General features: G+C 43.8%; 2 protein-coding genes and 1 long non-coding RNA gene across 18 annotated transcripts in view; 2 read left to right on the top strand and 1 right to left on the bottom strand.

The window, feature by feature from the left end:
- Positions 1-11,748, bottom strand: part of LOC146184121 (uncharacterized) — a 54,095-nt gene extending 42,347 nt beyond the window's left edge. For 8 of the 16 annotated variants that reach the window (XR_014708835.1, XM_084609278.1, XM_084609273.1 and 5 more), the window contains exons 1-2: positions 11,603-11,738; positions 3,005-3,084 (exon numbers count right to left, since the gene is read on the bottom strand). Coding sequence is in view for 10 of the 16 variants with exons in the window: in XM_084609273.1 (XP_084465399.1) it covers positions 3,005-3,008 (4 nt within the window). In the remaining 6 variants the exon portion in view is untranslated. Of the gene's footprint in view, positions 1-1,091; positions 1,129-3,004; positions 3,085-11,304; positions 11,320-11,602 lie in introns of those variants that run through there. The other 8 variants (XM_084609277.1, XM_084609279.1, XM_084609286.1 and 5 more) reach the window with 4 other exon arrangements.
- Positions 11,749-27,833: 16,085 nt separating this feature from the next.
- On the top strand, positions 27,834-64,528 carry LOC146184119 (uncharacterized). Its single transcript, XM_084608492.1, has 4 exons — positions 27,834-28,377; positions 29,458-29,635; positions 64,194-64,394; positions 64,461-64,528. The coding sequence occupies exons 1-4, from the start codon at positions 28,261-28,263 to the stop codon at positions 64,526-64,528; spliced, it is 564 nt and encodes a 187-aa protein (XP_084464618.1). The 5' UTR covers positions 27,834-28,260.
- LOC146184120 (uncharacterized) lies at positions 55,764-61,057 on the top strand. Its single transcript, XR_014708548.1, has 3 exons — positions 55,764-55,981; positions 57,517-57,645; positions 59,639-61,057. It is a non-coding gene; the product is annotated as an uncharacterized LOC146184120 (long non-coding RNA).
- Positions 64,529-72,089: the final 7,561 nt, after the last annotated feature.

Genomic DNA, 72,089 nt, shown 5'->3' with positions numbered 1-72,089 from the left:
ATGGCGTCAACTGGCGGTTCCGAATGTTACGTTCAAGGACTTTATTGCTGCCGATGACAACTTTGCTGTGGCGCCCGAATTGACCGACCAAGAAATTGTCGATCAGCTGCTTCCTACAGATGATGCTAGGAGCAGCGATGAGAGTGAAGAAGGCGAAGAGCGAACTCTCAGCAGCACCGGGGCCGCCGATATGGCGAGGAAATTGAGAAGGTACCTTGAGAACCTACCTGTGGCCAAATCAGCTAATATTGGGAAAGCGCTGCAAAGTCTCGATTTCGTTGAGAAATTTATTCCATCGAATAGTGTGAAGTGCTGCCAAATGAAGATTACGTCGTTTTTTAAATAAATCAGTTCTGCGTGGCCTAAATCCCGATTTGCTTTAAAGAAAAAAAAAATGCTTTTTTTTTTTTCAGCTCTGTGCTTTCCATTTTAGGGTAGCCTTTACTTGGGTTAATGAACACAATTTTTTTTTGTAGGAATTTGTACTTTTATAACGAATATCGGATATAACGAACGAATTTCCGCGCAAAATGAGACTTCGTTATAACGAGGTTTGACTTTTTGTTCATTTGCAATACCTACAGCATCATTAAAGGCATCAGTAAAGAATTGACGCAAACAAAAACGTGTTTAACAATATGATTGCACAAATCACAAGAACTAATGGTATGGCGCAACCAGAAATAATATTTAAAAAAAGATTTTATATTAGCAATAAAATATTTATTCAGCAAAAGCAAGGGTCACTAACAATAAAAGCAAATCAGGCAATAGCTATGAAACAGGGCAGCATGTAAGCTCTAATTGGACTTTTTGGAATTTTGCTTTTGCTCACACTGGAGTTTTTTTCTTCCTTATCTCCTAAAGATTAGCAACCTTTTTTGGTAATATATGACCTATTCTTAAAAAACGTCAATTTGAGTTTATTGAGTTAAATTTACACTGTTCTGCAATGCAGCATGATGATGTCTTGTGGTCGCCCTTTTTCTTGCATAGTGGAAGCACGTATACTCTTTGAAATATGTTGAAAAATACATGCCAGGTACTAAATGCATGCACAATCACTTCCATGTAAGAGCAAGACAACTTACAATGTACTGTGGTGAGTCATTGTTATGTGCTTGCTGTCTGTGAGGAGGAGGAGGAGGAGGAAAAAGCATTATTTTATAAAATAATTTGAGGCACGCAGGCCTCCTAGGTCTCTGCACGAACCCATTCGCAATCGCACGATCTAAACATTTATGTTACGTAGATTCAATGTGCTTGCTGTCTGTGAGGAGGAGGAGGAGGAGGAAAAAGCATTATTTTATAAAATAATTTGAGGCACGCAGGCCTCCTAGGTCTCTGCACGAACCCATTCGCAATCGCACGATCTAAACATTTATGTTACGTAGATTCATTATGTGTGAGGCCCTGCTGACGACTATCTTCTGCCTGGCGTGGTCAACTGACTGCAGTGAGGTCTCGCAGTCCTCCCAGGTTCCAGAGGCACCGGCAGGGTGGGGGGAGGAGACGCAGAGCAGGATGAAAGAATGTGGGTAAGGGCGGCCTTTGAGTGGGAGCACAGAGTGCATATGGTATTGGCAGCATTTATGTTTGCAGATGATGCCAGAACAGTCTGAGGGACTGGTGGGGTGATGTGATTTTAGAAAGGAGGTGTGGAACCTATGCAGGGCTCCCTTTTGATGTGTACTACCTGTCTGCTGTGATCCTCCACTTTGATCGGAGTATGTTTACCATCTAGTTGCTGCGGAATTATATGCATTGCTACTTTGCTAGCCAACCTCAATGCTATGTTACCAGTCACGAAACAAATTTTAGTGTCATTATATAATGCGTTTTGAGAATTATGTGGGCAATGAAAGCAGGTTTTGCAGAACGAACAGCAGCCGTTCGGTCCCATAGCCAGCCCTGTGCAAGCTGCCGAAGGTTTTACCTGCTACTGTACTCCATGGCATGATTTAATATATTGGCAGTTCACTTTCAGCAAGCTGGACATTCTACAGTTAAGCGGTAAACTCTTATCGCCCCTACTGAATCAAGATGTTCACACCTCAAAAAAGAAAAAAGAGGCAACCTAACAGGTGAAACATACGTCGACGCATCAAGTAGAAGTTAGACTTGGCTTTCGTGCTGCAGTGGTTACCGCAGATTGCTTAAAAGCAGGAGGTTACAATTTTGACCCATGCAGAGTTTATCCGTTTTTTTTTTTTTTTTTTATTGCTACTAGCTCATATTTACTTCAGACCGCTTTCATTTTTCGATCACAGCTTATATGACCCAGCAACCACTACGGCAAGTATTTGGCAGTATTTAGACTGCCCATAACCATGACTGGCAAGGCGCATCTTCTGGAGTGAAACAGAATTAAAAATAAAGCGTCCCTGCCTATGCTATTATGAGGTTAAGCCAGCAAGTAAAAAAGGGAGGGGCTATGAAAAAGAGAATTTCGCATGACAGAAAAAGAGATAAAAAAATTAAGAAACGGAGCATTATAACGACACATGCTGTGTCGCTAGTGGAACACAGCAGTTAGACGTCCATTAGCCGACAGCCATCTTGAGAGTGATGCGGTGTCAACACAGACTGTCAGCCAACCATTTCCTTTGGCGCAGTGTAAGGCAGACTCTCACATCAGGAAGACACGGTGTTGGCAGACCGAGTCAATCATGTCATGCTGGTGTGACAGGTCCTTAAGATGCCTTGCATTTAAGTTGTACCAAAATCCAACTAAATGGCCCTCCTTGAACTGGTGCCCTTGGGCCCAGTACCCAAACACCCTTACCACCAAGCTATCAAATTAGCTAGAGCACTTCTAAACCTTGAGAAAAGATAAACAGGTGAAAAATGTAGAGGGTACTATTCAGACAGGTGTAGAAGAGAAAAAGAATGAAAGAAAAGAAAGCTGCAGCAGCTTCTCTCGCCATTACAGACATGAGTATCACAAATGGTTTCTGCCCTCAAGTCTTGCCAACTCTAAAAGGTTTCAGAAAATTTTCCTCACCCATGGGAGTTGCTGCAGGTGAAAGGAGACAATGGTCGGTGAGAGGGACAAAACGCCCTCTGCAGGTCAGCCGTCAGCCTCTGAAATAAAAGTGAAAAAAAAAAAAAAAAAAAAAAACATCTTGCAGAGATGGCATAGCTACTGGTCTTCCACAGCACTGCCGGCCATGCAGGGGCTTTGCATTGGGCACACGCACTTAACACATGACTTCATTCCTAAAACAGAAGACAAACCTTTATGTGAAGGATGTGGAGGTGAACTAACAACATATCACATTCTACTCTCATGCGCTAAACTGGAGAAATTAAAACAAATATTTTGCACCGTTTTACACTGAACAGATCCTTTTTCATCCTAGACTGCTTTTGGGAGAAGATACAATTGTTGAAATTTCTCACATTTTCGGGTTCCTAAATGAAGCAATGATCCTTAACAAGCTATAACAATTTAAAAATGGATTAATCACATTTAAAAAGAAAAGACAAACAACCTTGTTCTTGGTGCATGATAGCCTTAGTCGCTTATGTGCCAAAAACCCCAACACACCAATCTAGTTTTCATAGTGCTAGTTTTTTTTACAAACTGCTCTTGTGAATGCTGATGCAACTTATCACAAGATACAACGGAGTGATCATACAACTGGAAAGGTCAATAAAATTATCTGGAGACCTCAGTATCAGGATGGTTGAAATGTTCTCATTGGCATGACCTACTAGTTGAAGTGGCAATTAAGACTGAAAGCTATTACTGGTTTTTCTGATTTAATATCACAGAAGAGTCAGTATAATCTCCCATGTACAATGCAACTACACGACTACCCCAAAGAAAGAATTGTGAGCCCCTAGCAAGGAACACTCAGCGTCAGGACCATGTCTAAAATTTAGGAGGCAAGCAGCCTCATTTATTGACAGAATATCCTGGCTCTTATAGAAGCTACACAACTTGCTATAATGTCATTTTATGCACGTAATTTCATTAGGTCTCATGAAGAACTACGAAATAGAAGTGGCCTGAAAATATAGCTGTTGAAGTAAGTGAAAACGTGCAATGTTGCTGCCATTATTACTAATATAACTGCCTCCAAAGATTTATTGCTCTACCGCTTTGCTATCACTCACAGCTTCGAGTCATCTCTTCATGGTTTGGGGGAGCAGCTACACGACAGACAACAATGCTCGGAACCTACAGATGCTGCATGTAGTCAATAAAATCCAAAAATGTGGATGCACCGATTGTATAATACCTGCCATGCCACAGTGCTATAGGTAATGAATATGCTCACTGCATTCATGGCATAAATAATACCAGGTGCTACTTAATTGGAAGCCACAACTCTGCACGCTAAGTACATGTGATGGATGATTAGGTTCTTGCAATGGGCAATGAAGTAAGAATGGCACTGGCAACTACACATAGAATGCAGTATAAATTTTTTTAACAGTTTTCCAAGACAAGGTTCATTCTAGAAGGGCTGTGCTGGAGTGAGCCATAACAAGTGCCAGCACAAATCTGCCACCTGTTCGAGCCAACTGTTCGGGTGATAGATTAGCTAGTTAGCCAATTCTTGAATTCAAACTTTCTAGGAAATCAAACTGGGGCATCATCACCAGTCTGCCTGCACAGTTTCCTCCACATACACATTTGACCAGACCTCAGCAATATGGACTCCATAACAAGAACAACAGTAAGGGGTAATAACTCTCCTTTTAATATTTCTCTGGGAAAGGAGGCAACATCTCATTTCCTGGCATGTCAAACAATCTGCACTAATACTGAACATATAATTGAAGTGCTCAGACTACAGGGTGAGAATAATACAAATATGATGGCTTGATATCGTTTCCTTCATAGCCAAATTTTAATATTTCCTTTTAGCAAGCAGTCAACACAGCCACATATCAAAATACATGGATTGATAACTAGTTTTTAACCAGTGGTGCGGATAGCAACTAAACAAAATTGAGAAGGAAAAGAAGCACCTGACTAGGAAGGTGAAAGAATTGGTGAAAACTGCTGCACCATAAGCTATGAGAAGTTCAATGATTGCCAGTGAAAGAATTTGTTGGTTTGCTTTTTTAAAGAACAGCAGTGATATACCCCAGGGAAAACTGGAAACTTACTGCCAACATACCAATGGGCAATTCATAATGCAGAGGAGATGGTCAGATAGGTTAAATGGATAATAAAAGCAGTTCTACCCCTTTCCTTTTTTAAGTAGTCAAAATTTCATTTATCTTTCTGGTTATATTGACATATGTCTGGCAGTAGAAGATGCACCTATTATTACCGAGAAAGCTACACTGAGAAGCTATCTACTGAATGTATTGAAACTCTTGATAGCTAAATAAATCTTATGTGATCACCATATTGTACAATAATTAGAAGTGCAAGGTGAATTGTGGAATGAATTGTGCCAAGGCATCACAGACTGGTTGCAAATCTAGCCAGTGAAGGCAGTACCTTCGATTCATTTTCGGCCTCTTCCAGCTTATGAAAAAACCATTTTCAGTGAAAGCATAATCTGTATCATTGGAATCAATCCGTAGAGGCAGACACTGATTGGCCCAAAGTTGACCTAAAGGGATCCATAAACAAAGCCATTGTGAAACATTCCTAATCTTTTTGGAGGGAGCTCAGGCACTTATATTCAGTTCACAAGCCAAATGGTTGCCTGCTGGCAGTGTTTGGATGCAGAATGCAGAAGAATGAACAGCACTATGAGTATCCATTAGGCATTGCTTGAGCAAGTCACCACTCCTTGGCAAAGGACAATGTAACTTCCAATACCTTGAAATAAAGAACACCAAACTTCTGACGAAGACCGAAGTGGCCATGGTGCTCCTCATTATTTTGGAAGCAAGAATGCAACCCATCATATCTGCAAGCCTGAAATTCAACCAAGCAGTGCCACAGTGCCAACCCAAAAGGAACCTTCAATTCGGCTGCCATCCCAATGTGTGCAAGTTTGGATTTGAGACCATGTAGCAACCCCTTATATTGGCAATCAAGTAGGATGAAGCTTGCAGGCATCTCTTAAATTGGAAGCTGAAGGTTAATTAAAGAATATATATTTCAAGCCGAGTACTGGTAAAGTACACTCAAAGTACTTAATCTAAAAAAATATAATCTAGAGGGCACCATGAGATAAGTTGCCTACTGCAAGACACTTTCCATTGGACCTCAACTGCCTATCTAACACTTAACATATTCCAAGACCCTAATGTTGAACCCAGAGTGCCAATGTGCAAGGGCAATTTACCACATCCAAAGAAGTGCCAGAGGCAGAGCAAAAAAAATGGAATTGTCAGCCCTAACATGATGCATCACTTGTTGAAAATATACCTGCATTTTTTTTTTACTTCTAAAACATTTCTACATTTTCCTGATATAAAACCACTTCTTGATAGATACATCTACACACTGCATGTTACATACTGAAGCCTGTTGCTAAATTTTTACTTCCTCATGATTTGTTCTTTATCGCCAGATTTTGACTGATAACTATTGAGAGGTTAGGGACTTCTCTTCAGAGCTAGGGCCATTTTTCCACTTTTCAGCCATCATTGCAAACAAGAACTGTTCTAAGCCCACTCGTCATTACCAAGACTTCAAATTGTCTATATTGGCGATTGGCAACTGGTTGCCAATCACTGTACATGAAGCACTACTGTGTATGTATATTCTCCCATGGGAGTATATGCAGGACTGCTAACTAGTCTCACTCAACAAACTATAATCAACATGCCACGGAAATAAACACCCACACTCCTCTGCAGCTTCAAACATCATTCAAAAGCTCACTGTGTGAGGCAACTGGAAAGAGCAGCAGTCTTCAGTGTGCAGAAATGCTCAGCAAGCATAGTTGCAGACATATTGCCTCTAAAGCTTTTCGTGTTGCCTATCTGAAATTAGCAGCTGCAGCATGCACAGGCTGGTAGTATGTGCAAATGAGCTTCCTTATAAGCAAATACTGTTAATTCCAACAAGGAAGGCATGATTGCAATTAGAACAAAACAGAGTGCTTAGTATACTTAAGTCTATGTGCATACATAGTTTTGAAAATTGGCATTTGCAAATGACCCCTCCACTTTCAATTTAAGATTACAGATTAAATTTTCTCCAAACATATGTTAAAATTACAAAAGAATGCAAAAAGATGATGTCATTGGTTATTGCACTGTTCCCACATGACCAAAGAGCAATTATGAAAAATATACATTTCAAAATACAAACGACACGAAACCCATCCAATGTCTTTGCCAAGCTCTCGCCACAGAACAGCCATCAAAAAGCACCACATGCACAACAACTGCGCACAGCCCTTTGTTTTTTGTTTACACTGGCTCACTGGTAAGGACGCTCGGGCTTAATGGAGGCTAAGCTCAAGATGCTCATGTACTGTGCTACATTCAAGATGCTCATGTACTGTGCTACACAGCAAAAATTAAGCCAGGAAGATCTCGTGCCTGGCACACCCCACACTAAGAGCTATGTGTCTTGAGACCCCTCGCACTCGAATGTATAAGGACTGCAAGGATACAAAAGCAGGTTGCCATCTATTCTTGTTAGTACTTAGAGTACATCTTCCCTATTCTTTTGGCAATTTCGCAGTAGGGCCATTTTTTAACCTAGGCCAACTATACCGATTTGCCAAATTTCCAATACCTCCAATGGTGTTATGCTACACTAGTGTAGCTGGTATAGGTTAAAAAATGGCCCTAGGAAGTTTTAATAAGAACCATTACATATATTTTCTAAAACCCGATAAGAAAACTTTCTACCCTTTGTTTAAACGATGTGCGAATTTCCACGTCAGGCGGACAAGATCACGTGACAAGAGTGACATAGGACGTCACAAAGTAACCTCTCCTTTTGTAATGAATGCTTTCCACCACCACTAGCTACCATGGCTACGCATTGCCCTCTCAACAGGCTTTTCTGTACCTCCCCTAGCCCGACGCTCCGCGCTAGTGGCTCTTCTGCGCGCGCTTTTGGTTTTCGTTCGCCTTTTCCCCTCCTTTCCTAGCTGGCGGAGATAAAATGGTCTCGAGATAAAGTGGCCGGTGACACGAATGGGGGGGGGGGGGTCGCGCTCTTTTTCCCTCCCCCTAAATATATGCTGGACACAGCTTTGTTTCTAAACTGCTAATGACCTGTCATGGTAAATGAAAAGCGGAAAAACTCGCAAAAAGCAAGCACGTCGGCGTGGAACCTCGAGCTGCGCTCCCTGCTCGATTTGTGCCATCGCACTTGTCTTCGAGCGCTCGCGCAGAGCCGTACTTAATAAAGGAAAATTCTGGTGCACCAACTGGATCACACACCGCGAAGAGACCTGTGAGCAGCACGGGTACAAGCTCCTCGCCAAATGTAAAGCATCCTCAAAAATATTTCGCTTAATCTGCTCCGTGTATAGGAGCAAAAAGTGGAGAGCTGCGACTGTCATATTGTGTGGCTGTCACGGAAAAAGCATAAAAATGAAGGCTGTGGCTAAAGGTACGTCCGACGGATCCGGTGCGTTTTTCTTCGGGATACGACGGACGGATCCGGGAAATATTTTTCAGAGGTACGGCGGACGGACCCGATCGGTAGGGTTCTTCCGACGGACCCAACGCATTTTTCTCCGATATGGGCCTTGGGATCCGTCGGGAAAGCCGGACGGATCCGAGATCCCCAGATTGGCAACATGGTAGCCATATGTAGCCAAATCGAAGTTGGTATGAGGTGTACGTTATATGTACGTGCTAGGTGCTAGGTGCAAGAAGTGGCATTTTCCTAACAGGTGTACCTTATTTCTCCTCGCCACTCCAGTCGGGTCACGCTAACCTCGAGCATGCGGGGGTTTAAACTACATGTACGCAAAATTCAACGACAAGAAAAAGATGCAGGCTAAGCACTTTAGTCTAGTCTTCACCTAAATACCAAATAACATTGCTGTTCACAGAAAATTCGGATCATTCGCGCTTCCGGCTTTCCGGTTGTGCACTCTTGCGGTGCGGTGCAGTAGGTCTTCGCCTCGACGAGTCGATGTGCACCTCGCCGCAGTAGCAGCGCAGGCCTCTAGTAGATTCGGCATCTCTTGTGCCATATGGCTCTGAGGTAGAATTTAAACGAAGAATTTAGCTAGAAACATCCTGTTTCCTCGGTCTGCATGTGAGGAACGAGCATAATGCCATTTCACATACATACTTTGGACTGCCGAATGTTCTGCACGGCGAGGTGTGTGTGTGTTGTGCCGGCGCTAGATCTTCGGAGGTCGATGCAGGACCTAAGACAGTGTAAATGCTAGGAATAGCTCGCTCGCATTACGGGCAGATCGAGGTGATAGTTTAGTGCGAAGCGAAAGCTGCTCGTGAATGTGCGTATCTCGATGCCAGCTGGTGGAGCTGGTGCAGTACGTAGCATCGCCTGCAGCTATGTGCGTGACAGCGATGCTTGCCGTACACAACCCTAAGTGAAGACCGTGATCTATGTTAGAACGGATGCACTCTTCGTAGCACCTCATCGAGAATCGCGGCTAGCTGATATCACAGAGGATAAGATTCATTCACGCGTAGCAAGCGGAATGTGGCCGCGTTCGACGTGCATATAGCCATGAGCCTGTATATCGACGTCCGCCGTATCTTTACGAGAATCGAATGGATACGTCGGACGTACCTTTAGACACTTCGAAAAATGAAACTAAGAATGACTCTGCGAAGATCGATCAATCCTCAGCGGTTTTTCAGCAAATTATAGCAAATAAACGTTATTGAGATATGAAATGAAAGCCTACAAGAAAATTTTATTAATATGATTACTAATATTGAATGCCACAGCTAGCACCGAACTGCCGAGCACACCAAGGTGGTGTGAGCATCGTCTAGCCGGCTGCCGCCATCACGCGGGTTTTTCTCCCTTCACCTCAAACATATGCACATGATATACTATGTTTGGATTAAAATTGTATTGTACTGTAAAATATGGATAGAAGATAAGGAGCGTAATACTAAAGGCATTTTCCGCACCCATATTTTTTTTTTTCGCTTCGCCACATTCCTATCTCGAGCAAGCGAACTTTTGCCCAGTAAAGGCACCTGCCTCCTGCTCGTCAACGTCTTTGCGCAGTTTTACCTTGCGCAGTATTAACCAGTTTTAGTTAACATATATACGTGCTGAGCCGCAAGCGCAAAGAATGGCGTGAACAGAGCGCAGCTCGCGCATTCCCCGCATACAATGTGAAATAAAAAAACGCACAGTCAACAACAACAACGCGTAGTGAGCTTTTCAGAGCGCGCACACCTCCGAATCTTTTCGACGGTCATCACACACACAAACACACACACAAGAAAAGGATAGGAAATAGTGTGCAGCCGTCGCGTATGCTTTCTCCCGTACGCAGACGCCGCTCCCCCATCACCCCACGCTGTCGTCAGAGGCGGATGAAAAAGTAAAAAAAACTCATTGAGAGCAAGGAGGACCAGGACGGCAATGCGTGGCCGTGACGTAGGTTCTACCAGTCGCTTTCTATCCCCTCCGATCGAGTCACACTGATCAGACTCAGCACCATGGCTGTCAATGAACGTTTAAGAACTATAGTTGGTTGAAAATATACGGAGCCATTCACTACACTGTCCCTCATAGCCCGAATCCTCATAACAGAAGATGCTGCTGACACGATGCAGTTGCAAACACCACACGTACGCGGGTGCGTCGATATCGTGACGTCCTGTGGCAGCATGAAACTGCAAACCATTTCGGTCTGGCCTAGGCAAGGAAAGGCAAGGCGGGAATGCTGAAATAATAATACCGCGGCAGTGCGAACACCCGTTTCGAAATAATGATTCTGTCGAAAGCACACGAGGAAAATTATTAAGCTCCGCTGAAGTATAAAATTGACGGCACAATGATGAGGTTCGGTTAGGCTTAGTGGTCATGCCTTCTCCAGACGGGTGGCAGCCATATTGACCAAAGCAACCGAGTAAATATTGCAGTTTACTTGAAAAATACGAGCATTCTCCAACTTCTCATTCCAACTACTGCCGTCTTAAAATGCGGGTACTTATAAATATACGTGTCTGCAATGAAGGAACTTTAACTGTCGAACATTTCTGGCGATGCAGTTGGATAACTACAAGTTGAAAGCAAACGATCAGTCGCCGCCATACTGGCACCCAATAGTCAGCCGCAGAAAAAGACGAAGGAGCCATTTTTTTATCCTACACCAGCTACACTAGTGTAGCTAAAACCATTGGAGGTATAGGAGGTTTTCTAAACTGTTGTAGCTGGTGCAGGTTAAAAAAATGGCCATAAAGTCAATTTGCATTGCGCTGAATTCACAGGCAGGCCTATGACGTCTTGGCAGCCATGTTGACTAAAGTGACCAGGCAAATATTGCAGTTTACTTGAAAATACGAAAATTCTCAAACTTCTCATTCCAAATACTGCCGTCTTGAAATGCAGGTGCTTATAGATATTCATGTCTGCAACGAAGCAATTTTAACTGTCGAATAATTCTGGTGATGCAGTTAGATTACTCAAAGATGAAAGCAAACGATCACAGCCACCGCCATACTGGCACCCGCAGGCCCGCAGTCGCAGAAAAATACAAAGTCAACTTACATTGCGCTGAATTCAAGCATCACCGCTACCACGCAAGGCTGCGCTGAAATGAACCTTGCGCGATGCGCGTACTGCTATTTATACGTTTAGGTCATGTGATCCTAATCGTCCAATTACAAAACAATACATGCAAATGATAAGACAGAAGTCAGTCTATAAAAACAAAACCAGAACTAAAAAATCATCGCAACTCTAATGAACGACATGCGAAGTTTGGCCATGGTCTGGCCGCACTGGGCAAGATGGCGGCAATATTAAAGTTCCCACGTTACTATGGTGTCTATAACGTTACTCGTCCCTTGAAAATGTATTGCTGCTCCTTGTTTGTTGAAATTTGTAGTGTTTTGTGAAAAATGGTCGCGTTTGCGACGGTTCACACTTCATTCTGACATGCTGCAAGTGCACTATGGACTGAGACCGAAGTTCAGGCGCCGGCGTCGCTGAAGAACCTCAAGAAATCGTGATCAGCTGACGAACGTGTTTAGAAAATTTACCGTTGAGAAAAGCGACGTCTGTGTTTCCGGTGCTTCTGAAGGAGGCACGTTAGCACTGCAGTGTGTTTACATAGTGCTACAGGTAAGTACTTCAACGATTTCGCCTTTATTCAGCGTGAATGAAAAGGCGCAGCGCTCATCGTGCGAGCCTTCAGTCGTCGCGCTTGTTGCCGCTGTTTGATAGCGAAGTGAAGCCTTCGAGAAGCCTGCGTGCTGCGTCGCCTCTTTCGCGTGTGTATCTACGTCTACGCTATCGGATACCATAAACTCGTTCTCTAGCGAAGTACTCGGGAATTTTTGCTCCCGCAGGCAGTCTGTGACCGAGAAGCTTGTTAGTATAAATGACGTATTGTGTTTTCGACGAAGTAATTCCAACCCAGTTATAGGGTCAAACAACACTCCCCCCCCCCCCCCCCAAAAAAAAAAAAAAAAAAGCTAAGAAAATGGCTAAAAGGCAGACAGGAAAGTGAACCATAAGACTGTGGTTTCCGTTGTGCTGCATGGTTCGTCAGCCTCAATTTCGTCTTGATCTTTTGATACTTGCACCAACAGTGATTTAACTGAAATGGAGTTGTTATGGTACCTTTGGCTCCCCTACCTTCCACTCCACACATTAGTTCCCAGTAGTGGCAAGGCACACGCCCTGGATGTGTGTGCCTTTATCATTTAGATGCATAAAGCATTGTGCCTAAATCATTTGGACCATAACATGTGTTACATGGTATCTCACCCATTACTTTGGACTGGCCTGGTTTCAAGTTAAGGAAGCATGGCACCACTGGTGTAGGAAGGGTGGCAAGAAAGTTCTTTTTTTCTTTGGTAGCAGCTTCTGAGTTTGGAACTTTTCTGGTTACATGATATATAACCTGTTCTATATAGTCTGCAAAGTACCACTAAGAAGATATTTCAGGAGAGAAAAAAATTGTTTGAGGAAGATATGCTTCTGCACATTTTCGGGGCTAATAACTCCAGCATGGTACAAGAAGAGCCACTTGCCCTTTCTTTATGTGTTAGACCTTTTTACTAGACTGCAGAGAAGCATGTCATTGTCATTTTTAATCTGTAATTTTAAACATGTTTCTTAATATGTTGCTTATCTTTGGTTACAGGAATTTAGACATTTTTTTCTCTATTTTCAGTTGCCAACTCCTGTGTGTAGTTATTTTATTTCTACGCTGTTTACAGAGGCTTTCTTCAGCATAACTTTATGTTTATACAATTTCTATGAGCCATAGTGCTCTTTCATTTACTGCTAGTATTTTTCATTGTTCTGATTGTGTTTTTTAACAATGCAGCTGAAAAAGCCTGCCGTCCACATCAACCTACTTCGCTGAAGCTTCCACGGCTAAAGAGCTTCTGCAGAAAGCTGCAAGAGGACCAGTGGATGCCTGTGTGCAGAATATGCGGCACAGAGGGTGACAGGAAAACAGTTGAGTCTATGGCACTGAACATTCTCTTGAGTGGCTCAGATATCAATAGGATTGCTTCAATGCAATTATTGCACATGCCATATTTACCGGGCAACAAGGCTTGCTTCTCAGCCACCTAGTGTATTCAAATAACACCCCTAAAGACTAGAACATCTTATAAATTGAGGAAAAGGGTGCTCTCTACCTTGTAGAAATTTAGAGCTGGAGGTAGCATGGGTGCTGTATTGCTTGACTAAGAAATAAACTTTGATGCTTTATCAATTTTTACAAACTGTGCATCTGAAGTCTGCAAACACATTTCATGCAAAATTCTGATCAGACATTTATCCATTGCTTACTCAAATCTTAAAAGTAAACCTATCTGTAATCTAGCCATGGTTTCTTGAATGCCAAAAGAAAATTTCGTAGTATTTTCATACAAAAATGGCTGCAGATAAAAACACCAAGTTGAGATATACAAGATAGGCATCACGTTACTCCAGTTTCCTATCTGGGTCTGTGCCCATGAACTGGTAATATAAATTCAATTATGGAGCACTTTAATGGTAGGCAGGGGACACAACTCGCCTGAGTGCCATTAAAAGAGTCTGCTTTGTATTTTGTAGTGAGATGAGTTGAAATTCCTTCATTGAATAGGAAGGCTCATGGCCATGGGTGGCGTAACGGGGAGTAAGCAGAATCTTAATATTCACACAGGTCACCACTCAAATCACATTCCTCTGACCATGCCACTAAAAGAGCCATACTTGATTATTGTATACTGTGGGAATATATGCTGTGACAGTGGCGCATTCTAGGCACCTAAAGATTTGTTTGTAAAAGCGTACTAAGCTCAAATCATCACAGTTCCTTTACAAAAACTGTCGGGCATTCTTTGTCGACACTGGTAGGAGGTAAAAATATTTATTCAGGCACCGGATCTTCAATAAAGTAGTTCACAAATGCTAGACTGCCAAACTAGCTTCCCTGAAGCTCAGTATTGTGCTCATCTATGATTGTAAATACTGCATAATTTTGTACATTAAAAGCCCCACTCCACATAAGGCTTAAATCTGAAGAACATAGAGTGACCCCACACATTGTTGCTGATGGTCTTAAAGGTATACTGAATAAAAAAACTGCTGCCGAGATTTCCAGCGCAGATGGTAGCTATGGCATTGGAAGTGACCAAAACAGTCCACTTTATGAACAGAAATGAGCGGAAAGTAAATATTTTAATGAATATTTCTCAAATCGCCGCACCTAGTAGGCTTCTATGAAAGCTCTGACAAAACCAGATATCACGTCACAACACCCCCATCGCAGCCGGTTGTGCCTGTTCATTTTTCCTTTCCCCCGTGGCACTCATAAAGCGCAGGGACGGACGTGCTTCTTTTTTTTTTTTTTTGCCGCTTGAATTCCTGCGCACAATTCATCGTTCCCTCCCTGCGCGCAAACAATTTTCCGCTATACGCGCCCTCCATACGCGTCTTCCTCGACCTCCCTCCTGTTAAGCATTCCACGCTTCGCATCATTGTTCAAGGCGCGACACGGGGGAACTGACACTGCATGTAGATGGTCAACCAACTTTAGGTCCATATGTATCAGCAGCGCAAACACAATCAGAGGAAAAGAAGACTAAGAAAGGACAGAGCGCTTTCTTAGTCTTCTTTTCCTCTGATTGTGTTTGCGCTGCTGATACATATGGATCGTTACCAACTAGCCCGACAGATCGTGTTATTCAACTTTAGGTGCGGGGGCTCATGGGACCATGACGTTGCTGAGAGAAGTAGTGACGTCACACCCGCCGGCTAACAGTTGGGAGCGCGCTGCCTCTGGTCCGGCGGCTGCTCAGAAAACGTCACAAATACAGCCATCCGCTCAAAACTAACCTGAATTATGTGTCTGTACTAGTGTAATCGTGTCTTAAGAATGCAATTCTGGTGCTTTCTCAATATTCTTGGATACTTGTTCAGTATACCTTTAAGCTTGGTTTCTTAACTAAAAATTATTTAAGCGGGCTTCATGAGTCTTTATACAAGCCTATCAGTTTATTACCAATCTCTTCCGCATTTTATATATCATTCCGATAATTGGCTCAATTCCTTCAGTTTTTTTTGCTGTTGGTTTTGTTAAGAGATGATGAGATGACTGCAGGAAAGAAACATTCCCATCGACTTGCCTTTGACACTAATCAAAAGGCTATGTTAATTTAAATGTTAGCTAATTAACTACATGAATATTTGCATAGTGGCTGATGTCTGCTGTAGCTGATATGATCCAGAAAAATATTTTTCTTTTTTTTTTCCAAATTACCATTTCTTTTTTTCCGAATCCCTGACACTCACAGCAGCAGAACTGACAAACTGTCTTCTACAGCAATGCCGGGAAGCATATATCCGATCCCAACAAACGGATGCAGCTAGCGAGGGTGGCGCCAGCGAGGGCCTTGGCGCCCGTGTTGCACCTCTACTGCGTGCAGACACGTTCCGCCGTGCATGCAGTGAGAATGATTTGTGCATTTTGCTAGGCGACAATGAAATGAAAGTGTGGAGATTAAAATCACTTGGCTGCTTTCGGGATGACGTGTTTTGTTCTACTGACAGTAATGTGCGGCTTCTGCAAGCTTTCAAGTGAGTTCTGTTGTTGGAACTCTAAATGAAACAGCTGTGATTGATGTTTGGTTACGTGCAAAGCACGAAGTTTGTACTCGTCCGCTTTCATGAGTGACATGCACGCCTTTTTTATTTGATCTTGGAAACCAACTCCAAAATTTGGAGATCGCCCGCACTATCATCAGAGGAAGTGACCTTCACAGTATGAAACATTGTTTTTGTATGCTACTTTTTCGATAAATGACAGCCATGTGGCACTTTTCAGAACAATCTTGTTTGCGTTATGCCCCGTCGCCATCTGCTGCCTCTGAATGCACTCGCGAGTTTTGTTTCGTTAGTTTGGCCACTAAACAGCGTTTTGTTGCTCTTTTGGTGTGGTATAAGGGGTTCAACTTCTAAAAGCAAGTTTTTTTTTTTTTTTTGCAAACAAAGTAAGTGACAAAAGTTTAATGACAATTTATTGCTACAATATATTGATTTATCTTCGCCACTAGCCCAAAGTGCCATGTCTGGTGAAGGTATATGTCTAATACTGATCAGTTAAGCGAGACAAAATGCATGAAACAAAGTCAATGACTGTTTTTGCATAGAGGAGAAGTAATTTATTTGTAGCCAATGTGCTTGAAGCAAAAAAGGTACTATCATTGACATGTTTTAACCTCTGCGGCATACTTGCGCTCTTGCTGCCCATGCAGCCATGAGGGAGCTGCACTAGTTGCTACTGTTATCTTTGTCATCATATGGACAAACTGTCTCGATGAACTAGAATTCTGGCAGAGGTTGTCCACAATCACTATAATATTTGGCTTCTGCTGTGCCTTGGTTGTATAGTACTTCCCCCTAGCAATAGCAACACACTTTCACCACTAGTACATCAAGTGAAAGTTGCTGGTTTGCATCATGCACCTTGCAGCTGCAACCTTGTGCCACTCTTAGAATAAATTAAATTTGAAGGGAATAAACACTGCATGTGATGAATAAGACACCAGTGGAATGCACATCAATAGAGTGCCCAGATGTACCATTCACAGTGGCATACTGCACCAGTGAAAACTGTCAAAAAGTGTGACAAGCTCATAGCCAACTTTATTATAAGCATAACATATTTCAGCTCCATCATGTAATGAGTTGCGAGACGAGAAGCGAACCCTTTCCATAGACATATTATCAATAGTGGTTTTTATTTCACGGTTAGAAATGTTGCAGTAAGTTGTTTACTTGGCACAAATGGTCTGAGGCTAAGGTTGATGGAAACTGCCTAGCCAATGTCATCGTCCAGAAGAGCCAGGCTTTTTCCATGGCCACAGTGGAAAATGTGATGTGCTTCAGAGCTTTTTCCTACTTTTTTTACCCTCCTTCTTTGTTTATACATAACTTATTTTTCATTTTCAACTCAGTTTCATTGCTTCATTAACATACACCTGTATTTTTCACATTGAGAAAAAGATCCATGAGCAATTTCATTGCTTTAAAATATGGACCTCTGTTAAGAACTTATTCCTGCTTCGTTTCTTGACATGCACCAAGCAAAAACCATTAGGCTCTGGTGTCGTAATTTCTGGATGCATAAACAATACTGCCCTACACTGTCACTATCTGCAAAAAAATCTGTTATTGTGTCCTGTAAAGCTGGAGAAAAGGTACAAAAATTCTTGTGATGCTCAAGTTGGCAGACAATCTTGCATATTGTCGATTTCAGTCGTACTCCATGTCTGTCATCTAAAAGTAGAAGGGTATGAAAAGTGAACCAGATATGATTAACGCAGCCTTTTTGATATATTTTGTTCTCAGTGACTATACGCAGCTTTCTAAATATATTTTCAGTCACTTATGGCCCCTATGGCCAACATGATTAAATGGTTTAGAAGAATCAATTTGGGCTATTAAATAGTGCATACTGTTCAAGACTGAAAATAATAGTGCTAAGAAGTGACACAAGAGAGAATGACGCAGGACGAGCGCTAACTTCATCTGACCTTTATTCACTGCCAAGGCAGCAAATATATAGAAATTTTAAGGCATGCACATGAACAACAACACGACGCATCAAACAAACCGTTCAAGATATGTCATCTCGGTCTTGAAAAGGTGAACTGATGTACCACTCACATGCTTTCCCTCTCTTTCTTATGTGAAATGCCTCCAAGACCTCGCGTGCCTTCAAATCTCTACTTCTGCCCAGAATCTTTATCTCATGAAGCCGTGGTTCACATATCTTTCAGTGCACGCATATTTTTTTCCCTGGCGCATGTTCTGCCGCTCGGTTGCACACAAAGCAATTTGCACAATGCTGTGAAAGCTGTGCACCTCCTGGTTCTTTTTGCGATCGTGCATGTTCAGCTGCACGGTCATTTATGCAGCGCCCCGTTTGGCCCACATAGGCTTTTCCGCACGTCAGTGGTATCTCATATACCACTTCTGTGCAGCACTTCACGTACTGCTTTCCATGTTTTTTGCTGCAAGCGCCCTTTTTTTCATTGCTCGCAATGCGCGCGCATAATTGTGCAAGCTTTCGTGGAGCGGAAAATGCGACAGGCACGCCATGTCGATTTGCCACCTTTTTCACATTGTGCGCAACCCTGTGAACATAGGGTAGCACTTCTGGTTTCACGCTTTGCTTTCTTGTCTCGCACGACTCTTTGAACATTACACGTTTGGTTTTCCTTAGAAAGGTTTCAGCATCACCAGTGATTACTGAGCTTGGGAACCCCGCCGTAGCCAATCAATCCACTTGCTTTTCAAAGCTCGGCTGCATGGTATGTTCACACGACTTCACAAGAGCAGGCCCAAGGCAGAGGTTAGCAATAGCGCGTTTCACAGTCTTTGAATGAGCCGAGGAATAAGGCAGCAGCTCCTTCTGTGCTCGAGGCGAGTATTGCCAACACACATGATGCTCGCCCAAGGTAATACTTTAATTCAAAAACTGCAAACATCCTCGCAAAGGGAGCTCACGGGTAAGACACAATCCCTGCCCCTCTTCTTGAAAGTTGGCTAAAACTGGGCTTACAGCATCTGTGTAGGGCAAATCTTTGTTTTTTAATAACTATTTGAAAATCATCAACATACCTGAAAACTTTTAGTGCTTCCTTCTCTGTCAAACTGAGTTCTAGGGCGCGGTCATTAAAGGCTAAAAATATGTTAGCACAGGGGCTGCCCAGGATCTGATGCATATCCCTTGTCTTTGTCGGTAAAATCTGTTATCAAAAGATACAAACGCGACACAGAGATGAAATTCTAGCAGCTTCATAAAATTATTAATTGACACACCTGAGGAGTTCTGAAAATCAGCTGTGCCGCTACTCTCTATGGCACCCCTTACAGAAGTGAACAAGGCGGCATGGGGCACAGAATAAAACAAGTTCTCGACATTGACTGAAAACACATATCCAATGGATGCATTTCCCTCGAGAAACTTAACATCTTTTGAACTTTTGGTATCAAACGGATAATGAACATTAAGAGAAGTGAGCTGCTTCTGCAGTATTTGCTGAGAACATACTGCCAAGTACCATTCTGACTGACTACTGTTCTAAAGAGAACCGAAGGTGAGAATGGTACTTGGCATGTTGCTGGAGAGTCTGGGGCTTTTTAGTCATGGCTACAATCATCCTTAACACCTGCCCTGTTGGCTGATAGACAGGCACCTTATAATCTGTGGCATGCAAGCATCAGCGCAGTTGCTTCTATTCACAGTTTCATTAAGGAGGCTATGACAGCTCATGTGAGTTACGTCTTGACAAATGCACACTTGACGTTCGATGCAGGATTCATCATGCACTGCAAAGTTATCCTGAGTGTACAGTTGAATCCCGCTATAACGAAATTCACGGTGCACGAAAAAAAATTCGTTCTCGCGGAACTTCGTTATCGCAAAAATTTGACGTGAAACGCAGAAAGAATTGCCCAAGCAGCAGCAAAGGCGTTTAATGCCAAAAATCTGTAAGCTTGGTTTGCTTACGCTTCACGGCGAGCAACGCCGTCACGCGATTTTCGCACTCGGTCAGCAAACCCATTGCAACATCGTCGTCTCGGACAGCAACGAAATTCCTGATGACATCAAAAGCGTCCATCACCTGTACGGCGGTTGCCGCAGCCGGCGCTTCCTGTACGTCGTCGTCTTCTTCATCGGAAGAGTCCTTATCATTCCGGGCAGCTTTTATGATCTGCTCATCACTCACATCTTCGTGAACAACAACACAAGCGTCAGCGCCGATGTATTCGTCGAGCTCGAGATTAGGCGGCACGGTTCCTATTTCTCCCAGCGTTTTCCAGGCGGCCGCGATCCCCGGAGCCGGTGACGCCTCTTCGTCGTCGTCTGTAACGCCTGGTGTTAGGCCAGCAGAGTGTACGGGTCGACCTTCGGCAAATCCGGCGTGCCTGAAACAGTTCACAATTACTGAGCGCCCCAGTGTGCTCCAGGCAGCAGACATAATCTGCAGTGCCACGTACAAGTCCACCTTCGTGTCTCGGCCGGTTTCAGTGTTAAAAAGCAGCCGCTGAATTAACCTCCCGCGGTAAGCGCGCTTCAGGCTAAGAATCACGCCCTGATCGAGAGGCTGTAAGACAGACGTGCAATTGGGAGGGAAAAACCTCAGCTCCGTGTTAGTGAGCTTGACTTCGTCGGAGTGATGCGCTGAACAATTGTCCAAAAGCAAGCAAACTTTACGGCCCTGCCGCTTCATGTCGCGGTCGAATGCTATCATCCACTCGGTGAAAATAGCGCGGGTCATCCATGACTTGTTGTTCGCCTTGTACTGCACAGGTAGGCTACGAGTTCCCTTAAAACAGCGCGGCTTGGCACTTTTGCCTATGACTAACGGCGGACGCTTGTCCGAGCCATCCATGTTTGTGCAAAGCAGCACTGTGATGCGTTTTTTGCTGTGTTTGCCGCCGTGACAGCGCTGCCCCTTGAAGTCGAGCGTCCTAGCCGGCAACATCTCGTAGAATAGCCCGGTCTCGTCGGCGTTGTAAATGTCTGCAGGCGCGAAGTTGCTTAAAATTCCGGCCATGTTACTCGCCTTCCAAGCAGCTGCTCCGTCCACGTCTGCTGACATTGACTCGCCGCACAACACTTTTCCAACGATGTTATGGCGGGCCTTGAAACGGTTTAGCCAGCCAATGCTGGCTTTAAAATCATCAATGCCAAGTAGGCATGCATAGTTCAAGGCTTTCTGCTGGACGATGCTTCCGGACAGGGGGACGTTGCTGGCTCGTGCTTCCACAAACCACGCATGCACTGCTTTGTCCAACTCTTCATGGAGGGGCCGCATCACCTTTTTGTGCTTCGAGGATGTGCCTGAAGCAAGTGCCATTCTCACGCTGTCCTTATTGCCTAGAATCGTTGACAGCGAACTTGCAGGAATTCCGAAGTCTTCAGCAATTGCCGCTTTCTTCCTTCCGCTTTCTGCTTGGGCGATTATTTGAGCTTTTTGCTCAAGGGAAAGAGTTTTGCGTTTTTTCACTTGCGTTGCCATCGTGTCCTGCGGATGAAAACTCGTCGTTGTCGAAGAGAAAGGCAGCGAGTGAACAACGCGACCACGACACAAAGCCAAAATGGCGGAACTGCAATCACGTGATTTCATGCTTAATGTGGCTTTGGATTTGACTTGGACTTCTCGCCAATAAAACTAGTTTCGGTTTCGATTTTGAACGCGAAAATTTCGTTGAAGCGGAAACGCTCTGCAAAAATGGTTCGTTGTGCAGAGAAATTTAGGCCATTAATTCTTATAGGATACTCGCGGGGAATAAAAAATTATTCGTTGTCGCGGAAATTTCGTTGTGGCGGTATTCGTTGTGGCGGGATTCAACTGTATATGATATTCTCAAAGATCCAAACTGTATGGGTCTTCACAGCATCACCTTTTATTTCAATCAGCCAGGGTGCCGCCAACCGAGTTTTAACCTTTACTGATCTTGACTTGTACTCTCGTTTGCAGACTTTAAGAGCGATGGTGAAGGTAAGGAATGTCTTCGGCTCCAAAGTAGCACACAAACCAAATTATCAAAGCAATCAAATTACATAATGGAAAAAGCTCGCCACAAGACATGGTAAAAACAGAAGATCATGACTGCTGTTTCTTTTTGTTGACAATGCAAATTCGGTTCTCATAAACTAAGAACCTAGTAGGATGACAGAAATTTTGTACTTTATAAAAGCAGCACTCATAGTCATATCATAGGACATACCCTCTTCCACTTTGTGCAAACCCCATGAACTTTTTAATATGATGTGTTATCCAATCAATACATGTCCTATGAGACCTGCAGAAAGGAGAAATTTTTTTGCCTGCAATGCACAAACAAAGCCATTGTGAAAGCAATGCCTTTGCAGAATGTGCACATTTCTTGCAGCTTAAAAAAGTTAGACTTCAAACACAATGGAAAACATAGGTCTAAGGTATTCAGTTCCACTATAGTTTTATTATAAACACTAGAAAAATTTTGTCATAATTTTATTGTATGGTGAAGGAACAGTGCAAGGGACGGGACACAGTGACATGAGGAAGCATAAATACTCACACACCTCGTGTCACTGTGTCCCGTGCCTTGCGCTGTTCCTTCATCATGCAAAACCAACTAGCCAATTCGCTCTTATAGATTTTATTGTGTTGTTCACTGAAAAGTTCGCAATGCAATTATTGTTAATCTGAGAAATGAAAGGTTAAAATTAGAACAAAAGACAATCACATGCCTTTGAAGGGATCTGAACTAGGAATGCTAAATATCCAGAAATTCTGTATAGCTTAAAAAAAACTTTTTTCCCCAAGTTGTTCTAACAAATTAAATATTTTGGAAAAAACATGACAAGAACAGCATGGAATTATTTGCTAAAAAGCATGACTGAATGACAAGCTTTATCAGATCATTCGTAAGCAAGTTTAGGCCATGAGCCACATATTCAAAACATGTGATTTGCGCTTGCAACAATATCACAGGCTGCTTTTATGCTGCTGTCATTGCTGCGATTAATGCCACTACTATATTCTGAGCATTAAAGTCACTTAAAGCATCCCCCCAGCTACATAAACCACTACATCGCAGTGTGATGATTGTTTCCTGTTTTGACTATCAGTTGATTAATGGTTTTGGTTTATGCATTCACAGCCAAATTTATGAGTGCCTCACCGTGAATGTTAGTCAATCTGGCTTTCAAAACCATCTGAAATGAAGCATTTTTCAAGGTCTCCTCTACATGACTCTTCACTCACATGTACTTCAGGTCAAGCAAAGTTCCACTTAGTAGGTACTGAGAAGCTTGAGCTATCGTGGAGTCAATCTGTTGCACCAACCAGAATGAGGCTGGCGCAATGAAGGCAAACCATTCAGTTCTGACTCAGAACTGAATGGCGTGAGGTACAGACACAAGGCAGGAGCTCAGTTCGACCGCACTGCGGTGCTATTGGCAGCTGGTGCTGCCTGTGCTGCAAGAGACCATTGCTGCTGGTACAGCACACCCACAAAGTTGCACTCTGAAAGTATCGAGAAGCTTGAGCTAAGGAAGCATCCATCTGGCTTTGCGGCTCTGGAGTGATAAGGCCTATAAAAAATGCAACCACCTTGATTTTCGGGGGGCAATGGGTGCTGTTCTTTGACTCTGCAATGTAACAGATCACTTCTTGGCAGCTTCGCTGATAAATAATATTGTTCACACTTGTAATTTGTTTCACTGAAGTGAATGTCCTTCATGTCCAGCCGAAATCTCTTACACAACAGGTGCCTTCTGAAACTCGTCGCATCAGGAAATCCATGCTCAGCATTACGGTACTTGGATACTGTCCTCTTCCTTCCAACATCAGCTGTGTCACTCACAGAAAGTACTTCTTGATGTTAAAAGGGGCAAACCTTTCCCAGCATTGACAAGAATATACCACGCTAACCAACTCTCATGCCCTGTTAGCACTAATTTTCTTGTGTATGCTTTGTGAAAGTAAATAAGATGAAACTTTTGCCTAGTTCTGCTGATACAGTAGAACCCCTCCCTAGTAGTCACTCGAACTAGCAAAATTCTTCACTATATTGGGGTCTTTACAATATTAGTTTTTGATGATGACATGGGCCTGAAGATGCTATCTGGTAATTAAATGGCTGCTTATTAACGTGTCTTGTCGGTTTATAAAAAAATGAAAGCTTAGCATGAACACAATGTTGTCTTCTGCTTTTTCTCTCATTCAAGAGGCATTAGCTGAGAAATGCGTGTGACATAGTTAAGTGTGGCAAAACTGTACCTGTCACGCCTCCACTTGCTACCGCTGTCTCGTGCTGCGAGCTTTCAGTTGTTCTGTCCCCTTCTTTACAGTAGTGTAAGGAAGAAAAGCTGAGATACTTCACTTCACTATATTGAGTTTTACTACAGCAGAGTTTACCATTGTAGTTCATTAGACGGCAGTGCGAAACTATCTTGCATGGCATTACTGTATAGCCTGCTGAAGAGAACTTTCCCAGAAAGAAGCAATCTCGCCCGCCAAGAAGACTTGTATTTTTTGTCGTGTCGTGTGCATTGTACAGCAGCATGTCCAGCAAATCTGTTTGACTTGCACCTTGAATAAAAGCATTAAATTTTACTTGTGCTCAGCCTGGCACATCCATGTGACCTGCCTTCAGCCCACATCCTTGCAGCACTAAAGTCTGAGAAATGCTGTCTTCAACATGCGATGACAACTCTGCAGCAGTGGCTCGGTGGTTAGGCATTCAAGTACAGAGTCGGGGGACATAGGTTTGATCCTGGTCGCAGCGGCTGCATTTCAATGGAGCGAGAAGCAAGGTGCCCATGTAATTTCGGATATCATTGCAGGTTAGAGTCCCATATTCTCAAAATTAATTGGAGCCCTCCACTATGGCATCGCTCACACACAAAAAAATTCACGGAATGGAAAGGCGGTACTAAAGGCACTATCACATTTACTCTTAAGGTGAAGTTTGAGAGTCTCCCTACTTTCTCTCACATCTGTGATTTGTTATTCAAGGATCCCAGTGGGTTCAATTAACTGCCCTCATCTTTTTAAAGGAGCTGCCCAATCAGTGCCTAGCCATGTCACCTGCCAACTACCATCAGGTTGTAATTTTTTGCTCACAACACAGTTGGAAGGATTTTCTAGAGAAGGGGGCCTCTAAGGCTGTCACATGAATATGCATTCATGCACTTTGAACTCGGGCGACTACAGTTTCTGGACCAAAAAGTTATATTTAACCTAGCAGCAATGAACAATTGTCAGCATCCTTCCTTGAATTGTGCTTTGTAGGCCATATCTGTTAGCAGCTTCCTAGCACCCTCTACAGACAAAAGCTTGTGGATGTGTGTTATCAGTCTGGTGGGTACCATAGGTATTGATGGAACCAATAAGCTTGAATTGGTTGTGAAAATGTTATGAACTCTGGGGACTATGGTTTCTGAGCCAAAAAGGTACATTTAACCTAGCAGCAATGAACAAAAATTGGTGGCATTCTTCGTTGAACTGTGCTTTGTAGGCCATATCCTACCTGCAACTCGTGTCTGAATAGGTCTGTACCCACATTATGGCAGTTGTCCAGCTGTCCCCTTTCTTAGCAACGGAACTCTCGTCTTCATTCATGCTGCATATACATTCGGTATGTTTCCTTTTTGTTGTGGCATGAGAGGATTGGATAACCACAATATTTAGGATGATTATACGGGCATGAGCACTCCAGTATTAAAATTAACAAGGACTTTATGACGTCTTAAGTTACACAGCAGAAGTCAAACTGATTGAAGCACTATTGATTTGCTAATGTACCGGTGAAAAACACAAGGACACAAAATTTCAACAGACAGGCAACTTTCTTCAATTTGTTTACTGCACGGCAATGATATCTGAACAACACACACGGGCTGTTATAATCTGGCTAAAAAAAAAAAAAAAAAAAAAAAAAGAGTTGCATGCATCTGCTTAGGCATGTAGGGTAGGGTATGCTGCATAGCTATTTCTAAAGAAAAAAAAACACTTTGACCAAGATGTGGCTTCCTTGGCCTAGGGCCAGCGAACCACTTTGCGGCTCTTCATCTACAGGGCCTTGAATATTTGGAGGCTGGGATTTAAAAAATTCCTATGCAAAATCCACAACCCCATCCGAGCTGAAATAACGTTCACAAAGTAGCAAAATATAGTCTACGTTATCTGATAAGTGATTCAACATCGGCACATGCCTAGATTTCCTGAAATATAGAAAAAACTGCTCTCGGTGGCATGCACAATTTTCGCAGAAGAGAGGCGAAAAGCTATTTTGACACGATACGTCATCTGTCGAGCAGTGAGACAAGCTCCATCCCGGCCGTTGGCGCGCTTGCCGACAGATGACGCACCATGTCAAAATAGCTTTTGACATGGTTATGGCAATGGTGCTCAACGGCGGAACACAATGGAACACGGTTGGTGGTGGTCGTGAAAACTTTATTTCCGTAAAGAGAGAGAGAGAGCGCGGAACACAACGGCGAAATGAGCGAGAATACGCGCGTGCGCGCAGTGAGCACTCTGGTGCAGCTGTCCTCTGCCAGGTTGTTAAAAGAACCGGATCCAACTCCACCTGCTTTTTTTTGTGGGTTATCACATTTCCATCTGTTTTGTGTATACTGCTGGGAAAAGATCATGTCTTTTTTAAACTGCTCACAGTGTTTGCCTCGCAATTTTGTTCAGAAAGTGGCTAGTATCATTACAACCGGCGGATGTTTAGTGCCAAAAATGTTCTGATAAGTTTCGCATATTATTGAAAGTTAATCAAAAATTGCTAACTATAGTGTGGCAGGCGTGTATGATAGTGCCATTCTATAGTCTAATCATAATTCGTTTGTATTAATCCATTTGCTCGGCTTGGCCCTCTGCGTGTATGGGCATAGGAGTAAAAATTAAAAATAAAAGCTCTGAACCCAGTCTGTAGCATATGCAAACAAGTGAAAACAAGAAATAAGCTGGAACTCGCTTGATAATTACGCACATTTATGCCATGGCGGGCTGCGCAGTTTAAAAACGAGGTAATAGCTTCTCCTCACTTTCGATCCTATAAGCTGATCCATTTTTAATGGGATGACTTCCGAAAACCTCGCATATACTCATATGACGGCAGAGGTACCTGAACGTGCCCCGATTAACCTTCACCTTTATCGAACTTTTTTTTTTATTAAGCAAGCTTGCCTTAAAGCATATTATAAAAACCCATGTAAATTGTTTTCCGTAAGGACTCTATCGAACTTGCATGCTTACAATCTTTTAAGGCTGCTTTAAAACTGTGCAAGAAAAAAAAAAAAAAAAGCTGTCGTGAGAAGCAAGTGGCTGTGGCGGAACCATTTAGAAAATTGCATTCGTGCGATGGATGTTTATGTAAGTCGCCGCACTGGTAAATGCTGTAAACTCGCAAATGTACGGCGACAAAGAAAAGAAAAAAAAAAAAAAAAAAAAAAAGACGCGGAACCGCAGCAGAGAGCGCCAGAGCAAGAGAACGCATGCATGCTTCGGGTAGTCGCTGCCTAACTTTGCGCATGTGGGTCTTATATTATTAGTACTTTAACGATAGCGAAATTGTTGGCTGCCGCCTTGCCCGTGGCACTTTAAAGCTGGCAGCTCGACTGTGGTACGAGCGCAAGCTGAGGAAACTCGTGTTTTAAAGTTTGCGCCAAGCTGCGGCGGAAAACTTGATGCATAGGCGGCGAGCGCCGCGGTGCGGCGAAAGACTCTGCCACGCCCCTTTTCCAACTTGCGCTTACGCTCTCTCCGGCCGGTTGGAACGGAGAAAAACGTGCGCGCGGAGGTGCTCTCGGAGGCCATGCCTTTTCAATCAGTTGCTTGAGGTTCCCGTGCTTGCCGAGTTCTTCTCGATGTCTCCGCATTAACCGTGCGTCCCGTTGCATAAATACATCGGTGACTTCGGAGAAACATTTGCATGGTTCACTGGATAGTCTAAAGGCAAAAATGAGCACGCATAGATAGATTGTTTTGATAAGCCGCCCGCGCACAGTGTCCCGGTGCGCCGGGCTTTATGCGGCATGCCAATTTAGATATTGAAAGAGTGGGGCGTGCATTGAATGTGACCCTGAATCACGATGGAATGCATTTGCGGTGATCTGTTATGGTGAAGAGGAGTATGCAAAGAAAACGACCATCCCCGCCGGAACGTTGGACGTGCTACAACGGATGCCTGGTATGACATGCGAAAAGACGCTTGCAAGTGAAGGCGTTCTAAATGCCCGTAGTTCATCTGCTCTTCTAGTGGCTTTTGGTTTTGGTCTGCTGCAGTGTATCGCGGACCAGGTAAGACGCTTCAAGGAGTGCTCGAAATACGCTACATGTGTACTTATCCATGCCTCCCCTAATGTTGTTCGCGTGCGTGAACTGTAACGATATAGAGTCCAACATTATAATTTTTTTTGGAATAGTTGCTTAGTAAGGAGAAAAAGCTACCTCGCAAATAGCATTCGCCTGCCAACAATGTCATAATAAAGTTGTAGGTAAATATTTCATCTGCATCAGTCACTTACCGAGAAGCAAAACCTACCTCGCTTTTAATACATCTGTCCGAGTAATCTTCCATATTCGTATAGTTTCTATTAGAGCACTGCGCGGGCCTTAATTATTCACCCGGCCCGAGCCCGTCAACCGTTCTTGTTACCCGCCCTAGCCCGGCCCGACTTTTTCAATATAGGCCCAGAGCCGGCCGCGAGGTATAGGCCCGGCTCAGGCTCGGAACAGCCAGAGTACTAAATGCACTTCGGTAAAGCCAAAAACTTTTGGTACTACGCATCTCGTTTAAAAAAAAAAAGAAGAAAAAAACCGCTACAAAACTTAAAAATGGAGACCGCACTATGGGCAACGTTTAGGTAAAAAAAAAAAAGTTTTAGCATTAATGAAAGAGGTTATTACAGATTTACTCGCATTCGCAGCCTCCTCCTAACTTCACATACTGAAGGCTAGCATGATAGAATAGAATAATGTCACTATTGACAAATAAATATAAAACCTGTGAGGGCCAAATGGGAACAACTCAAAAAAAGCCGCACTCTATGAAAAATGCCAGTACGATGCGTATAACTGAAAATTTAACAACAAAACTGTAATAACAGGGTACCGTTTCCTGTTGAATCCAGGCTAGCTAATATTAACGAAGGCTACTTGTCTAGTCTAGCTTATGACCTCACTGATTTCTCTGCTGCCATACATAACATTTCTCACAGAGCTAACATACCGTTTAACAAATTAAGGGCTTCTGTTACACACCCAGTTCTTCAGAAGTTAAAAGATCTGAAAGTGCAACTGACAGTGTGCACGTGCAAAATGGTAGAGTGTATGGTGTACTTTTTGACATTTCTGCTTTGCCTTATAATTTGTTTCCAGTCCAACGTTTCGCATAGCATGAATCTACCGAAAGAAGTTCACACACTGGAAATTGTTCAAAATTGGCACCTTTTCCTGAGCTGCCACTTGTTAATCAAAGGCCTGAGTCAAGCCCAGGCCCATAGACTCACAGGCCCGCCACAATGCTGCCCTACCCGGCCCGGCCTGCGGCTTTTGGGTAAGCCCAAGCCCGTGCTGTGCTCTAGTCTCTATATTCCTTTGGGTACTGGACAGCTAAAGTATGAATGCTAACAATATGCCGCTTGTAAAAACAGACCTAAGTGCCTATAAAATTCTCTTTTCCAGAAATTAATTAATCATACACAGGTACATACCAAACCCAGTGAGTCCACATGTCAGTTTGTACCACAACCAACCATTCAGGATATTGAGGTGTGTTATCACTTGGGGTGAACTTTTAAGCAGTATCGTTATGCAGGGGCTAAGACTCGCTTCTTTTTTAAATTCTTGGCCAGCATTCTAATGGAGCAAAGCATCATCCTTAGGAGCATAGTTTGTATGAATTGCAAAAGAGGGGCTTATGGGCGCAGCTGGTACAGCAATATTTAGGAAGTTCAAGCAGCGTGAAATAAAATGGGGACGTGGCATACAACACAGCCTTTGTGCTAGCAGTCTTTCCAGGCCTCATTTGATTGCACTTGACTTCCAAAAAATGTTATACTTTGTTTTGGACTATATCTTTTGGAAGTGATGCTAACAGCTCCCCGGGCAGTGGCAATAGCCTGGTCCTCTAGTTTATGGGTATGACCAAGTGGATTTCAGTATTTGGTTTCAGATATATGTATATCTCATTAAGATCTTGAAAGGATAGCCTTTAAATGCATACATGCATTCTAATACTAAAAGAAAAACTTGCAGCACACAGTATTCTAGTTGCAATTAATCGCAAGAACAGAAAAGAAACATACAAACAATGACAGGTAAATACTGCTTAGTTCATTATTTCCATAATGTTTTAATCTTGAAACCAAATTTAGAAAAGAGTATTCAAGGCAGGGATTGAGAAGTACAAACAAGCAAGTAAGACTACAAATCGGCAGAAAAGCACACATGATCCTACTGTTCAAGAACACCTTATAAGCTCACTAGAAACTGTTGCCAAAAAGCTACCAAATGTAGACTGGACATCCACTGCAGCGGCTTTGCTCAGCTGCTTACCACAAGCTAACATGATCAGTATCACTACAGTGCCCTCATTTTGACATAGGTGAAATACAAAAGGCGCCTTTATGTCATGCAATGTTAAGCCATGCAGTTTACAAAGCAGCTTGCCATAGTGGTGCAGTGGTTAGGGTGCTCGACTGCCATGCCCAAGGATGTGAGATCAAATCCTGGCCGCGGTGGCTGCTTTTCGAAGGAGACAAAAAGCAAGGCGCTCGTGTGCTGTGTGATGTCAGTGCACGTTAAAGAACCCCGGGTGGTCAAAATTTCCAGAGCTGTCTTATACGGTGTCTCTCATAGCCTTAGTCGCTTTGGGACATTAAATCTCGAACCAACCAATTTACAAAGCCAAATGCATTAATACCTTACTTAACATTAATAGTTGCAACCAGCTTACCGATGCTACGGCTTCCACATTTTATGTTTGATTTGTCTTGAGTTATTCGCTCATTTTCTTTACGGAGAAGAATGTGGATTCTAGTCCTCAAGAACACCCTCGGCAACTTATCAACAACATTGTGGCAATCTGGGAAACAATTCACACACATCACATTCTCTCGGGCAGAGGCTTCCAGTTGAGCAAGAGTTAATTCATTTTGAAGAAGTTTTGCTTCATTTGTCTGAAATAAGTTCTCTACCACCTTCAATAACTCTACTACATCTTTTCTAGCGCTTCTTTAACACACAAGGGACACTAGATGAAGGAGGGACACATAAGAGCAGGACGGACGCTAGATCTAGCGTCCGCCCTGTTCTTATGTGTTCCTCCTTCATCTAATGTCCCTTGTGTGTTAAAGAAGCGCTAGAAAAGATGAGTTCAAATGCTTTCCAACTCGCCCAAGTTTCCGCCTTATTAACTCTACTACAGCTGGTGCTGGGAGAACAAGCTTGGTATCCTCTGTATGTGATTTCAGGCTTGTAAGTGTGCCAGCTTCCTTTGCAAGTCAAGGCACTGATGCAATCATCACAGCATGACATGTTTTTTTTTACATGCTGACAACCTACCCAGCAAGGTAAACAAGCGATTCTTCCTCGGGAACGCTAAGTGTTAGAATATCTTCAGGAAAAGAAACTGGGTCAGCATCAACACTACTGTTTCCCTCTCCAGTTGCGGTGTTCAAACCAGTGAGAAAAAATTCAGTCATGACTGTAGCTTCCATCTTTGCTTGGCCTTAAAAACTGGGCCATAGTTGCTGCTCGAAGTGCACAGCGAAACTCTAATGGTCTTGGCACTGGATTTTTGGCACGCAATGTGGAAAACAAGTTTTCCAGAGCATCTTGTCCAAGCCGACTGAGCAGCACAAAGGTGAAGCCCTTGGTGTTGAGGTAATAGTCTTGTAATTTCAAGGCAACAGTCGTAACCAAAATAATGCCTGTCTGAACTGGCTTCCAAGACTGCTTGGTAGTACTGCCGATACCGAGATGTTCGAAGAGATGAATAACATCTTCAAGAAATGCCACTGCATCACTGTACTTTTCCTCATCCAATCTACTAGCAGCAAGCTTTGTTGTGCGTGAAGTTTAAATTTTGAACCATTTAAACACAGTTTCAAAAAACCAGGCCGTTGTTAGTGCATCGCTTTCTATGTCCCCCCTTTGAATAAGGAACCATAGAGCTGCTGCTGTGTCATGGTTAAATAAAGAAAAGGCTAGCCCAACTTTCATTTTCTCAAAATGCCCCGAATCAAGGCAAGCTTCCTTGAGGTGGGGGGCAATATTTAGTTGTAGTTTGGAATCAATTTCAACAAGCTTCTTAATGTGTTCAATATTAACTTCATTGCATGGCAAGGCATGTTTATCAACTATATCCTTTGACAGGATGATGCACTGGCCACGTGTAAGATGGTTGCGTAAGATCTTCAGTAAGTGGGCAACGTCTGCCATAAAATATAGCTGCCGGCTTGGTTCACAGGGGTGAGGGCATGAAATCCTATACTTCGAATGCTTGCCCACAAGAATGCCAAATGACCTCCATAAGCCCCGATTCCCACCTCCCATGTCACTGACAATGGCGTCAACCTTAATGCCAATTTTTTCACATTCTTGCAGGATATGAATGATAAAATAGTATGCAACAGTCTGTTTCCAACGGATTGTAACACCCCCTAGCATGAAAACGAGGCCGTGAGTAGCCAGTGCGTTCTCTGGCAGGCCTGCTAGAGAGAGAGTTGGCTTGCCAATCACTGTTCCTGTTGATTGGTCATAGGCAAGCCCTGGCGTCAGCTGCATCTCATCTAGCATGAGAACAGCATGCCGCTCGGAGTCATCCATCTGGCTAACCTGCAAAAAGCAAAGTGATGATATTGACAGTACTGGAATCTTGGACAAATGTTATCATATTAATCCATAAGAAATATGTGTGATGAACTTCAAGATATTGCAGATTGATCAGCTTATTATCCATTGTTTACAGGATTTTTACTAAGGTGATCACTAACCTAAGAAGTGCAACCTTAAACATTCAGTCAGAAGACTAGCCTACGTGATAATAGACCACATTCCCACCATTAATAAAGTGACAGAGAAATGCACAGAATGTAACCAGCCACTATTCTACCCTTCATTGATTACCAGAAAAGCATGACTCAGTTGAAACCTGTGCAGCCATCCACGGTGCAGAGGAGGCATACGTAAAGATACCTTAGAATATCTATAGCGGTGACACAGCCCTTCACAAGGATTAATATAGCAGTCTAGAAGGGTATCGCTCAAGGAGACACTATATTTACGGTACTATTCGTGACATAGAAGGTGTTCAGAGAACTTGATTGGGAAGAGTTTGGGATGAAAGCTAATAGCGTGCCATTAAATATTTGCGGCAACACTGCCTTACTGAATAAATAAGTAACTCAAGTGCAGAATTAATCTGAAGATCAAGTCTAAAAACAGCAAGGAAGTGACTGCCAGTGCTTGTCCTACTCACTTTGATAGCAAGGGAACGTAGTATTTCATGCTGTATGCCAGGAGATATGCTCGAGGTAGCGCTGCAATGTCCGTTCGGTGGGCAACGGCATACCAAGCTCCCGGACAACATTGTAGCCTCGGCCTCCACATGAGAGACGCACCTTGAGGGCCTTCTCTATCGTGCTTTTTGACCATGGTGTCCCCTTCATAATGGGCCTTTCCAAGCACCGTAGCTGATCGGGTGCCAAGAAGTGCTGTACCTGCCTTCGTAGGGCGTTTTTCTGTTCGACTGCCTTATTTTTTTGTTTTTGTGCGTCCGCCACCCGACGACGAGCCTGTTCCAGCTGGCCCTCCAGTTGCCTTATCTTCATCTGTAGCGCAGCCACATTTTCAGCTGACAGAGTCTGGGTGGTTGAGCAGTCCCCTATTAACAATACAGTGTAATGAAAGCACTAAGTAAAACCACACTGTTGATGCCTCAATTATTGCAAAATTTCAGTAGTGCTGTTTACCATTCAAGGCATTGTATCCCTCTTCTTCATGACCAGCAGTTGCACTAGAGCGTGGAATAGTGTCTACAAGACAAGGAAAGTGACAGAGATTGTGAAACAAGGCAGAAGTGTCAGTGGTGTGTACCACTCACAGTCAATAGGAGAGCAAGCTTCTAAGGGAGGCTTCTCAGTTACACCACTCACAGGCACAGCAGAACCTGCACAAAAGTCAGCAATCAGTGAGCAAGTGACAAAGGCGTGATTCCACGAGAGATCAAATGGCTTGACATTTCAGTATTATTAAAAACCCATGAAAGTATTAATAAACATTTTCTAATTATGCAAGTGCCATCAATGCCATCGAAATGAAACCAAGGTAGAGTTGGAAAACTTAGCCCATCACTATCTATATGCCCTGTTATCGCTTTTTCATATTTCCATCAAACACTTGTCTATGAATCCTTTCAGTCAGCTTTCCATAGTGCACACAATAAAGTTAAATAAATTAAGTTGCACTCATTATATTGCGCACATGCTGTCATACTATGCGCACTGAAAGAGTGGGACATCTTATCTAAAGAAATTTCCACAGATTCTGAAGAACCAAATTTTAGCAGCATATGTGCTCACGCGTCATTGTACTTGTCCTTGTTTTCGTAATCTGAAATGCCTTTTTTTTTTTTTTGCGTTTTCCGTTATAAGGTGACATATTTGGTTTGTTTCCATTTTATTTGTAACAAGTATTGCTTTTCATCTTTGCACTGAATATCTATACCTCTTTTGAGTGTAATACAGGTTCTTATGCAGCACCATTATTAGTGTTCCTCCTATCCATGCAATATACCACATTAATCTGGTTAATTTAATTTCTTTTTTAAATAAACAGCAACCAATTAGAAATGTACTGTCTGTATTTTTCCAGGAACAATGTGGCTGTGAATGACTCAGGGGATGGTGTACACACTAAAGACAAAAAGCAAACCACAAAAGTTGGCCCTGAAATGTGTAGTATGATACCGCTCAATAAGGTGCAACTCACAGGAGCTCACATATGAGCCTGGCATCAATTGCTGAGGGCAGGCTGTAGCAAATCATGCACAAGGAAAAGAGTTCATAAGACTGAAAACCTAAAAGTCAGAAAATTTACTATGAAAAGCCTCTCTACACCGCCACTTTGCTCACCCTGCCAGGAACATTGCGGCTCAGAGTATTCTTGAGTAGGTTTGGAAACTGCAGGAGAAAGGCAGCAGCATACTGTGACAGCGAATTGTACGTCGGCTTAGGCAACAATATTAAGCAAAACAGTACTTACAGGTATCTTGACATGCAGCTTGTATGTGCCCTTCAACATTTTCTTGTGGCTTGACAGCTGAAAATGAGAAAAATGATGAACATAGGTACACCAAAGAATGCACAGGGAATGCTAACTGGTGGACATCACTCACAGTCAACATGTGTGGCAGCTGCCAACAACACGTCGAGTCCACTTGCATGGGGCAGAGCATGTGAGCCTGTGCAAAAGGAGTCCGTGAATGCAATGAGTGAAAAATGAGTAAAACTGAAAAATTGGCGCTGGCTGCAATCACTATGACCATTACCTTCTGATGTGTATTCCTCCATGCACTCAGACAGGTCAGAAGGGGATGCACCTTCATAAATACAAATAACAGACAGTGAAAATAAATCCATGCAGTTAGGGCTAATAAAGGTGCACTCAACAATATGCCACTTAGAATTGATGTGGGAGTCAAAGTTGGAGGTTACTGCGGAGCCTACACAGAAGTGATGGGAAGAATTCATTGCCACACAACAAGAGAAAAGTAGGGAAATTGTGATACACGGCTGCTAATATCCTAACTTCATATCATCAGTATTATCAAAAACCCACAAAAGGAAAATAAATAAATTGAAATTTAAATTGCAATTTCTCTTACACTGCCAGGAGCACTGCGGCTCAGTGTGTTCCTGGGTAGGTTGAGAAGCTGCAAGAGAAGGGCACCAGAACAGTTAAAATGAGGTGCGAGCTGCAGGCAAGCTTAAGGTATTATACTAGACAGTACTCACGCATGTTGTGGTCGGTAATCTGCATGTGCCCCTCATCCCTATCTGGTGGCTGAGGAGCTGTGAATACAGAACAAAAATGGAAAAGCTAATTACATCACATAATGCCTAGGTAAAATATAGTGGTGGATGTTGCTCACAGTTAACTTGCATTGAAGTTGCCAGCAACATGTCAAGCCTACCTGAACGTGATAGAGCGTGTGAGCCTTCGAAAAGGAATCGGTAAATGCAATGAGAAAAAAATGAGCAAAACAGAAATTGGCACTAGATCTAAACATTAATTAATAATTAACATTAATGTACATTCCTCTTGTCCCTTGGGATGGTTAGGAGCTGCACCTTCAGGAATGAAATAGAAAATAATGATGATGTAGCCATATATGCTCCAGAATAAGACCTCACGAATAACTATGGGTGACGTGGGGGTAACATAAAAATTAAGAAGTGTTGGCTAGCCATATAAAATGTGTAACTCCCAATAAATGAGTCAGCAGCTTCACCTTTACGCATTATTTCATCTTGGTACTACATTATTACAGCAGATTTCAATTCACAGTGACCATAGCTTACTATCACAAGTTCCAAATACTGTTGCAATTTTTATTTTGTCAGTGGCCAAAAAGATAGTACCATTCTATCTTTGCAAGAACATCCGTACTGGAAATGGTCAGTTTTTTTTCTATTCGCCGCGAGATCGACCTAGAGGTGGCGCCACCGTCACTTCGGTAGTGTGGATCGGCAGCCGGTGGCGCTCGCAGAAACGCACGCTGCGTAGGTCTGCTTCCGAGTTTACGGCGGGTTTGTTGGCGATGAAAACGTGTCTTCTGCAGTATTTCTGCAATATTGCAGAAAAAATTTCGCCAATGCAGCAGAAGAGCAGATTTTAGGAAAACAAAGCACGCAACCACCAGTCTTCTAGATTTACTTTGCACGTTTCTTGGGCTGTACCACGCTCACGCGCCTAATGCTTGGGCCGCCTAATGACAGCTTTGTTTTCTTATCGACTTTTAAACAGTCTGCACGTGTCTCATGCGAGTGAGACCGGCGAATTTAGTGTCAAGCCCATGCAGATACCTGCAGTACTTTAGATTGAATCGAGAAGGCCTGGTTCATTATATCGTACTTGACTCGAGGATTAAGCAGGTTAAATGTAGCATTAGCAGCGCACTGCATGATGATTTGCTTTAGACTGAGTGCACATCAACTCTGGCCCAGACAACCACGCACAAGTATTCCCCAAAAATGAGGTCACGCCGACACTATTCGCCGCGAGATCGACCTAGAGGTGGCGCCACCGTCACTTCGGTAGTGTGGATCGGCAGTCGGCGGCGCTCGCAGAAACGCACGCTGCGTAGGTCTGCTTCCGAGTTTACGGCGGGTTTGTTGGCGATGAAAACGTGTCTTCTACAGTATTTCTGCAATATTGCAGAAAAATATCCAAGGATTTCGCCAATGCAGCAGAAGAAGAGCGGATTTTAGGAAAACAAAGCACGAAACCACCAGTCTTCTAGATTTACTTTGCACGTTTCTTGCGCTGTACCGCGCACACGCGCCTAATGCTTGGGCCTGCCTAATGACAGCTTTGTTTTTCTTATCGACTTTTAAACAGTTTGCACGTGTCTCATGTGAGTGAGACCGGCGAATTTAGTGTCAAGCCCACGCAGATACAAGGGTCGTGCTCTGACCTGCAGTAATTTAGATTGAATCGAAGCAGCCTGGTTCACTATATCATACTTGACTCGAGGATTAAGCAGGTTAAATGTAGCATTGGCAGCGCACTGCATGGCGAGTTGCTTTAGACTGAGTGCACTTCAACTCTGGCCCAGACAACCACGCACAAGTATTACCCAAAATGAGATCACGCCGACACTATACAGGAAACCTCGCAGCACAGGAAAGCTGATTGTTCTCGTGTACAGCGCTGAGTGGATTGAACTTGTCGAGATGCTTTTTGCGGCCACTGTCATAGAATGTGATAGTGTATTAACACATGCGCCACTAACTGTAAATGATTTCCTGAATCCGAGGAAAGTATAAGGGATTTCTGATCTGTGTGATGTTAATATATAACGGTAAATTAGTAAAGTAATTATTCTGTTTTGCAATGCGAATAAATTTCACCCTGTGAGAGAACTTTTACACACTTGACAAAATTTACAATAATCAGCGATTAATTTTCAGTAGCGTTAAAGTGCAAGCTACGAATTACTCGCTTCGAAGACATCGTTATAAACTGCGCATGGGCACTGTCATGTTCTGGGAAGAGATTTTACAGGCTGAAAATTTCTTTATCACTAATTATTTAGCAGTGACTAAATCTTATGTGAAGTAAAATATTAGGGTTGCTTCCAAAACAGATGCCGGATATAAAACCATTCCGAAAGAAATGGAGGTCATCTTATCATGCGACTATAAAAATGTATTTATTCCCGAACTAAACACTGATATTTAAGCCCGCATGAAGCTGTTTTACTCTCCTTGTCAGAATTGAAGAGTTTTGTCGGAAGACAGCACTTCGACGAAAAGGGATTATAATAGGCTACCAGTAAATTGATCTAATTGTATTATGTAATATTTAGGGTAACAATTAGGTGCAGGGAATATGTTTCCCAAACATTCGATCATTTCTCTAAAGCAAAATTTGCTCAATAAAACTTTTACGGATGCACAGAAGCCTTCAACAACAAAAGAAATGAAATGCATATTGGCTCGGGTTTAACGCATGAAAGTGACATCGGCTATGACGAATGATTGCAGAGGCTGGTTTTGGTGTCGTTTTTTTTTTTTTCATTATTAACACCACATTTACCACGTGGGATTGTTTATTGTGCAGTCAAATCCCACAGCAGAGGAACGCCTTTCGAAACGGTTGTAACTGAATCCCCCGTTCTCGAAATCAGCAGTCGAGCGCCCTTACCACTGACACACCGCGACAGAGGTTTAAAAGCAAAAAAAAAAAAAAAAAAAAAAAAAACTCACACAACTCTATCGTGCATATAGATGGCATAGCAGGCATAGAGTGGTCTTTTCAAACTGCATTCTGCTATATGAAGCAGTCTGCGGTGGCACATGTTCTAGTAGCTGCGGTATTCCAAACAGAAACGGGAATATGTGATTTCTGAGCGTTTGCATTAACTTCTATTGACGGTAACGACCTGTTTTGCTTTGACAAGGCGGTAACGACAGTGCCACTTCGTTTGAGACATTGCATGTCAAAGGATATCAAGCGTCGAAGACCGCGATGGATGATGTCCTTATCCAAGCATGACATGCTCGATACGGACAAGTATATATATTTTTTTAATGAAGCGTGGGGTTATAGACTGTTCATATTTATTTTGCAAGTGGCATATAGGTAAGCAAAAGCTCACGGGAACTGTGAAGTAAACAAAAACACTCTTGTACACGCCGCATGCGCGGGCGTAAATCACTGCGGGCTGGCACGCGACGCGAAAACGCATCCACACTGAGTAGGTTTCGCCGCTGAGCCGCAAGGTGGAGACTCTGCTCGATCTCGAGGCCAATATTCCTTTAAGCAGAACAATAAAGAAGCTACTTTTTTTTATTTCCTCCTAGTGACATAAGCGGTTTGCTTAGAAGCATAATAAGTCAGCTTATCAGCCTCCTTACTTGACTTTGGTTGCGCGCCGCTGCAGACGCAGGTTTATTTACTGTAAGTAGTGAAATCTGATGAGCCACAATCCTGCGTTTTTTAGGAAGAAGTTTGCTAGAAACCGAGTTAAAGTCTCCGAATATGTCGGTAGTTTACCTGTGAGCTTCAAGAGCATCATTTTTAAGCGTTGCATGCGCTTTGTAGGGAAGGTAGACACATTGTACGAACTTGATTAGTGGATGGTATACCTATTAGGCTTATGGTAGCTGAACTGTCTCAGTGAATATAAGCTGCCAGTTGCAGTGGCGTAGCCAGAATCTTTTTTCGAGGGGGCTGACGTTGGTGCTCAGCCTCCTACATATCGAGATACCTATCACCAACATCTCACCTCTCAAATGCGCCATAAGTCCTGCATGCCCGGATGCAATGATTGCACGGAAGAATAGTACTGTCCGGGGCTTTCATTCCATCGAGTATTCTGTGCATGTGTTGTTTCAGATGAAAATAATTTGCTTAATTTAGCAAATTCAGAACTGCAAATTCATCATAGCCAGTTTTCCAGCCATACAAATAACATTAGTTGGAATACGTAGTCTTCCTGACGGACCCGCAGATGAAATGGTTGCCTGAACTCTCTCCAATGTGCTTATAACTTTGATTGTAATGCAGTATCTGCACTCTAACAAACTGTAGTGTTACGAACAGATGAGTTCTGTCAGCAGACCACTTCGACATACTTTCTACCGGAGCATACATAGCGGCTAAAAACACCGAGATTCAGTGCGAACAAGAGGACCGAGTGGGAGAAGACAGAGCGGTGTCACAAGATCGAGTTTGGCCCGTGGAGGCTGAGCATAAGGAGTCACGCTCCCTCCTATCTTTTTTTTTTTTTTTTTTTAAATTTCTCCACGCATTTCATCTCGGCGTGCTTTGTCAGCTTGCCTGATAGTACGGCTTGTCTCCTTTGTATAGTCCGTTGAACGATTTCAGAAAACTAAATGCACCTCTCGCTTTTTTCATTCCCGCCGATATCTCTTTTTGAGTGTGAAAAAGACATACTGGAGACAAAGTCTAGATTGATTTCCGGCTCTGGTGGTTGTTTTGGTCTGCGGTGCATGACGGTACGAAGAAATTTCGTGGGGGGCTGAAGCCCCATAAGCCCTCCCCCTGGCTACGCCACTGGTCAGTTGTATGAAGCTGCTTTTTACCATAGCAATGCGGGCACTGTTCATAGTTCGCCTTATAGCTTTCTCATAACGAAGGCCGAATCGAATTACAATGAATGCTGTATCAAGCTGTTTGTTCACTTGCAGGGCACTACAACACAGCATAAATTAGAGCAGTGATGCTAACCCTCGGCCCTTCTTACTGCCGCTGTGGCAGCGTCTGCTAAGGAGTACAGGTGCTAAGCGTCAGGGCGCTGGACAAAAATGAGGACGGCAGAGGTCGCGCTTGGATTTTTGAAAAGCAAACCACACCTGTCTATGTCTTTGGCACGCAAAAACACCTGCCATTGCGTACATTTATGTCTTCAATAAGTGCTCACCCGAGGGTTGTTTTTGCTGCGAGATATTCTGTAACTTAGATGCTTATGGACCGCTCTGATTTACTGCGTAGCAGAAGCAATGGGATTTACAAATAGCCGTCATTGCTGGCTTTCGTGCGAAGCCACAATGTGGGAAGGAGGACATTATAGGGAGGAGTAAATAGTAGACAGAATTAAGCCAAACAGAAAGAATGGAGATGAGAAAACTGGAGATTTTAAGTAAAGAGCACGGAAGGAAAAAAATGTATTGCTACTGCAAACCCCACGGCCCTAAATAATCGCATGTATTATCCCTTAGAAGAAGAGCCCAGCCAAAGCTGCGAAACACTAGTTTTAAAGCTATAAAGCTCTACAATTCCATGTACACCCCAGATTCATCTGCATCTAACTGAGTGAACTTGAAAACCAGGCCAAAACAAGCACGCACCCGAAGACTAACAATACATTTCAATATAAGTTGATTTATAGAAAGAAAAGGAGGAGTAACTGTCGCATTTTTCTGTGGACAGTCCCCGCCGCTGCGGCCGGTTTTCCATGCTGGTGAAAAGCAAGCGCCCGTGTACTGTGCGATATCTGTGCGCGTTAAGAACCCTGAGGTGGCCACATTTTCTGAAGCTCTCCACTACGGCCTCCCTCATATCCTGAGTCGCTTTGCGACAGTAAACCTTATAAACCAAACCAAAGGTTTTGGACATATCAACCGTGTCGTAAGGGAAGGGAGCATATGCTAAAACACTGCTAGAAACACGGACAGATAGGAAGACAAACACACATTGCGCTTAAGTTTATAGGAAGCAAAAGCCGTAGTAATTGTGACACCTCTATGGAAGCCTCATTCGGGCTGTAAGGGAACAGACGAAGGTAGAAGTGAAAAGATGAAGAGAGAGAAGTGCTGCAGTGAAGGGATACGGAATAACTTCGGCCACCAGGGGTCTTTACGTGCGCTGACATTGCACAACATACGGACGCCGTTGTGTTTCGCCTTTATCCAAAGGTGGGTGCTGTGGTCGAGTTTGAACACGGGTACTGCGATATATATATATATATATATATATATATATATATATATACACACACTGGTGTTCCAGCTAACTTGAACCAAGGATTTGTGGTAGGCCAGTGAGACCAGTTGCATATAACTGTCAGTCTCCTTGCGCACTACAGGCAATATTTTGTTTTGCAATTACTTAATTGGCTAATTATGCTAATTTTTCTAATTTCATAAATATGGACTTTAGACAAAAAATGTGAATGGGAAAGTTGGAGAGCGCCTTCAGAAACCCCCATTCCAGCAATTGCGATAACGAAAACAACAGGTATGTCTTTTTTTTCCGGGCTCAGAAGAAAGCGCACGAAAAGAAATAAAACCACGTGACTAGCCCATTCGCGCGCCACGATTGTGGTGCTAAACATAGACACTTCTTGTAACCGAATATATTATAACCGAGTGGTATTTATAAACAGTTTACAAACGTGTTTTAAAAAACACGCTAAGTACATCAGCGCTGTTTTGTGAAGGTGGGTTATACAGCAAAACGGACACCATGCACTTAATAAAGCTTGATTATTCGACGAATAATTCAGTATAATAAAATAATCAACTACTTTCATTCTCATTTTGAAGATGTAATGTTATACAGAAAGGTTGAATTATGTCGACATTAAAGGCGAGCCCCATTTTGAAATGTTCTTAATCGGCAGTGTAGACGAAATATCAAATGTCAAAAATTTATATCGGAAAGCTGGTTGGTCTTTCATAAATTATATTATGGTGCCTCTACGCTTGGTATTATCACGAAAATCACTTTAACGTCTTCAATATTAAAAATGCACGAACATCGTCTCAGCAATAAGTATAGAAAAAATGAAGTGCTTTGCAACACTGTATATAAAAAGGGAGACAACTGCCATTAACACATTCTCGAATTTATTGCCAGATAATCACTCCATTGGTTTGCTTTGAAAGCACCAACTACTCGGCGCAAGCTCAGGATAAACTTTAAAGGAAAGATTCCGGCTTTGAAACGTTTCATTATTCCCAAGAAATTGCCCATAACAGGAAGTTCACAGCACTCCACAGTTAGCGCACAATTAGAAGTGATGTTTAAGAAAGCTGGGCTTGATTGGAAGAGAAAGGTTGGAGACCGCATGAGTTTTCATGGCAGAAAAAATAGCTGTGCTGCAAAGCACAGGTTGAAAAGACACACACAAGACACAGTTCTACATCTCTGTCTTCCTTAAGCTTTCTTATTTTCACCATGTGAAACTAAAAAGAATAAAATTGAAGCACAATGCCTACACTGTAAAAAATGTGTGTGAAATTACAGGTATTTTAAAGAACATTCTGTCCCCGAACAGAGAATATCTGTTCTACTTCACTGACCGAAATACGTTCACGAAAAAAACAGTAATTTTCTGTTTTCCAGTCAAAACCTTAATTAAAAGGGAAGCAGTTCGGTACATTTTTGTCGTCTGCTCTATTTTCCACCGTAAACTGATGTTTACTTGGATAGTAGGTAAATGCTGAATAGAAAGCGAAATGGTATGACAATCCCGAAATCCGATGATCGGTTGCGTAACAATTTCGATTTGAACGAAGAGTGGCCCCACACTGAGGCCCGTTATTGGTTGGCTCCCTGCTACAGTGGTATCCGTTATGCTTTTTCCCTCTTGCCTCTTTTTGGTGGCTAGGTTACGGCTGATGCGCGGCGAACTTTATGTGTGCTATCGAGTATTGCCAGCGCAGAGAGATTCGTGAAATGGAGTCAGTAAGGCTTTTAAAAATGGTGTTCATTGAAGAAATTGGCGCTTACCACAATTTAATGGTATTTTAGGCAGAAAAACATGTGAAATGAAAGACGACTAAAAAAATATATATTTGCATCTTTCTTTTAACTGCAGCAGAAAAAAAAAAGCAGAAAACACCGCATAACAGAAAATTTTTAGCATTTTACGAAACGTTTGGTCACAGAAAAATTAAAAACAGAAAAAATAGCAGAACTGAAAATTTCTGGCAGGACAGCTGCCAGAAAATTTCTGTATTTTTCAACAGAATTTTTTTACAGTGTACAAGTTTCTTCTGTAGAAGCGGGCCGCTGGCCTAACAAGGATATATGTCCACCGACAGAGATCCACCGACAGAGATAACTTCTCCTGCGATATTAAGTTGTAGATAGCACATATTTTGATCTCCTTCTGTGGTAAATATAGTTGTCGTTATTGCCCATAGACATGCGGAACCAACGTTAATGGTAGTAATTTGAGAATACCTTTTGAAATGATGAAGGAACGGAGCATGTACAGTGTTCCGTTTTAGGGAGACAGGTAAAATTTTTATACCTTTGTCTTTGAGTCTGCGGTTTCTGATAGCCTTTTCTCAAGTTTTTCGTCCCAGAATAACTGAACACAACGCCCTTTGGACCCATTAGAATCCGGTGAGTGGTGCTGGCAATCGTATGCCCTTTTCGAAATTGACGCTGAAGCACCGGCCCCGGCTTGGTGCTCGACTTTCTTCCTGGAACAGAACCTGCATCTTAATCATGCCACCGTGAGTGAACCCCGAGCGAAACTCGTCCCTCCTCGCCGACAGTCTTTTTTTTTTTTTTTTACTGTCTGTTCCTTAAGATATCAAGTCAATGGCCGTTCAGAAATTCAGTCAGCAATAAGGATTTCATAACTGAGCGAGCAGAGTCTGCGTGAACGAGGAACCCCATGTCAGGGGGGCCGCAGAGAGGAGACATTATTGCTATATTGCGTCAGACTCTTACATGCAGAGCTCGTGTCCCCCATAACTTTTACAGTTGCTTCACCACACGTGAATTGTAAATGTGCCACGCCATTTGAAGGGCTCCACAAGAGGCCAGAAACGACGGGAATTCATGCACTGCAGAATGTACCCGCGAAAGTTTCCTTACGGGATTGAACCGGCTTCCATGGCAATCGTCTTCAAAATTTCGTCGCGTGAAGTAATTGGACAAACGTTTCATTGCCGCATCTTTGTAGCTTAATGTAAACAAAATTATTTTCACTGACCACTCCGACGATGATTCCGTGTACGGCAGGGACGCACAGGAGGGGGAACCAGCCTCTGACAAAGGATGAGGTATAAAATGTCTACGGATTTGTTCTCTTCATTTAGCGCGAACAATATGCGCTTGGGCGTCTTGTTGCCTGCGTCGAAACATATTGTGTAGGTGAGTTGCAAGAAGTTACTAAGACAATAGTATTTAAATAACTCCGACATGGGCAAGTCTTGGACTCATTGGGCGGAAATCCAGTCATAATTTAATACTGTTGGCCACCGAGGTAGACTAGTCACTACAGAAACGATTCCATTTCGCAAGGCCTTACTGTTCCTAAGCTCCCCAAATATATGGCAAGAGTGACGCCAACGCGGTAATATGGTCTTATGCACTTTGCTCACGTGGACGATACACGAGCTGGAAACATACTAGTGTTGCACTTCCAGCTAGACCTTTGGCTGCAGGCACGTCGCAAGATGCCCTTCAGCCAGCAGCACGAAAACTTTATCGACCAGCAAGGAAGTCGAAATCTTCGCAAAAGGGACATTTTCAGACTTGCGAACTAAATTTATACGCTTTCCCGCATCGGCGACATTCTGTCTCCAGCTCAGATGAGAGTAGATGCTGATGTCATCGTCGCCGTCACGCGACGTCAGTTCCTTCGTTTTCGGTTGCCGTGGCAACAGCTACGCGTTCCGAAGTGCATATGGCGTCACGCATGTTCGTCGTCTGCCTCGGACAGGAGGAAGGGGGTTCATTTGGTGTCGGCGTATTAGCAACGATGAAAGACACGCACACGACGCACAACGCAGCAAACAGCGTGCTTGCTGCTTTTCGGCTCGAACCGAGTTTTAGTGTAAGCGACACTTGAGAAATGCCAGTCTCTTACGCTGACAACATAAATACATGCGGGAATAGCCAACTAGTGTGTGTTAGGACCTTTCTAAATCAATAACTCTGGTGGCAAACGTCCCGTTTCTGGGCTAGCCGCCGTCAAGAAGTCATCACTCGATCGGGCGATACACTAGACAGTCGTAAAGTTCTTAGTTAAACCATTTTTCTCGGCATTGTGAACAATGCTGCTGGTATATAATGCGGGATGAACATACAATTTTGAGAAATGCACGAAACTTTGAGGCGCAGTTGTTTCAGCCTTTTGTGACGCGACTATATGTGCACCGGAATACTGCTGCGACACTGGCGCCTCATTTAATTCCCATGTGCGATCCAAATTGTGGATCAGCTGCAGTGCATTGTTGCGGAGTGTTCTATGGAGAACGCGAAGCCGTTTACCGCAAGTAATGTCATTTAAAGACAGCGACTGGAAATAACACTGTGCTCTTTATTTCACCATATATATGATAGGAACTCCTGAGTAAAAATCTTGTAAGGAACTCAAAATGGTGCATTCTAGATAATGACTGCATTAGTTGTGTGCATGTTAATTGGGCTAAATGATCGCTGTTAACTGGGGGATTCATGTTGGTTAGAAGTTTCCGAAACGGTTTCTTGTACGGAAGCCCTCCAATGAATGCATTAATTCATCCTAAATTACAGTGTTCCTTGCTCAGAATAGCTGTTACAGTCCATGGGATGGTAATGGTGTCGGTAACAAGACTGATCAGCCTGCTCAAGAAAACGGTGTGACACCAATGACAACAGTGACTCATTCTATTTTAGTGCAGGCATTGTACATCCCCCCTTGTTCTGAACCCCAAGGCATGCTGCTAAGCTTGTTGCATAGGGCTCTCAGCTACTATAGGGCAGGGGATCTGGGTTTGATCCTGGCCAAATGTAGTGCGAACCTGTATGTATGATATCGGTGCACATGAAAGAACCCCAGTTGGTTGAAATTATTCGAAGCCCTTCACTGCGGCATGTCCGTCATAGCTTGAATCGCTATAGGGCAATAATTAAACCCCATAATCAGGCCAACTCGTTGCCAGCTTTATGGGTATGTCACCGGAAGGTCTACTGTGGACACCTTCAGTAGGGACATTCTGCATCCAGAGTACTACACCCAAACAGCAGAGCCTAACCTAAAACATATTGAAGAAAATACTCTTGAGAGGCCCCTATCAGAAAACAAGTCAGTAAAGCTTATGTACTGTGGAAATCCTACTATACATCATCATTTAGCTAGTATGTTAGCACTCATGGGACAAGAATGCGCAGCTGGTAGTTACAAGTTGTCGAATATTATATAACGTTGGTATTGTTGCCGTAAAATTTGATCAGGCAGGAAGGCAAGTGCAGCTATAGTGCCTCATCACATTTGTATACTAGGTGCTTTTTTGTTATATGGTGTACAGCTCCAGCAGTGCAGGCCAGAGCAAGTGGAAGCACACTGATCGAGTGTTTTATTCAGTCTGGTTTCACCGAAGGGGGCATTTTCGAAAAGGGTGCAATTTAGAGAATTTGTGGGCCCTGCTCTGCCACACTATCAATGTGTGTGGCTGCTCAAGTTAGTGATGAAGCATACTGAACCAAGAGTGCAGGACAAATCGCAAAAGTAGGAAGACTGCTATCAACCAAGTGCATATGTTTCTTGAGCATGATTAAATGCATGTGAAATGAGCAAACACTCAAATAAAACAAAATCAAGACCAAGAGCGAAACAGAGACCTGTCTTTTATGTATCAAGCTGGGCAATTTTCTGGTGAAAGAAAGGAATTGAAGGTTTGGTAATGCAAGATGCCCTTTGCATCGCCCTCAACGGTGACCTGTTTCAACAATGTGATGTACGCTGAGGTACTACTTCAATCCATGGACATAGAAAATTTCCTAGGTGTCCATTATTACATACGAACACTGAGGTGGTATCATGCATTAACAAATCTTTGATTTCTTTGTCATGCCACGAGATTGATAATCTTTATTCATGACTGGCAAGTGCTGGTGTCTTACTCTCGGTAGTCATCAGTTTTTTTTTTCTGAATTTCTTTTAAGATATGCATTTAATGTGGTCACATGGTAAATGGCTTTGGTTAGTATCATTTGGCACCAGGTGCATTGCCTCAGATGCTATGGCTAAGCGAGTGACTTTGTTAAGCCTTTGCCTAACCTTGACCGGCTGACAAGCAGGAATGTGTGCAGAACCGTTAACATGTCAGGATTGGCTGCGTGTTATTCTCTCGACTTGTTTTATTTCCTTCTGTGTTGTGTGCCCATTGCAGTGGTAGTCTTTAGCATGAGCAGGATTTGCGATGCAGTATTGCTGATGTTCACAGTGCTTAGCCAGAATTTAAAGCACACAGGAAAGTGAAGGAAGAAAGCTGTCCATCGGCAGTGCGGTGGACGCATCTCATGTCCTTATCGACAATCTGGTACTCTTCATCAAGGGCTTGCAAAAAAGTTTCATCGAAGTCTTGAGAGCTGCAATATTATTGTAAAGTGGTGTGAAATTATTAAAGGCTTAAATGTAAAAAAAGGCTCACTGGCCCGTATGATGGGATGTCCTGACATATCCAGTTTTGCACATGTTCTGTTGGTGTGCAGTACTAGATTTCATTTCATTAAAGACCCTAAAAGAGATAGTAAAATTAAAAAAATACAGATCCACGGTTACAGGAAAGCTTTTAAGTCTGCAACGAAGTGATGTGAGCAAGTGATTATAGCAACATTGTCTGGAATGCCGTTCCAGTCTGCATACAGATATCGCACAATGTTAGTGAGGAGCATGTCTGGAACCTTACTTTCCTAAGTTTGTTTGGCTTTTGCTGTTTGCTTATAATATAAACTAGATTGAGATAGCACCCAAATATATCTAGACTTCCAGATTTGTTATAAGGTGGAAATCCCTGTGCGTTGCCTTTCTTCTCTCTTTCATCCTAGCCTTTTGCACTACCTCTGCCACGATTCCAGACTTGGTTCAAGGACTGGCATTGGAACTTTGTCTGGGTCACTGCAGCTGATGCCTCACTGCATGGCCAACCCTCATGCTGAGATAGTGGTGAAGAATATGGAGCAGTAAGGGGCTAATCCTCCCGACTTGTTCCTGTTGGCTGAAGAAATCTAGTCATAGAGCACTGGTCCTCTAGTGCCAGCTCATGGCAGGTGCTAATACTGAGCTGGTAAGGAAGGAGCTGCCAAAGGCTGAACAGCTTGATACTTGCAGAACACGCCTCGGTAGCCTGCCCAGTAGCTGCATGCTTAGAGGTCAGCTGGTACCAGGTAGCTTACAGTACTGGTGGATCTGGGCATATGGTATGTGTGATGTTACGTTATGGGCCCAGGTCCGTTCAGGCGCTCTGGCAGGTAACAGAGCAGGTTCACAGATACACGCACGCTTTTCTTTTCTTGACCAACGTATCACGGGCAACACACATGCATACAGCCTAGCTTGTTACCTAGTGGGACATATCCAAACACAAAACCGTCCTACTTATGTTTGACCGCTCGTGCACGCGGTGCCGGTGCAGGCGAGTCCGCCGGTGCTCGGCGTCCGGTTGAGGCAAGACCAGCGGCCGAGGTGTGACGTGGGCTCTGTTCACGCCCAGTCGCCCGAGGACTCTGTAGCGTGGTAGGCCACGCTCCGGCGTCTGTGTTCAGCGTCTGCTTCGCAGTCCGGGGTACTGCGGTGGTCACGCCCGGGTACTGCAAAGGCACCAAAGCGGCAGCACAAGTGCGGCGGCCAGGCACGATGGAGCAGTCGAGCTGCCTCTGAAAGTCGTTCGCAGGCTGGCGAAGCGCTGGGCGGCACCAGACCCCGGACCAGGTGCCGGGCAGGTACTGGCGAGCCGGCCTTGTACGCCAGGCCCAGGAAGATGAACTCAGCTGCCAGCGACGCCCAGGAACGTCCGTCCCGTTCTCTTGCCCGAACAAACTCTCGCGCACTGGCACGCCCCGCACGCGGCCGTACCATGGGCCGCACTTCACTTCTTTTCTAGCAACCCGCACACTCGCCACAATCACCATCATCACAGTATGCTGCAACTTCATTATGAGGCATGCTTTATTTAAGAGATTTCAGGCACGCAATGAAGCAGGTGCTCGAGACCTTGCTTTATGGGATAATTCTCTATGGTGTACATATGTCTCGATCAGCAGTTGATTTTGAAAATACTACTATTAGTTATGTGTCACACATTCGAACAGTTGTATGCTTGTGAAACATTAGGCTTGTATCTTTAAATGTTCTGACTGTTGCCTCGGAATAATTGATCATGAATCCTATATGGTACGTACCATGGAGTCATCATCAATTATTCCATTATTAGTAGATATCTGTACTAATGTTTTGAATGACTGCGCCTCAACCTTGCGAACGTAGCCTGAATTACTGTATCTCTAGGAATCTCTTGTTGTATCTCTAGCTCTAGGAAGAGTTAGAGCACAGGACCTCCTTCGCTTGTTCTAATTGCTCTGTTTCCTTTGCATACAGTATATGCATATAACATGAATGGCATATCTGTGAGGGCATTATGATAATCATGTATAATTAGACAACTTGTCTGACTACTATCCACATCTGAGAATGGACTTTTTTTGCAACGAATTTAATTCCTTACAATCACAAACCACTGGTTAAAAATAAACTATTTTTGCTAAGTGTCTTTCACAGGTATCACATCTCAAAATAACAGCTTGAGGGGCAAGTTGGTGCTGCATAGTACCCAGAAAAATGGTGCAACAAACACAATCACATGAGAAGAAACACAACACAGGCGCACACTACCAACTCTAATATGGATCTGAACACACACTTCCTCTTCACCACTCATCCTCTTCTACACCCAAGTACATCTTCTTCACACACCTCTTCTTTGCCAAGTAGATAGTAGCACTTTCTTCACCGCAGAACATAAACATCGTCCAAGCATGACAGTCACCAATTCTACACTCAAGTATATCTCCACACCCCTCTTCTTTGCACAGTAGCTAATATCACAATCGTCCCAGTGTAACACAACCATCATCCAAGCAGGACAGTCACAAAGTCCACCACATAGTCACACACTAGCAGACAACCACCACACATGTGCAGTAAGACATGTCCATCCAAAATACTTCACTTGTGAAGTCCCTATGTAAAGAAATAACCGTAACCTGCCCAGCATGTCTACCAAGCAATGAAGTACATGAGAATGAGAAGTACATGTACTTGAGGGAAAGAAGGATCAATATAAACAAACATGGCCACAATACATGAGAGGTGTCTAAAAAATAACAGCTTTAGGGCCGATAATAAACTCAATTATTTCCTTTACTCAAGAAGATTCCTCAATAAAAGTAAATTCTTTCCTGCGTAAACACAGCGAAACTTCACTAACACATATGTCAGTATCCAGAACACCTCTGAAATTTCGCGGGCCCCATCTTGTCCCGACTCTTCCCTAAAATATTAAGCCTGCTAAACATTGGCTCACACTTGCTCTTCTGACAGTGCAGGGGTAAATTTGACCCCTTCCCATTTTCTGTGGACTTCTACTGTTCCCTTATTCTATCATTGATACATCTTCCAGTCTGCCCTATATATACTTTACCGCATGTCAGTGGAATCTCGTAAATCGCTCCCAATACACATCCAATAAAACTCTTTACATGCTTCTTATAGCATTGTGCTTTCTTTCTTCTCCCTATTAATGCACACAAACCACCCGGGTAAACTTAACCAAATCAAGGGGCCAAATTAGCATGTATGCGGACGATATAAACCTCTGGATTAACCATGGGAGCGATTTACGCGATGCAAACCCTCGGGCTCTTGAGGAGGGTCGCCACTAAAGGAAGAGGCCTCAAGGAGAGAAATTTACTGAAACTAATCCAGGTATACGTAATAAGCAGAATCAGTTACGCCACGCCCTACCTGGGCATCAAGGCCGGCGAAAAAGAGAAGTTAGACTGCCTGATTCGAAGATGCGTTAAGAAGGCGCTAGGACTGCCCATGGGTACCTCGAGCGAACGACTGCTCGAACTCGGGGTGCATAACACGTGGGCAGAATTGGCGGAGGCAGTGCGAGTCTCCCAATTAGAGAGGCTAAGCACGACCGAGACGGGCAGGGTAATCCTTGCAAAAGTAGGCCTCAACCCAGACAGGGGAGTTCAAAAAAAAGTCACAATTTATAGTGAAATCAGGAATGTCTTGGTAGTCCTCCCCCCTCTTCCCTAGGAATATGCATCCAGAATTTAATGTCGAAAGAAGGGCCAAACGAGCCGAAGCTCTAGAGCGACGGTTCAAGAACATGGGAGTAAAGGAAGTAGTCTATGTTGATGCGGCAAGTGGCAGAACAGGTGCGGCGGTAGCTTCGGTATAGTGTTCTAGCTTCGGTAGTCGATGGCCGAGGGGCACCGGTATCCGCGGCAGCCATCAGAGGCCGCAACATAGAGACTGCGGAGGAAGTTGCGATAGCGCTAGCTTGCGTAGGAACAGAAGCCAAGTTCATAATTAGCGACAGCAAAACTGCCATTCAAAATTTTGGGAATGGGAGGATATCGCCGGAGGCGGCCAAAATCCTCACCCAAAGAACGATAATAGGAAAATTCAGTTAATTTGGACACCGGCTCACGCTGCTGTCCCTGGTAACGAGGCGGCTCACGAGCTAGCCCGAGCTCTGTGCTTCCGGGTAGCCGTCGAGCCCCCCGAACACTGGGCATACGACGAGCGTCTGCAAACTTACGGGGAAATCATCGACCATTATAAATTGGGACGTAGACTGGTACCCCCGCCAGATGTTAGACTAAATAATAGCGAAGCTGTCGTATGGAGGCGGCTACAAACTAATACGTTCATGAACCCGGTCTGGGCGTTTCACACGCTACCAGACTTCAGGGACAATGATCTCTGCTAACACTGTGGGGCGAGAGGGACCCTCGACCACAAAATTTGAGAGTGCCCACAATCGCCAGGGATAGGGCAAAATATTACAAGTAGAGAAGCCTGGGATACCCTGCTGCGAAGCGCGGACCCTGCGATCCAGCACCGCACCGTCCATCTGGCGGAAGAGGCCGCAACAAGCCAAGGGCTACCTGCCAGCCTGTAATCCGCGGGCGCACGACTTCCCGTTTCCGATGGAATTAAAAGTTGTACAACCAACGAACAACAAAAACAAAAACCGGTGGAGGCGCTGCTGTTGCTGCTGCTGCTGCGTTTTCCGTGCGCGGGCGCGCCTCTGTGTCGTCTGCTATTTGTCCTCGTAGGCAAGCAGTCCCAAAATGATGGACAGCGATGACGAGGACCCACAGGAGACCGTAATGAAAGAACATTTGAAGGAGTTGAAGAAAAATGACGATAACTGGACCGGCTTTCTTGAATCCGATGAGGATCTCGAAGAGTTTGAGAAGAAACTTGCATCTGCTCGCGTCCAGTTTTGCACGGAATCATCGAAGACATTCAAGTCCGGAGCCTGTGAGTTTATCTGTTTCATGTGTATTATTATGATAGATTCAGGATCGAGAATTTAAGATGATGTTTTTTCAGCTCCCTGTTTGTGTTGTCGGTAGTATTGGCAATGAGGCGCACCGGCGGGTGCGCTATGTTCGCGCTTCCTGATAAATGGTTTCTATATATAATGAGCATTCAAAAAAGTATCTAAATTTACGCGCTTTAGTGCATTGTAAACAAATGAAAAGATTGGGATATATATGAAATTGCGTCGACGGATATTCAGAATATTCGCTTATCAACACGTCTCACGTGTAGAGAAGAGCGCATTATCCCGCCATTAAGTATAATAATAATAATGTTTATTTTTCCATCACCGTAGGTTGATGGAGGAGGTGGGAATAAAAGCGATTAACGCTTCACTAAGTTCCCACTCCCTTTATATATATAGCTTGCACATCCACGGAGTTTTTTTTTTTATCAGTAGTAATTTTTTCAGGTATCCTATTGTATTTTACCAGATCAGTTTTCAAGCATCAGCTGATGCAGCGTATATGTATACAGTCGCAGATGAGAATGTGTGAAGAGTAAACTGAATGAACTTAATTTCCTCCTCCGTAGTCGATCGGGATACAATGATCGAGATGGAAGTTCACGCAGCATGTGATGTGTGCGCAGAATATATCGCCTAGATGAACGCGCCGACATTGGTTAATTTCTCACGTTTGACATTCTCGGAACACGTCTCGGAACAAAACTTTGGCTGTCCGAGAAAAAGGAAACGCTGTTAAGTAACAAAAGAAAAGATATTCGTTTAGCTCGAAATCGGTGGATGCGGGTAAATGAAAATTAAATCAGATGCTTCTAATTTCATAATGTATCTAACCGCTGCTCCAGCCGCAAGAACAAAAATGTTTGTGCCTGTAATTCACGTTCACTCTTCCCCACTCGATGACTTTTTAAAATATTTTTAACATTAATTCTGTAACTGTATTAGTGCATCATGACGTGATCCTGCTTTTTAACTACAAAACGCATGTATGCGCCACACATCCCAACGATCACGTTCCATAGCGAGAAGATCGACGTCGTATCAAAATTGCGCATATGTGCATGCGGTAGCCACTACACAAACCTTTCACTGCTTCACGAGTTTCAGCAACCTAGTTAGCCTAGTCAGCTCTTGCTCTCGTATGGAATGGTGTTCGAGTATGGAACGTTCCCATGCTGATTCATCAAAAGGTCGCCGCAAACGGGCAGTTTTTAACACGCACCCGCCAAAGCTGTAGAAATCGGGCGTGCAACTACAGGAGCGATTCCCTTTGTTTACCGTCCCTGTCGGCGTGTTAGATGACACAGGACGGTCAGGGATGCATGGTGCAAAAGGAAACCGCAGAAGCCGCCTCGGGCGGTTCCATAGCCAGAAGCGGGAGAACAGTAGTGGGGAAGGGACCTCGCAGGAGATGGGCCAGCGGCCGCGGGTCGCCGTCCGGACGACGGCTTCAAAGGAGCCGCTTGAAAAGCCTAGCCTGGGAAAGAAGAGGCACTCCGAAGATGCTACGTGCAATCCTCCCCCTAGTTGAGATAGAATCAATGGGGAGGAGGGGGCTGAAGTTTTTCCTATCGATTGCGTCCAGTTGGTCGCTGTATGTCGCACAATAAGAAAAAGGAATGTTGAGTTATTACACAAAGTGTGTATGGGTGACGAAAAAAGTAGTCATCCATTTATTGTGTGCCATTAGTTCATCTGTCAAACCATTGCATTCTCAAGCAATATATATATATATATATATATATATATATATATATATATATATATAAAGGTCGACCGGGGCCTCGGCCGGGCCCCGGCCGAAACGTCGGAAATAAACCTTTGTTTTCGTTTGTGCGCCCCTACCTCATCTTATACATATTTCTGGATCCTGGAAGACTTTTATGAAACACACACACACACATATATATATATATATATATATATATATATATATATATAAATATATATATGTATATATATATATATATATATATATATATATATATATATATATATATATAGAGAGAGAGAGAGAGAGAGAGAAAGAAAGAAAGAAAGAGATCTGTGTCACATATAATGCCACTTAGAGTACCGAAGTCAAAGTGCCTTGAACTGTAGCATTTTCAGCTGTTAATTGATGCTCTGTGTATAAAAAATAAGTTAATGTATTTTTTTCATACTAATTAATGGTGTTATCTTTTCACACAGCCCAGCTCATGTTTTCCTTAAATCGAGGAGCAGTGCCAATCTCTCTCAACATGCCATTCCGCGTTGTCCGGCGAGTAAGCAAGGACTGCGTGCTGGGCATTGATCGCAACAAGGACAGAAAATGTCCAAGCAGCAGCACGGTAAGGAAACTACACCTTAAATAATATATAAATTATGCACTTTTCTAGAACAGTTACAACTGCTACTCACAAAACAAGGGCATGATCTTTTTCCAGTAACAATGACTGCCTAAAATATGAGTAAGATGTCACACTCCCATTGGAACTTCTGCACAACATTCTATTTTGTATTTGAAAGCCTCTTTCATCAGATGTGGATGTGGTTACCTCAATCAGCAGTTGCCAAACTAAACCTTCTGCATGCCAATTACCACCTATCAGATGACCTCATCAGATTCTAGCTAGAGTCCACCAGGGTCATTGTGTTTTCCTGTTCTCTCTTGGTAAACATTTTTGCCAATAACAACCTCCATCTGTGCCATTTTTAACAATTCACTGACTAACATAGCTTGGAGCTAGCAGAAATGCTTTGTGCTTGAATAGGCTCCTTAAGTAAAACAAAAATTTGGAGGACGCTTAAGCTTCGCCTTCAAGAGTGGAACGCGATAGCGTTATTGCACCTCGTCGAGAAAACTTATTAAACGCAAGGGTATTGGGGCATCCTCACACCGGTACCCGCGCGGCCCGAAGGGGAGAAGCGGGTGAGCGAAGATAGTGATCTAAAGAAAGGAAAGACGCTTGATTCTACAACCCGTGAGGGTGCACGGCGAAACGTCAGGGTAGGGCCTCGATGCGCTACATCGAGGCACCCTACGTCAGGGGCGAGTGGAGCGCCACGTGTCGGGGCAGCGCCGCACATTGAGAGGAGGGGTTCTTCTGTGTTTGCCGCAAAATGGCTCTGCATGTGCGCAGAGCGCAGAAGAAATGTAGCGGAAACGTACTTCGCTACTCGTGTAACTGCGACTTCTGTAAGTAACATGCTCATAATTACCGATATACACCGCAGTATAACGTTCGGCGGCACGTTTCAAAGGCAACACCGCATTCACTAGAAGCGCTTTTGTACCGCTTTCAGGCATCGAACTCGTGGCTGAGTGGTAGCGTCTCCGTCTCACACTCTGGAGACCCTGGTTCGATTCCCACCCAGCCAATCTTGGAAGTTGTTTTTTGTTTAATGAGTGCATGTTTATTTATGAAGTGCATGCCGGGATTTATCGCTCACGGCCAACGCCGCCGACGACACCGGCTTTTCTGCGACACGAGCTCCTTAACGCTACCGCGTTAAAAGTCTTAACTATATTAGTCCTCACTGTTATACAGTTTTTCACAATGCATTTTAAACACACCCTCAGCATGCTATTATAATATTGCAAGATAATTATAAAGTTGCTCAGACGCAGTTTGGCATTAATTCTGAACAACTGCTACTAACACTTCTTAGAAAATATATATACAGGCAGAAACCTAAATATGTCTTGATGAGCTGCAGATCTACAGATGATGAACATCAGTGTAAAATGGTATAAGGGGACATTTGTATTGACTAACAATAAAATTTATTGCTGACAGATGTCTTCATTAATATTGTGACATCATATTGTGCCATTTTGACAGATGAAAGCAGCAAATATTATCACGAGTGATTATTCTTTCAGACGAGTTGCCCACCTGACTGGCCTTAAGATGTCTTTGGAAAGAAAAGGATGACGTTACAGGGAACAAAGAAAAAAGGATGCACTGCAAGCATGCACTTAAAGTGGCTTATTGTATATCCCGACTTCAAGGTAGGCCTGATTTTTCTGTTCCAGGACAAGGATTTAAATTTTAGCAATATGTATGTGATGTGCAGGGCTTAATACCTGAGAAAGATAAGGAGGAAAAGTCTAAGCGAAGGTATAGCCATTAGCAAGAGGCTTCTGTCAATGGTTGTCTCAAAGCAGCTAGAATGGCCAAAGGTTACTTATACAGGCAACTGAGGATAAAAACTCATCTTAGAAACACCTCTTGTAGCCTATATCACTTTGTGATTTAAACCCTATAAACCAATTAATCTTAATGCCAGTGAAACCAAGTGACAAAATGCTGTTTTCATTTATTCAAGCATGAAATTAAATACAATTTTCTCATAAAAATAGAACAGGTAAAACTGAAGCTAAAATCACCAGATGGCAGGAAAATGTACAAGGTGAATTCAGGTTTATTACTTTGCCTTTCATAATTTTTTGTTCTGTCAGCATAATGGGAATGCTACTGACAAAGATGGAATTGTGGTGCCAGGCATTTAGAAAACGGAAGAGCCAGCAGCATGGCTAGGACCATCATAACTTCCTGTGCTGCACGACAGCTTTGCTACAATCAGCTGTTGTTACGGCAAGTTAGTGTCTAGCTCAAGATTCTGTCTCACAGCACTGATGAAAAATGTACATATATGTGTCAAAGTATTATGAAGACAAATAAAAAAGCTGAGGCCGTTAAGTTCACATTTTGATGAGAACAGAGAAGCATACCCACACATCAGCTACATGAGAGTTGAAATCATGGCCTGCTCGAAAAAGTCAGACACAGAATCAAATATATTTAGAAGGGTGGATGATTGGACTTGTTATGTTAGTTCATGAAGCAAGAAAAAAAATTGCAGTGCAAAAAAAAGCCAGTCAGGGAACTCCGTGCAAAAAAAAAAAGTTGCCATCGTCCCATAAAATCATTGACTGTCACATAATAAAAAAAAAACATGGTGCAGCGATCTAGTGCTAGATTGGTTTTTCGGCTCCTAATAAGTTGAGTTATTATTTCGCAGAAGATGGCGGTTGGCTGCACAAAGAAGCATCGGGAAAATTTGTTAACTACGTCGAAAATGCTGTGTATGCATGAAATATCTCTCTCCTGTGGCAAACAATGTGTGGGGCAAACGGGCAGATGCCTAAATGATTAGCTGCGGTAGCATGGGCCAGACGTTAAGAACATGTGTGGGAAAGGTCTGTTGGCCACTGCTGCATTTGCAAAAGCATTCTTCCCCTTCTAAAAAAAATGCTTGGTTTTAAAAGTGCACGAAAACCGAATAACATGTTAAATAATTGAAGCGAAATAGACTGCACTTTTCAAAGGCGATTGTATAAGTAGACCCCTGCTGTGCTGTTGCCGAAAGAGCTCGCATATCTAGGAGGTACGCTTTGCTAGTGCATGTTCTGATCGTGCACTTACGATACGATGGTATAAAAACCGCCCTTCCTTTCCAAAATAAATATTGCTGGAAGTTAGCACTGTGCGTGTTTTCTTTTTCTGTCCATGTTTTTTTTTTTGTGCTACGCTTTCTTCCTTGCAAATATATTTGTGCCTCTGGCTTAATTTCTAGGAGTGTGAATTCTCTAGTAGTACAATTCACAGTAGCTATCTTACTTAGGTCTGGTGCGCCAAGAGTTATAAGCATGCAGCCCAAATATTGCAGAATACATAGCAAACTGTTTATAAAAATTTTGCACTACAGGAAAACAGGTTATATCAGTATAATACAATAGAATTTATTCTTCGTGATGTCATGGTAATTAAAATTATTCTCAGTGTTATGCAGTATTTAACCATAATGCCACCAATAATATTACATAAGCAAAGGAACAAAACTGTTATAATTACTGGAGGCTGGTTGACATAACTTAAAATGCTTCAATATCCATTGCTCTGATACCTACACATATTAATCTTTTCAAGAAACATATATATTTTGTCGACAATATACACATCTAATAATTGTCATTCCCTTTTAATCATTTTGCATTTCAGGTTGACATCGCTGATGGCACAGGAATAGAAAGGACATACAGAATGAAGACTGACAAGATAAGACAGCTGGAAAATGAAATAGAAAGAAGAGCGAACATCAGGACCGAGCAACGTATATACATCACAGTGTCATCCATGAGAGTGCACAGTGGGCATGAATTTGAACATATTGCAGGCTTCAGCCAAGCTGCGAGTAAACAAGTATCGGCCAAAATACATGACCTTGTGCGCGAAGGCACAACACGTGTCCAAACAGTTAAGCAATGCTTAGACTTTTATGTCAAAGAAGTTCTCTTCGCAAATCAGTCAAAGCCGGACACAAGCTGCCGAGCATTCTTCCCAACTGATGCAGATATACGTAATCATATCCAGGCTGCGCTTCATAAAGACAGGATTCTCTCTAGATCAGGAAAATGCCGAAGTCTTGATAGGCACATACCAAAAAGATGAACCAGACAGTAACATTTTTTACAGATCATACAAAAAGAAAATATGTAACAATCTGAGATGTGAAAGTGATGAAGTACAAGAATTGGAACAAGAATGGGAAGAAACACTTCTCTTCTGTTATCAATCAAAATTCATGAAAGAGATCATGCTAAATATGGGCAAACTGTTGCATGCCTAGATGCAACCAATAAGACAACGAACTATGCTTTGCCACTTTTTTTGATCGTTGTAAAGAGCCCACACGGCTATATGACAGTTGGAGCTTTTATACCACAATTTGAAACAAGCACTTGCATTGCAGAAGCACTTGCAATTTTCAAAAAATGGAATCCAGCTTTCTGCCCTGACTATTGGATGATTGACAACAGCCAAGCTGAGATAAATGCTCTGCATGAATCTTTTTGAAAGTTTTCCTCTGTGATTTCCACCGAGAGCAGTCATGGGACAGGTGGCTCAAAAAGAGTGAAAACTGTGTGCAATCAAAGGAAGTTGTACTTGTTGCTCTCCGGAAGATTGCAAACTCAACTAGTGAAGAGGAAATGAAACAGAACATCAGTGTCTTGAAGAGCTCCGAACATTGGGAGAATGAAAAACTGAAAAGGTACATAGAAGGACATTGGCTGAATGTTAGAGAGATGTTTGCTATTTCTTAGCAAAATAAATGTGCTTTCCCCTAAAGGGAATGCAGCGTGAAGCGTAGACACCAGGAAAGGTCCACTTTGGGTGTGCATCTATTCCATGTCTATTTTTTCTCCCCATAGCAGAGTCTTCCGAATCACATTAACAGTGCAAGTTAGGAAAGAACAGGTTGGATGCTTGTATCCTTGTTGTCGAGAAAAAATTTTAATGGAACTAAAATTCAAAAGCGGCCTCTAGGCAGCACCAGAGACCATACAGACATACTGCATTTAATCAAAATTGCAGATTGGACGAGTTGGTGAGACATAATTTGAAATGACCAGCGCAGAAACAGACGGAGACAAGAGAAGAAACACTTCTCGTCCTGTTCTCAGTGTTTCTTCTCTTGTCTTCGTCTGTGTTTTCACGCTGGTTATTTTGAATACTGCGTTTGCTTTGATACTAAATGATGACGTTCTACACATTCGAAGCACTGCAACACAGGCTCGTGAAGTGTGAGTTACGCACACCAGAAGGGAGGTAAGACACAAGTGCACATCATTGCTGAATTCACCCGTCTTTAGAAATAAGGGGCTGTAGTGCAAGCTGTCCAGTGTGGTCTATTGACACATGAAGAGGGGCCCGATACAGGTGTGCTGCCTCCATGCTGTCTTTGGCTTCTTTTACAGTAAAGGTGCTTTAATCAAATAGGACCTTTAAGCAAGGCGCAGGCCTTAAATGTGTGAGCAGTAGTCACCAGTTTGAAGCGAGACTGGTGTTTCTTTTATCAGTGTTATGTAACGGGCCCACTTTCCTGCGCAGTTGCTGCAGAGTCGCTGGGCCAGACGGGGGCAGATGCACCTTCTAAAACTTCATTTAGAGGCAAAGGTTTATCACAGCGATGCTAGTGCGGAGTTATGGGTGCCTCGAGAGAGCGGAAAAAAAACGCCTCCTGTGAACCGGACGAGTTGGTAATAACCTGTGGGCTGCCAGTGGCAGCAAGGTTTTGTGTGTGGGCACTGTTTTGCAACTGGAAATTACTGCAGCTGGCAGCAGGTGTGGCCGAACCGTGGCGCCTTCACTTCCAGCTGCAACACAAGGTGGCACCGTCATTGCAAATGTTTTTGATGTATACCCATAAGGGTGCGCTGGGTCATCAAAGAAGCCACTTTACCAGCTATTCACGGTGCACTTTGGTATAAAGTCCAAGAACTCTGAAGTGTTACACAGACTGTCCAAGTGTGGGTTATTGACATCAGAAGAGAGGCCAGACACGGGTGTGCCTCCATGCTGTCTCTGGCCTCCTCTGCAGTAAAGATGAGGCATGCCTCCATTCTTTACCTGCCCTTCTTCGTGAGAATGAGGGTTCTTCTTATTTGCGGTGGGAGCTTTATGAGTAAGAAAAGGTCAGACACACATGTGCCGCCATGGTGTGTCTGCCCCTTTCTCACCAGAATACAGTTGCTGCATCCACAAGAGGAATGTGTCACAGATGGTAGAGGTCAAAGGGACATGAGTGTGCCACCCTGCTTGTGTCTTGTCCTGGCTGCAGGAGACAGATATCACACCTGATGTACAAATTTCCAGTGGTCTGGTGTCTGGAAGGCGTGACGCCATACCCCAGAAATGCCTTCGTTGTCAAGGCTATAGAGGTCGCCCTCTGAAACACTGCAAAGGTGTGATGGCTACTTGGAATGGTCATCCAGGTTGCCCAATTGTCTGCTGCATGTCTCAAAAACTGTCGCTCCTCTTTGTGCTCAACTTGTAATGTGCAGCACGGTGTGACTTTGTGTACCAGAACAAGTGGCAGATTGGGAAGTCTCAAGTGTGTGTTCCCTTCTACCCTCGCAGTGGAGGCCAGCCTATCTTGACCTTGTGATGCCCTCCTACATTCCAGACCATCACTCTAGATTGCACTGCAGCCAAGTAGAGAAAGGGGTGGCGATTACTTTGTTTGGGTATTTCACTGTCTCCGTGAATTGGTCCAGGGTTTGCAGCTTGGCGCACCAGCAAGCCGTAGGTGCCTGCTACTTCTATGTGCCAATATTCAGTTTGGCGACATACCACCTCGCATGTGTTGCTCGTGCCTCAAGCCGATGCAGTGCCACTTGAATGCATCACATTCTGCGCACTGTGATGAGACTATTGGCTGCGTATGACACGATTTTGGCAGCTCTGTTGATCCCAGAGTTTGGGAGCGTTCACGTGAGCTTTGGACACGCTGCATCAGTGGAAGCAACTTGTACAGACATTCTCACACAAGCAAAGGCTCAAGGGACAAGTGCTCTGTGTTGTGCTATCAAGTGCTGCCGTGAAGAGGCGTGACCGTCCAAAACAAAAGGTGCCAGTTTGTCTTGGTGTTGAAAATTGCGATGCCAAGTCCCTGCTCACTGTGACTCGATTTGAAGGAATTTTGCTTGTAAACCCTTTTTTCTATGCTATGCTGCATGGATCATTTGTGAGGGGCTTCAAGGGGCAGGAAAGAGAACAACCTGCTCTGGCAACTTGGCAGAGTGGCTTAAAAGTTACACACGTTCCGAGTCCGGTGAACATCAGTGAAATTCGCTGTCCAGGTTTGATGTAAACCGGCAGAACCTCTCACCCTGTCTCTCCTCTGGCTGTATCATTTGGATGTCATTATGGTGCTTTTGGTGGGAAGAAGCTATGCTTGCTAGTTGTTTACTTTTATTCAACATACTCTGGTTTTTACACACAAATGATGGACCCATGTGAGCAGTCTGCACAGGAGAGCATGGTCTGGGCAGTTTTGTCGCAGCCTCTTATAGGTTTATGTATGGTTCCTGGCATTTCTCTATGAGATCTAGCTGAATAACGTTTGGATAGAGTTGAAGGCCCCATTGCCATCAGTAGGGAGGAAACAGTGGTGTGAAATAGTTTTTTTTTTTTTAAAGAAACAAAACAAGCTCAGTGCAGTGACCACAATTCATATGCATTCAAGTGTCTTGGTTAAGATGTTTAGCATCCGGTCTGGTAAAGCTTGATATTGGATCTGTGGTGTACTCACTGGCAGGATGTTGGTAGCTTGTCTAGCAGGCCATCTGACTGCATTTTTGCTCAGTGTTAGGGCTTGTTCCTCTTCTATTTAACACCTTTCACCATCAGTCCGAGTCTGTTTATTTTTTTTACAATTGGACAGGCCATGTGGCCTTCTTTCTTTTTTTTACACTCTGGGGCATCCTGAGTATTGTACTTTTTTTTTAAAATCCTGACATGCAATGATATCGCACATTCCGAATGCTGTGGTAAGTTGAGCATTGTGTGGTGTCTGTCTCTGCTTTTACGCTGCTTATTGGACCTCGGCAAAATTGACGCCATCACATTAGTCATTCCTCACACTACATGCTGCCGCGCATCAACGTGCTGGCTTGTCTTCATGCTTGCATTTTAATTGCGATGCGGAACCGCATGCCTCAGTGTCCATGCTCGGTTACTGCTGCACCCGAATCATTAACGATTTGTGTTGCAGATGCGGCACGCTGCATGAACCGGCCCGTGAACCTGGCCCTGCGGCCCGTGTTGGCGTGCCTGCTAGCCTGGTTCCGGTTTGCACAGTCCCTACGTCAATACCGGGACACGCGAGAGGCCTTTCCGCACCTGGCCAATGCCACCAAGTATGCCACCACTTTCTTCGTCGTGCTCTTCTCTACGTTGTTCGATGTCTACAGGGGTGAGTTTCGGTCGGCTTTCACCTTTTTTTTTAGCGGCAGTGAATCTACTTCATGCACTTGCTCAGGAAAAGAAAGGAAGTGGCTGTCTGTCTGCTTCATGGAAATCGTTAGAATGGTGATGGCTTTGGACTGAAAGCTCTTGATCAACACAACTTCAAGATGCATACAGAGAGACTGTACGAAGGCTTTGCTTCACAGTTTTGTGTTGGTTTTCTTCAGTGAGTTAAGGTCTCGGGGCAATAGCAGTGGCAGGAATGTAACTCCAAACTGTGCGATGTATGCTGCTGCAGTTGAGTGTGTTTTGATGGTATTGCCCCATGCTAAGCCTGAATGCAATTCCAACCAGTTACGAAAGCCGCAGTTTGTGCTAGATAGTGGGAGCTGTTGCCTGATGCAGAAAGCATGCCTCGTGAACTTGGTGCCCTATGTGGGTCTAAACAGATGAGGAAGGATCTAATTAGGAAAGGGAAGATGCAGTAACAGTTAAAAATTGAATTGGGAAAGATGCGGAGAGGTTGGACACAGGGCAATGACAGTGTTGACACGCGCTACACTTTCTTCATGGTGCGATACGTACCTTTGCTTGTTTTGAATGGATTACAAAAGTAACTGGCAGGATGCAACCCAATTTAGCTTCTGCTTACTTTGCGAAGTGCCATCAGTGCACTGGTTTGTTGTGCATGAATTTTTTATCTGCTGTGCAATATACTGAAGCCAGCTTTATCTGAAGCGAACATGCAGAGCACAGCCAAAAAAAAGTAAAGAGACCCGCCGCTGTGGCTCAGTGGCTCAGGCACTCGACTGCTGAGCCCGAGGACATAGATGCAATCCAAGCCATTGCAGCTTCTTCGTTTCATTGGAGGCGAAGTACAAGGTATCCGTTTACTGAGCGATGGTGGTGCAATATAGCCACATGGTCAGAGTTAATCTGGAGCCCTCTGCTATAGACCTTTGCAATGAGGGCCTCAGTCGCCATATTGCTCGCTGGGCTGTTGTATGCGCCTGACATCAGCACGGTGGAAGCAGCAGCAGAACCGGTTTGCAACAGCCCAGGGAGGGGGCGTTTTGACATTCTCCTCGCCCGATACAAAGGTCTATAGTGGTCCCTCATAGCCTGAGTTAGTTTAGGATGTTAAACTGCACAAACCAAACCGAATAAATTGATCTAGCACGGGAATAACAAGGGTACTGTTTTGGTACCCTTTTCTTTTTGTCTCTTGCTATGTTCTGGGCTTCTCCACACAGGTCAATCTCAATGTATGTGTGTGTGTGTGTGTGTGTGTGTGTGTGTGTGTGTGTGTGTGTGTGTGTGTGTGTGTGTGTGTGTGTGTGTGTGTGTGTGTGGACTACGCATTTAACTATGAAAAGCAAAATAATATGGAGTGATATTGAAAGACCAAGCGGCCACGAATTACAGACGCTAGCGCCAAACTCCCCATTATAGGATTATAGCGGGCGGGGGCGCGTAAAAAATGGACTTGACGGGGAAGGCCGTATAGCGGACTGGTCCAAAAAAACGGTGCGCTGAAGGGGGTGTCGGTAGGCTGCTTCAAGCAGCGCGGGTCGCGCGCTCGCGTGCGCCCGCGCCCGGGAAAACGCTCTGCCCGTGGATTTTCTACCGCATCATCGTTCTGCCGCGGCGCGACCATGCGACCGGCTCGCGGCAGGAACAGTGTGAGAAAAACCACAAACATAGCGCTTTCGAGGGCGCAAGCGCTCGCGAGCGTACCCGACCACAGCAAGAAATAGCACAGAGAACAGCAGATATCGTTTCTCTTTTTTATTAGCTGCACGTGAAACAGAAAATGAAAAGATGCGACAAGGTATCCCTCACACACGCGCACTTTACATAGCTAACAGTTTACAGTAGCGTTATGTGTTCTGCGCTAACATTGTAATCTTGCATGCTTGCTTTATCACTACAAAAGAACCCAGTTTGCAGGCACTGCTTCTGTCAGCATGTGTACAGTTGATATGAAATTAAATAAATGATGCACATATTCATTCTACGCATTCCATACGATCAAAGCAATGTAGAAACATGAGCAAATACCTGCGTTCTAGTTACCTAGTGGTTGGTATTTGATGCAAGTAATCACATGTCACTGCGCTATACATAACCAAAATGCATGATTAAAAATTTACACTACCCTTCCTGGAAGAACCGTCTCCTTCGAAACGCACGTCTCTCCACAGTACATGAAGGTAACAAGTTCAACAACACGAAACACAGCGGATATCGCCGACTGTAATGGCCAGCACAATGAGCAGACGAGATGGGTCCACGGAACTGGAGGTGCACGCAGACAAGTCTCTCGTCTCACGAAGGGGCGAAGAGCCAGCAGGAATGAGATGCACAGAGTAAAAGAACCGCGACGAAAAATCGCGACTTTGGCCAATAAGCCAACACGCAGAGAATTCACAGCGCTAGGCTACGCAGACGACCGACGCAGACGACAGTTCTAATTCAAAACGAGCGGAGTCGTAACGGTTGCAGCGGTTCACGCGACGAAGCAAGCCACGCAGCGCAGTCGGCGGCGCCGTCAGTGCGAGGGGAAAATTTAGGCGCGAGGGAGAAGTCCTCTCAGCTTTTTCTTTCCTCCTTTCGCCCCCGCTTGGGAGAATTAGACGGGACGGAAGTGCCCCTGACTTTCCGCGGCCTGGCCGAGTGGTGGAAGACTGTGCGCCGCCGATAGGGGGTGTTTGGTGGCAGCTACTGCTTGTGTGTGTGCTTGTGTGAGTGACCTATGTGCGCGTGTGTGTGTAACTCCGCAACTCAGTGTGTAACTTTTTTTTTTCTCTTTTTTTTTTCCCCACTCTGGCCGGATACTGTGTGAGTGTCCACCCGCTTCAAAGGGCATGGCCACCAGTTCATCATCATCATCATCAGCGTCGACCGGCTACGGAGCGCGAAGATTGAACACGAGTGGGCCGTCGATATACGGGCTGGAGCGGCCGCAAAACTCGATGCCGGCGAGTTTATTTTAAGTAGGCACTAAATAACTTAACCGGAGGCGGTTTTGACGTGCCCTGTGCCTGTGGGTGGCGGCGGATGCCTACGCGTTTGCGGCATCATTACGCGCACTATGGGTCTACTGTTGCGTGCCGCTCTGCAAGTCAAGCGGGCGAACATCGACAGGGACCTTACAGAGGTACGAAATCAGTGGCTCAAGAACATCTCGCGGCAAGCCAAACTTAAGCTATGAAGCTGCACCAGCTTTTAAACATGCTTATAAGATCGCCTTACTCGAGCATTCCGGGCGACGGCGTCCGTTGTAATAGCGAGATCATTTTAGAAGGAAAGGGTTGCGATCGATCAGCTGATGCTGTAAAAGTAGAGTTTCCGTTGCATTCAGTCCGCAAAGTACATTTCTGTTATGGCACTACTTGCTTTTCAGTGTCAGGGAAACAGCCCTGGATTCCAAGCGACAGGAGCACGGTGTGTAGCCTGCATTTTAAGCAGGCTACACACCAACAATTTTGCGAACGGAAAAGTGGCATATTTATACGTGCAGCTCAAGCATGACACTTATCGCCAAATAACCGCTGAGAACCCAACACGAGGAAGCCAGGCGGCAACATCAGGATACCAGACAAGATATTTCTAACCCAAGCAGATAAACTAATTATAGAAACGAAAAAAAAAATCGAAACGGAAGGCAGGCCAACTCTTAGCAAAATCAGTGTGGACCATTCGTAGCAACAGCTAAGCAAGACATGAGAAGCAAACCAGTCCAGACCCTAAAAAACGAAAAAAAAAAAAAAAAAAACCGAGGAGGAGGAAAAACTTTATTTAGCCCTATAATTTTTGGCGGTTTTTGGACGTCTTCAGAGATGTCTGCTTGTTGTATCCACCCCGAGAAAACAATTAGCAAAAGCAGTGTAAAAAAGGTGAAGCAAAAGCAGTCAGAAACCTAGAAAAAACTTAACCAACAACAAAAGACGAACGTAGCAAAAGCAAAGTCAAACAAAAGAGGCAAAAGCAGTCAGAAATCTAAACCAACAACAAAACATGATCTTAGCAAAAGCAGAATCAAACAAAAGACGCAAAATCGGTCAAACTTAAAACAACAATAGCAAAAGACGCTCGTAGCAAAGGCAGAGTCAAACGACACCTAACCAAACAACAGAAGCTAGGTCGCTAAAAAATTCAGGGCTTAAAAGTCGGTCAGTATATAACGTGACGGTATGTGGTTAGGTGTGCTGTTAATTCATTTCTTCGTTCGTTTGACTCTGCCTTTGCTACGAGCGTCTTGTTATTATTTAGGTTTGATTGACTTTGCTCCTTTTGTTTGACTCTGGTTTTGCTTCCCTTTTTGACTATATATTACTTTTGCTACGATTGTTTTTTTTTTTTTTTTTTTTAAGGTTTTCTGACTGTTTTGCTTCATTTGTTTGACTCTGCTTGAGCTACGAGTGTTCTTGATGGTTTAGGTTTCTGACTACTTTTGCTTTTTTTGTTTGACTTGCTACGATCGATCGTCTTTTTTTTTTTTTTTTTCGTTGTTGTTGGTTTAAGTTTTTGTCTACATGCTTTTGCGTCTTTTTTGTTTGACTCTGCTTTTGCTACGATCGTCTTCTAATTGTTGGTGGTGGTTTAGGTTTCTGACTGTTTTTGCCTCTTTGTTTGACTCTGCTTTTGCTATGTTCGTCTTTTGTTGTCGGTTTAGGGTTTTTTAGGCTTCTGACTGCTTTTGCTTCACCTTTTTGACTCTGCTTTTGCTACGATTGTTTTCTCGTTGTTGTTTTTTTTTTTTTTTTTCGTTTTTTAGGATCCGGACTGCTTTGCTTCTTACTCTGCTGTTGCTACGAGTGGTCCACACTGCTTTTGCTAAGAGTCGGCCTGCCTTCCGTTTCGAATTTTTTGTCTTTTCTGTTAGTTTATCTGCTGGGATTAGAGATATCTTGTTTGATATCCTGACGTTGCCGCCTGGCTTTCACGTGTTGGGTTCGCAGCGATTATATTAGGCGACGAGTCTCGTGCTTGAGCTGTACGTATATGCCACTTTTCCGTTCAATAAATTGTTGGTAGTGTGCGGATGTGGTGTCCCTTTCTTGTCCAGTGTGTTGCGCCGCCGTTTCACTACAGTTATTGTTCACAAGCTTATTATGCGCATGACAAGAAACGGAAGGGGGAAACGCCGAGCACGCATATTCGGCAAATATTTAATTGCACAGCCTGCCTGCGCAGATATCAAATACGGAGGAACGAACGTGCACGGGAGACTGCTCCAACTGGGCTACTACCAACTGAAGCAACGCAACCGCTTCCGTCGAAAGGACGACGACGGCTGCTTCGAAGATGTTTCCGCGCGGCTCTTACTCCCAATATTGTCACTCTCATTTCACTGCCTTTATCTTACCGCAGCTATCGCTCACGAGAAATAATGGTTCCGCAAATCCTCCCGCGGAACTCTGCGCCGCTCGCTTGCAGGCACAGCCGGAGCGCGTGAAACGCTGCTCTGGGGGTGAGCTTTGGCGGCATCTACCGGCTGTTTCGGTCCCTACTCAGCGGTCACGTGGTATTTCTTCGTCCGCGCGCTCCCGTAGAGAGTGGCACGATGCGCAGGTCGCCCATTATACAGTAGGTCGTGTCCTAACTGCCTCCGCATGAATACGCGCGCTATCGCGGTTGCCGGTATATGTGTGGGCCGATTTTTTGAAGTCGTGGTGTTGTCGCGCTCTTGAAATCGCTTATTTTTTCAAGGTGTAACGCAATTTTTTATTTCTTTCAGTTGCCGTAGTATTGGAGAGACTACATCATCGGGCCAAAGTCCGCAATCTTGGAATCGAGGGCTACCTGGATGCAGTCAATGTTTGGATTATGTGCCAGTATGCGTTGCCGCTGTCATTGTGGAATAAAATGTGTATACATGCACCTGCTGCGTAACTCATCCCTAGAAAATGGAACATAGCTGCCCTCTCCCTTCAGGTGTCCGGAGAGGTAAACACCCGCAGCTACTCGATGAGACCGAAATTCCATAGGGCCTACGAAACCAAATAGGAAGCCTACTGGTTTTGTAGGTCTATCATATTATTGACAGCTATGGGTGTACTAGCATTACAGACCTATCTGTTTTATGCCATAGGACCGGTAAAACCATAACCTATACGACCATTAAACAATTGACCTATAAAACCAATACTCCAGCAGACCTGTAAAACCAATAGGCTAGGATACCCATAAGACCAATACTCTGGCAGACCTATAAAACCAATATCAATAATCTGATAGGCTATTAGTTTTGGATTTTTTTGCTAGGGTTGGGAGGTGGTAGTCTAGCAGAGAGGCATATGATGGACCTAATCCAGGACACATACTCTTTAGCATGCAGTCATATGTGAAAGGCCAGCCCACATAAAGTCCCACTCAGCCAAGTCGGAGCGTGTGGCAGTGTGCCTGATCCAGAATGCAAGGGTCGCAGAGGGTTCGATTCTCATATCTCAGCCTCCCATCTGAAAGATCTAGATGGCAGCTCCCGTGAAATCGACCTTGCCACGTGATCGCGTAATGTCAGGCAACCCACTGACCAATCAGAGCCCGGTCTTGCGAACCACCAACTACCACCTACCTACCACGTACTGCCATAGCCATGCCCACGACCTCCTCTCATGCCAGTGATTCTTCTCCGACAGTCCGAAGCCGGATTTTGCAAAAAACTCGGGCAGGTGTGGCTGCTTCCCCTCACGTTGGCTGTCGTTGAGAACAAAAGGCTCTGGATCGAAATACAAGACCTTGGAGAGAAGAGTGCTACGAATGCTCCAGAAATTTGTAAAACACCGCAGGAGCCCTCAGCGCTGGTGATGGAGGAGGACAACCTACCCGTCGGAGGTCGGGCGAGTGAGTGAGTGAGTGAAAACTTTATTGGATATTTCAAGGGTTTCGCGGTTGTGAAGCTTCCGTCATCTTAATTCTCTGGCTCTGGCGACTTGAGACTTCTCGTCAGCAAGGGTGGGCCCCTATTCCAAGGCTCCACTGAGTCGAGCTGCATCAGTCGCGTGCTGCACTAAGGCCCTTTGGGTCGCGAGCTCGCCGCTGGTGAGCAGACTCTCCCATTGCTCCGCACTCGGGTCTTCGTGTTGGTGGAATGCTTTGTTGCGTTTGCATTCCCACGTGATATGATAAAGTGTATGATAAAGAGCATCTGGCAGTTGCATGTTGTTGGCAGCCGGTGGGAGTGCGCGGCACGTGCAGACGAGGACAAAATTGATAAAGAAATATGGAAAACTCAATGCACGAGGAAATTGCAGTAAGGGAAGTGTGCGTGATGCAAAGCCCACAGGCAAGCGTTCGAAGAATAAGATGCTGTGCAAAAAAAAAAAAAAAAAAAAAAAAAAATCAACTTACAAGGAGTAGGATATCAAGTGGCCAGTAAAAAAAGCTTTAGAGCCACATCTATCAAAACTTCACGTTTGCGAAATTAAGATCGACCGTAAATTACAAGAATTTGATGAATAATGCTCAATGAGCCTAGACTGACGGACAAGTCTGATACCAGGCAAACTGAGTCAGATGACAGGCAAGCATGGCATCAGACTAAAATAACGTCACTCAATTGAAAATAATGGCCCTTATCCGAGAGAACTTGCAGCTATAAAATTATGGCACAGTGTACAACACAAGAAACACAAACCAGAGACAGTTACCATACACAACTTATGGCGTGATGCTGTGGTACACCTTACAGAGTTTT

The sequence above is a fragment of the Amblyomma maculatum genome, chromosome 7 (genome assembly GCF_055883805.1).
Source record: "Amblyomma maculatum isolate TAMU_Amacu chromosome 7, ASM5588380v1, whole genome shotgun sequence".
NCBI lineage: Eukaryota > Metazoa > Arthropoda > Arachnida > Ixodida > Ixodidae > Amblyomma > Amblyomma maculatum.
Note: the sequence above shows the minus strand (reverse complement) of the source record. Positions and strands in the feature narration are given on the sequence as shown.

Coding starts and splice junctions, on each gene's coding strand:
- LOC146184119 (XM_084608492.1), top strand. CDS start 28,261: ATGCCTGGTATGACATGCGAAAAGACGCTTGCAAGTGAAGGCGTTCTA. Junction 29,636..64,193: donor GCCCGGCCTGCGGCTTTTGG/GTAAGCCCAAGC, acceptor TTTGTGTTGCAG/ATGCGGCACGCTGCATGAAC. Junction 64,395..64,460: donor GTTGTTCGATGTCTACAGGG/GTGAGTTTCGGT, acceptor GCACTTGCTCAG/GAAAAGAAAGGAAGTGGCTG.